This window comes from Akebia trifoliata, chromosome 7 (assembly GCF_017979445.1).
Source record: "Akebia trifoliata isolate Shusen 1 chromosome 7, ASM1797944v1, whole genome shotgun sequence".
Taxonomy (NCBI): Eukaryota; Viridiplantae; Streptophyta; class Magnoliopsida; order Ranunculales; family Lardizabalaceae; genus Akebia; species Akebia trifoliata.
Genome location: NC_141381.1, coordinates 14,144,806 through 14,216,894, shown reverse-complemented (window position 1 = coordinate 14,216,894; position 72,089 = coordinate 14,144,806). Strand labels below are relative to the sequence as shown.

General features: G+C 36.4%; 2 protein-coding genes across 5 annotated transcripts in view; one reads left to right on the top strand and one right to left on the bottom strand.

The window, feature by feature from the left end:
• U2A' (U2 small nuclear ribonucleoprotein A) overlaps positions 1-10,838 on the top strand; it is a 22,809-nt gene extending 11,971 nt beyond the window's left edge. The window contains exons 6-8 of the mRNA XM_086447413.1: positions 3,285-3,335; positions 3,520-3,696; positions 10,553-10,838. Of these exons, the coding sequence (XP_086303539.1) occupies positions 3,285-3,335; positions 3,520-3,696; positions 10,553-10,558 (234 nt within the window). The 3' untranslated portion in view covers positions 10,559-10,838. The remainder of the gene's footprint in view (positions 1-3,284; positions 3,336-3,519; positions 3,697-10,552) is intronic.
• Positions 10,839-15,601: 4,763 nt separating this feature from the next.
• On the bottom strand, positions 15,602-52,746 carry DCL2 (dicer-like 2). 4 transcript variants are annotated; one of them, XM_086447409.1, is made up of 23 exons: positions 52,600-52,746; positions 52,444-52,513; positions 52,154-52,331; positions 51,926-52,039; positions 51,682-51,816; positions 50,353-50,437; positions 49,843-49,907; positions 47,950-48,084; positions 47,713-47,841; positions 47,485-47,626; positions 46,957-47,056; positions 46,418-46,610; positions 46,185-46,345; positions 45,178-45,396; positions 44,849-45,075; positions 43,779-44,053; positions 43,205-43,656; positions 42,230-42,333; positions 31,691-31,887; positions 28,914-29,123; positions 27,585-27,995; positions 17,626-17,904; positions 15,602-16,183 (listed from the first exon to the last, which is right to left on the bottom strand). In XM_086447409.1, exons 1-23 carry the CDS (start codon positions 52,697-52,699, stop codon positions 15,848-15,850), a joined length of 4,317 nt encoding a protein of 1,438 aa, XP_086303535.1. In that variant the 5' UTR covers positions 52,700-52,746; the 3' UTR covers positions 15,602-15,847. The 4 variants fall into 4 exon arrangements, with proteins under 4 accessions (XP_086303535.1, XP_086303537.1, XP_086303536.1 ...); XM_086447411.1 differs by having other exon boundaries at positions 47,500-47,626; positions 52,600-52,745; XM_086447410.1 differs by having other exon boundaries at positions 52,444-52,510; positions 52,600-52,735.
• Positions 52,747-72,089: the final 19,343 nt, after the last annotated feature.

Genomic DNA, 72,089 nt, shown 5'->3' with positions numbered 1-72,089 from the left:
GACCACTCAAATCTCCTAATACTGTTTTCAACCTATTAGCCAACACCTTTGCTGCTAGTTTGTAAGTTGACCCCACTAGACTAATAGGTCTAAAATCTACTAGATCCTCGACCCCTAGTTTCTTAGGAATCAAAGCAATAAATGAATTATTTATTTGAGTGCCTCCAAAGGTCGGAGCAAAGCTTGTTTCAGACTGTAGAAACTGGGATATGGTATCTATCTACTAGAAGATCCTTATGCTTTCCTTGAAGATCCACTTTGTCTTGAGTTGTTTGTGTGTGCTGTCTTAGAGATCTCAACTTTCCTTCTTCTATGATAGTTATTGTAGTAGAGTTCTTGTACCCAATTTCAACTTGTAATAAGTTATCCCTTTCTGTAGACTCCCCACCAGTGGGGTTTGTCTGGGCCTGTGGCCTGTGATGATGAAACCCAATTTCAGCCCTTGCAAACAAGCTGGATGTTATGGGCCCCTTCCACCTGCTAGGCATCTAACCCATTTAATTCTGAACCCTCGAAGACTCTAGCCCTCTCCTCAAGCTTAACCGCATTTTCGTCCAAGCCCAAATTACCTTGGAAATGATTGTCTAGGGACATTAATGAATAGTCCATTAACAAATGATTTTAAGAACCATCAGGCTTGTCGCTTAAACGCGACTTAGTTGAAGAAACTCTATTCGAGGCAACCTTTCGTAACCCATCTGTTGACTCAGCCATTTGGACGCATGTCACTATCTTTATCGAATCCTGGTCCATATATCTTTCCAAAATACCATTTCATCGAAGAAATTTTCTGTACCTCATTTTCTGCCACCTGTCCTGACGCTTAGCTAGTTGTTTATTTGTGGAGTCCATTGACGTGACTTTGTGATGTTCACATTACACTTGTGTATAGACACGTGCTCTACTAATATTTGCGAAGTTATTGACCAATTTGAATTTTGAAAATATGGATGACTTCTGCACGTTATCTCCAAGCGGTAATGTTTCTACTAGGCCTGATTTGCTACTCCCATAACCTTCTTCTCTGGTTGGACTGCAGAATCAATCAACTCTATTGAAGGTGTTGGTCAAATTTTCGTTGGACATGTTATCAAGCTTGTAAACTCTCTCATTTAGAATCGCACTTTCTACTATTTTCTCCCCTTCTTCCTCAGCAACACTATTTTCAATTTCCACCCTAACACTAAACTTGAAGCCTCCATAGAATAAATTGAGGTTCCTAAGAACCTTCCAAGGGGGAAAACCCACCTTAATTCTGGCGAAAGTTAGATCCTCCGTCCATCTTGTTCTAAACTCCACCTCCAACAATCCCCCCAACTGTTTCCCAATCAACTTAAACACGTACTCATCCCACAGGTAAAACAGAATGCCCACTACCCTTATCCAAGTCCCATATTTTTCCCAACTCGGATTCAGCTTGTTTATGTCTGCGTACCAAGCCTTTAGTTTAACACTAGCATTCTTAATCACCACCTCTCTCAGGTTTCTGAGCACTGAAGCTTCAGCCCTATTATGCAGTAGAAGAATTTTTCTCTTCATACCCCAACTAAGCAATTTTTTGTCAAAGGTCCCTTCAATCTTCAGTGCAAAGTTACAGTACCTTAATAACTCGAACCAATCAAAGTCATTTGAGGATGTTTCACATGCTATTGCCCATCCCCATCTCCCAAAACCCTTGTTGGTACTCTGAACATTGGTTTTTATTTGACTTTTCTATTCAATTTCTTATCGGTGGTAATGGAGTCGTCCTAAGAAGTTTCTTTCACCCCTCTAATCTTATTGGAACTCAGAGGTTTGAAAATCTCCCTACCTTTTTTTTACCATATCTATCCACCTTGGATCGAGCTTTGATGAGGAAGGCTTCTCCCTCTCCATTCATGTCATATTTTCTTTCGACTCCAGAAGATTCTTAGTCAATATTCTGACTTCCCTCCAACCATTGCCCTTTACCCTCCGAGAAGACCACTGATCTAGTTTTAACTTTGTCTGAGAACTTCCGAATTTTCAGAAACCTTCTTCCCCTATTTTCATCTCTAGTTGCCAAGAGAGTGCTACTTTCAAAAGAAAACTTGTCTCTGAAGACCTTGCCATGAACACCTGCTTCGTCCAAGACCTTACACAACCAAGAACCCTCTACCTCTAACAAGCTGAGCCATGATACCCATCTTTTACCTGTTTCCTTCACCTCCAACCCTTTGCGATTCTTCGCTTCTATCTGCAATTCTCGCCATCCCATCGCCACCATTCTTCTATTTCACTGGTCTTCTATTTCGAAAGATCCTAAAATTATCTTCTTCTATTTCTTGTTGGATCAAAATATTTTTACCTTGGTAATATGTGGTTCTTTAGAATAATGTTTCCTGGTGGCTGTTCTTTCATGGGGGAGGGGGAGGGGGAGGGGGAGGGGGAGGAAAGGTTGATACCTACTATTTTCTCCTCTAGGAAATTTGCTTCCTAGATCCCTACAAAGTGATTTTCTTATTTTTCAATATAATCACTCTTAATAGCTTCTGAATGACCTTGGGATATATCACCATTGGGGCTTTTAAATGTTATGGCTTGAGGCAAGAGGTATCCCAAAGCTTTATGTAAGGTGCAAGATGTAAGCCTTAAAAGCATGTTTTTTTAAATAGATAAATATAATTGGATATACAAATAATTGATCATTGTCATTATCATCTTAAACCTACCCCAAAATATTTGGGTTGTCTGAACAGATCCTTTTCCTCTACCTCAATGCAAGTTCTTTTGGGTCTTCTTCTTACTCTTGTAGAACCTTCAATTTGCATGTTCCTTCTAAGTGGGACTGTAATGGCCTTTGTTGCACATGACCTTGAATATCTATTAGTTTATCACCTATTGGGCCTACTATATTTTCATAAGCACATTCTTTTCTAGTTTATCTTTTTTATTCTTTCTGCTCGTCCATCTCAACCAGTGGCAGAGCCAGGATTTTGCCCACGTGGGGGCAACTAAGAGTGAAAAAATATTTGTGGTTGTAACCAAGAGAATATATATATATATATTTTTTTTTGTGGGGACAACTAAGAGCAGAAAAAAAAAAAAATGTGGGGGCAATAGCAGCAGATTTTTTTATTCGCCACTATTATCAGTCGCAACAACTCATAAATTCTCTAATTTTGAAAATTCTTGTGGGGGCAAGTGCCCCCCACTGCCTTCAATGCAAATCCACCCCTGATCTTAACTTCCTCATTTATGGTTTGCTCAATATCTTTGAAAACGTTCATATCTGTATTGTAACCAGTTTCTTTGTATATTTGCAGGCTGCCATTGTAAATTCACAGACTCTAGAAGAGGTTGCAAGGCTTGAAAAGGTGTTGCCTCCCGCAGCTCAAATAATTTCTCTGATACCATTCTTATTTTGAATTTTCTGTATTTCTTTATTATTCCTAATCTTTCAGATGCCTTGTCATATTTCCATGTTTATAGGTTTCCTCAATGCTTGTCCACCACATTGACATTTTCATGTTTTTCATTTGGATTCTGTATCATGAACAGGCATTGAAGTCAGGCCAACTTCCCGCAGATCTGAAGATTCCAGATGATGTTATTCCTACAGATAGCGTCCACGCCAAAGATGTTGAAATGGATACAGATGATAAGGATGAAGTTACTGAGGAATCTAAAAACATTGAGGATCAACATAAGGACAATGATCCCACGCCAATCGAACAGGTTTCATTATTTTATCACCTATCTTGTCACTTTTGGAATGATTCTGTTTTATTTTTCGTGTTACATTGGTGGAGCTTCTTGTTTGTTTTCTTTTTCTCTTTTCTCTTTTCCTTTTTATTTTCATTGCATGATTTGATTTTGATTTATATATTAATGCTTTAATGAATTGGATGATGACTTGCAATTTGATATTTTTGTTGGCGACATTTTTGGTTTGAAGTTTCTGTTTGTGTCTTGAATTTCAAACTAACAAAAACTGTGTTAAATGACAAAAGGGAATTAATAAGAGGGAAATTTCAGGTGCTCTATGTGAAATTGTGAATTGGCTTAATTAAATGAATCAACTGAGATTCACAAGTTAACATTAACAACTATCATGTTGGCTTAAAATGGCCCAGCTACTATAATGCTATCTAAATCTTCTGACGTACTGGGTTAAGAGGAAGAAGAACCTGGAGCCAACTTGATGATTCTATCAGATGGTAATCGTGCCGATCCAATTTCCCATATTGAGTTTAGGTGTCTTTGCATGCGGATACAAATCTTCAAGAGGAAAGAGAATGCTTCAGGATTAAGGTGAACTATAATGACTCATGCAGAAAACACCATTCCGTTGGAAAGACAATTCTGAGATCTGTAACAACTTTTACCGACTTTTTACTGAGATTTCTAACATTTTATTCCTTGTGTTGGAAGTTTATGTCTTACGGTTGTGACAGGATACGGGTATTTAGTCACTGTAATAAAAATTGTGTTGTTTAGATGAGAGCAATTCACTTCATCTCACAACTTGTATTCTGTTCATCGAACTTTCGACTTTTGATATTTCTGTCACCTCAAATTGAATGGAGGAACAAGATTCATTCTGCTGACCTTACTTTTTTTGGGATAAGGATCTGACAAGATAATGAGGATCTAAAGGGGAGACTAGAATATTTTCTTTTTGGCAGATATTCATGGCTTCCTTTGATTTGATTCTTTGTAAGGAAACATGATGTCGAGAAAGGACACATTGATCTAGTCTGAAATTTGATATGATTTTCACTGTCATTGGATGCAAAGTTAATGAGAGGGTGTAGAGTAAGAGGGGTAACCCCAATTGCTGTTGAACCAAGTCAATAAACATTCAGTCATGGTCGTAAAGGAGGGTGGACTAGGCTTGGGGGTAATGTGGCTGGATGAAGAGATTGCAGGGGCAGAACAACATAGATGAAAGGATAAAAGGCAATGTGCTGATGGCTTATGCTTTGGGCCTTTTGTATTTATTGAGCTGGTAAGGTGAAAGGGCAATGTACCTTCCATTCTAGTTTAATCATGTCATGTCATTGGTTGGGAAGTGTAGGTATGGCACCACCCTATTGTTGATGTGAGACCATGACATTGAGCTCATTTAAGCATGCCACAACATTGGTTGAAACAATCATGCATTGGCAATAACTGTAGATTGTTGCCACCTATTAGGGGTTAGTGCAGTAGGTGACTCAATGCTATAGCCTTTCATATGACTGGTAACAATGTTATCACCTGCTTTTCAATCACTCGTTGGAGTGTGTGCCAAACTAGGATGGCTTTCAGGGTCCCTCCTTGTGGCCTCTATACTTTAAGTATGTGCCAAACTAGGATGGCTTTCAGGGTCCCTCCTTGTGGCCTCTATACTTTAAGTATTGCTTAAAACCTTCCTTTTCTTCGTTGTTAATTGGAGTAGGCAATCGTTGAGGTGTTAGGGCTTCCTATGGTGGCATTGTTTTAGGGAACCTTGTGTTCCTGACATCAGAAAAGAAGGGGGGGGGGGGGGGGGGGCTTCCAATAGGTCACATGATGACCATTAGTGAAGTATTTAGGTGCCACATGATGATGTCAAGGGTGTGGTCCCTTGTAGAACCACTTACATAGACAGTGGCCAATGCTAGAAAAAAAGTTGAATTACATTTCAAAGGTATTAATTGTGGGTGGTCAGGAGAGAATGTTATTAGTTCTAGGGAAATTGTACAGTAAGCTTTACTCTAAGCACACATATAAGCCTTGAATCCACTATTGATGGTCTTCACTTTGTTGGGATCTGTCTAGATTAGGAGCGAATCCAGAACCCTTTTGAAGAGGTCGGAACTTTAGAGATCGAAGAAATTAGGTAGAGAAACCGCCTGAAGGTTCCAACTTGGTGAGTTGGTAAAGTTGTCGAGTGGTATTACCACTGACCTGATATCTAAACCCACCCTGGCTTAATCTTCACACCTTTCAAAAAACAAAAAAAGTAGAGACGATGTCTCATTCCTTGGTAGTTGTCCAATCCCCTTCTTTAGAAGGTGTTAAGATATCATTGGGAGGAACAAGAGACGATGTTGTATGGGGCGGCTTGGAGTTCCCCTAAAAAATTGGTTTTGAGTAATGGCGGTGAGGGTAGTGAACAAATTTGGTAGGTTTATTAAGTTTTAGATTGGGCATTATGCTTCTTGGAGGCGAACAATATAGGGGATGTCTTAAGACCAAGAAGAAGAATGTCAAGGCTCTTTAAAGAGGTGAAGGATTCGAATATGGCAATGGTTGCATTTCCTTTGAGATTGTCACTTGGGTGAAGGCGCAGATCAGTGGTTAATAATGTCAGTTAGATTTTTCTATTGGAGTGTAAGAGGGTCTTAATGATAGAGCTAATGAGGAAATAATTAAGTATATCTTTGTGTTACTTGGTTGGTCAGTTCACTTGGTTCGAATTCTAGTTCGCGATTCGTGGTTCGCCACTTGATTCCGGTTTCTTAGTTTGCTGGTTTGCTTCACTAATTGAAAAGAAAAACATCAAGGTTTTTCAATTACAAAATCAGGCATTTGATTATTTTTCTTCAGTCAATTGGATAAGACCAAAGTCAAAGAGCATGCCATCAGTTTTAAAGCAACTTATGGGTATTTCAAATATTATCAAAACACAGAGGGTTTGATAAAATCAACATTTATAGTTGACTGGGACGGTTTGCTAGACATGTGAACTGCAAACTTAGGGGTATTCATATATTATAAAAAAGTAGAGGGTTAGTTAAATTACAATTTAATACGTATCAGTACGGTTTGCTTGGTTTATTACATTTCACAAACCCAGTGCAAGTCGAACCCTGACCTAGTACAAAACAAACCTGTTTGCCGGTCAGTACAATATGAACGAATTTGGTACCATAAGTCTATCTTACGCCAAAGCAAGCCTCATATTATGGTGTTGCTCGAATCAAAATTGGCTATGGTGGATGAGAGGGTGATTGGGGAATTTTGAAGAGGTTTTAATATTTGATGGACCTTTCTTTCTCCAATGGGTGCGGCATGTTGAATTATTTTTATGTGGAGCAAGAAGCTAATGGATGGGAATCGGTAGATCACATACTCTTACATCGTAGATTTGCCAAAAGATTTGTGGTTGAACTTCTTGAGCTTGGTTGGTGTGATGTTGTGCTCGCCTAAATTGGTTAGCATGCTTTTTGAGAGTTTGCTAAGCCTTGAGGTCAGGTTCTTGGCTTTCAAAAGGAAGTTGTGGAGCTTAGTTCCATTCACAATTTTGTGGGGAGTTCAGAAGGAGGGGAATGCTAGCCTTTGAAGCTAAGGAGAGTTTGATTCATGATGTGTTTATCTCTGTCCTGGGGTTTGTCTTCCTTTAGAGTCAATCGTTTTAGGAATCAAAAGGGGTGTTTTACAACGATTTTATGGGGAGATGGGATTGGGTTTGTAAAATCAGTTTGCAATTGAGCTTTGAGTTGTTTTTTCAGGGTTCTGTGTTGTCCTTCTTTGGGTATGGTCATCTTAACCATCCTTTATTTCTCTTCAATAAAAATTTCTATCTATCAAAAAAAAAAAAAAACTAATGGAAGTGGAAGATGAGCTTTTTTAGGCACCTTTTTGGTGCTGATTCTCTGTAGGAGTGTTGGGGATGATTTTCAATGGGTCTTCTTCGATATTTATGGGCTGTCTCGGGATAGTGGAGGAGTTGGATGATGTTAGAGCTTGGTGGTGCAAGCCTTGATGTGTAGAGGGGACTTTAATGTGAGTTAATTCTCCTTTGAGAAGTTTGGGGGTTTGAGAGTTACTTCGATGATGAGAAAGTTTGGGAACTTTGTGAACAGGAAAGGTTTAGTGGATATTCCATTTTGTGAGGGAAGATTTTATGTGATCAAATAATTAGGAGAATCTTGTATTGAATAAGTTGGATAGGTTTCTGGTGTCTCCAGAGTGGGGTGAGCACTTTAGAAGGGTGGGACAAACTATCCGCAATCTGACTTCAGATCATGGTCTTATTTAACTGGAAGCTAGAATGGATAGGAGACAGCCAATTTCCTTCCGTTTTTAGAGTATGTGATTGATGCACCTGAATTTTAAGGAGATGATCTTGATGCCCCGAGGGTAAAGGCTTCATAGTGGAAGAATCCTGACTAGCAACATGATTAGCGTAAAGTCTCCTGTTTGATCCCAGAAGTCCTTTTCGATGAACCCTGCTTACCACCACAAATGTGAGTAGGTCTGCCATGTAAATCCCAACACGTCCCCTCCCCCCTCCCCCGAAGTATGGCAATTTGACCCTAATGAAGCTTATGCCTATCATTGGAGGCACCATCATTTGGAGCAGTCTTGGTCCATTTCTGAGTGGCCAAAGGAGATTTCTTAGTTAATGGAACCTAAGTACCGGGCTTTGAACTCATGGCTCTTCTTGTTGAACTTGGAAACTCAGAAATACGAGTTTCGTTCAACCATCTTCCGAAACTCTCCGTAGCGTCAATCTGACATGTCGGAATGTAGGTTTGAACTGTAGTGATCTACCTCCTCTCACTTGCTTCGTAAGGTAGCATGGTAGTAGCTGTTGTATCCCAAATATCCTTGGCTGTTGAAAGAAAAAGAAACCCCTTACTGATAAATGGTTGCAAGGAGTCAAGTAGCCGTTACATAACCATTGAGTTTTTTCCTCCCATTTTCCATGCGTAAGCTCAGTCTCCAATGGTGCAGGGACTCGCCTGATAATATATCCCATCTTTCTACAACCAGTGATATACATCCTGGCACGTAACTAGATCTATCCAACCTCATCGTGGTGATTTTAAGCCGCGTTTATTTTTACTATGGCTCGCTAAATTGGAAGAAATAGTAGTAGTTGCTAATATACCATATGATGAATCCTCAAATGTACTGGTAATACGACTTGGTACCAAAAACTTTCCTAAGGCTTTAGAAATAGGTTGATCTTTGGATTTTTCCTTCCTTGAAACAACTTTCACGTTTTCCACAAACCCTAGAGATTCTATTCCTCTCTGCAAATGAGCCATGGTTACACAACCATGTTCTGATGCTATGTTGACTTCTTAGGTTGTAACCTCAAGAAGTAGATTTAGAGAAGAGAAGAAGTTTTAGAGGAAGATTAGAAGGTGGAAAAAGGGGTGAACTTGTTATGTTTAGTCTTCGATCACAATGTATTTATATTGAATGGGTTAGAATCCCTAATTATAACAATTGAATAAGCAAAAACTTGAAGCCAATTGGGTATAATCTCCAACAATAAGATCAATGCTATAGGAGCTGTGTTGGCGATTGGATAAATTCCCAACCCTGGGAGATTTTCTTCAGAGTGGGCATGCCAAATTCTGAAACTGCCTTCCACCTATCCGAGCCTTCTTTTGGTGGTTCCCTATAGTATGAAATCAAACTAGGATCTGCTAGTGGACTGTGAATAGAAAATTGGCCTCATGGAAAAGAGTATCTATCTAAAGGTGAAAATTTCACTTTCCCTTCCGATCTACTTTTTTATTTTTATAGGCAAGGTGGCTTTTGCACTGGAGAAACCTGCCTGTCATGGAATTGAACTCAAGACCTTCCCACTTAGGTGGATTTACACCAAATGTCTGGGCTATTGGTTGAGAATTTCTATTCACTTCTTTACTTGCTTTTTGTAACCTGATGGTTATGGCCAAGAAATCAGAAAAGATGATTAGAGGCTTTCTTTGTGAAGACAATGAAAGTAGTCTTAAATTCCATATGGTAGTTTGATTCTTTGTGAATGTCGGTCAAGTGTAAAATTTCTATTGAAAATATTTAATCAGATGTTTTTATTTATTTATTTATAAGTAAAATAAATTTTATTAAGAACTCAAACGGTGGTCGAGATGACCATCTTACATGTACTGGAATACAATGAACTCCTCACCTGGGGCACAGACACTCCCATCTAAATACAAACTCCTCAAAGAAAACCCCTTTGAAATCGGGAACTAGCTTGGACCAATAAAACAACAGCCCTAAAGTCTGTAAGCCAGCACATACAGTGAACTTTCTATACTTTGATTTATCTCCAACTCATACAATTGTTTTTTAGCCATGTAATAGTATTTTTTATTCTGGAAGTTTTTGATGTCCCTAGTTTGTTAGCTGGGATCAATACAGACTTTTTCCTCATTCGGAAGGAGAATGCCTCGTCACGTCACGTGTATCAGTGTATGGTCATTGAATCAATTTGGGTTCTTGCTTGAGTTCAATTATCCATGATATCTTTTTTAGTAGTTTCAAAAAATAAATAAATAAAATTCTATATATGGTCTTTAAAGAGTTAGGGAAAAAAACATATGGATAGGGGTTCCTATAGAGTTAATTTGATGGATGGTAGGAAAAAGAAGGTAATATAAGATTCATTATTGCCAACCCCCAATATCGGTGTTTCTGAACCCTAATATTTTTGGGATATAAATTTATAATTTTTGATGATAAATGATGACTTCTTTCATGATATGATACCACTAGTTATAATTTTGTTCATGTACTGTAATAGCTAATGATATTCTCTTTTTTTTTTTTTTCTAAAAGGGATTCATTGGTGACAATGTCTTGTTTTTTGTTTTTTCAGGACTGAAGGAAGTGTCTTAATGCCGATTTGCTAAAAAAAAAAAAAAAACCTCCATTTTGCACTTGATTAGTGAGAGTGATAAATTGTTACTTGAGATTACTTGGTAGGTTGGTAGCTGCCCTTTGTTATTACATTATGGGAAGAGCTCTCAGATGATGTAGATGGCCTTGCATCTCTTTCTTTTTCTGATATTAGTAGAGGTGTTTTTTTTACTTTCATACATTATTATGGATGAGAATAGAAGCAATCTTTATGCAGTTACATGGAGATATTTAACTTTTGAACAGCTATTATTGTCTGGTTTTTTGCACATCCATGCCCTGACTTGTTTCCTTTGGGAAAAAAGCGACACCAACAATTTATGGATATGATTTGTTAGGTTGCAGAGATAAAGGAGATATAAGTTGTGAGTTATAAACATTCTGCCATCTCCATGCATGGATGGTCATACTTACTTGGGGTGGGATCACTCATCCAGGTAGGTGGCATGTTTGATATTGTTCATTTTTTAATGAGTGAGCTCAGGCATGGGTATGCAGCTTGGATTCATTGGGACTGGATTCTTAGAGGAATTATTTTTCTAAAACAAGTGTTGCTAATGTTGCAACATAACCGTATTTTTTTTTTAGTTTTTACAGTAAAAAAATATAGTTTTTCGTCATCCATTCACCTGATAAAAAAAAAAAAAAAAGTTCTATAACATGATCGTAGATGGGATTGTGACTAAAATACTACAAATCTCCTCTGTAATGGCAGTGTTTCTCTATTATTACGTGTTATTGAGATGGTAGCAACTGTGCATCCTGGAGCTTCATTGCAAAAAGGCATGATGTATCTGTTGGATACCTTAGTTTGAACTACTTCTCCACGTTAAGGTGAATATTTGAGATACTTGTGTAAGGAGTGAGATTATGGCTCGGTAAAAGTATTTTCATGTGGTGGATTCTGGAAAATTGACCAGAATGCACTTTTATCTTTAAAAAGGCATCATTCGATGTGTATATATTTTTTTTGGCGGGGGGGCTATGTAAGGCAAATAATATAATCTCGATTACTTTATGTGGGTACCAATAATATTAAGAAAATTAATTTTATTTTACTTCAAAATATATTAAAAATTTTGGATCTCATAAATGCCCCCTAGAGACACTTGAACTTCATATAATAGGGGTTATTTTGATCAAAAATCAATAACATTACCCTATTAACTTTTAGAATTACAAAATATTCTTTTTTTTTATTTTTACTATGTAATTATTTTTAATTAATATTTTAAATTACAAATAAGCCTTTGTAGTACATGTGCAAGCAGCCTTCCTTCTAATTATAAAAACTAGAAGAAAGTACACAAACAGAATAAGTAATACAAATCAGGTACATATGCGCAATAACTACAAATAACAAAGTAATTAAAATTAATTTCCATATAAAAGGTATGATAACTACAAATATCATGTTAGGTACTAAATTATATTATTTCATAAGATAATTTGGAATTATAAAAAATAAAATTTTTGGCCTATCCGTGGGTATCCTTCCCCACCATCACCCATCAAGTGGAGATTAATCCCAGCCCTAGAGGGTGGCATGGCCCCAAGGAATTCATTGCGAGTAGCCTACCAAGGCTCCGCTTGCCACTAGGTCAACCCCTTAGGGTTATCAAAATTTTGAATAAAAAACAGAAACAATGCATATGTTATACATTTATCCTTTTTCTTCTCTTGTAACATCTTCAAAATTTCATTAAACATATAATTATTATTACTTAATGCATTTACATGACTATGTTCAAAATTATCTTGTTAAGTAATGTAATTTAGTACCTAACATGATGACACCAATAATATTTCTCCCATTATTTTCTTTAATAATAGTGACTGTATATTTTCATAATTAGGTGAAGGGAAAGGTAGGAAGTAACCAACAAACAATAGATTATTCCGACAAATCATGAATATACAAATTTAATAAGATAAACGACAGATCATAATACTGAAAGGGCTTCTCTAATCTCTACGACATATCATTATGTTCATAAGTAATTTTTATAGCATGAACTATAATATCTCCTTCACCTTTCATCTCTATGAATTTGACAACCTATTCTTTCAGGTTCGTCGTGTCATACCAACTGGGCTATGGGTCTAAGCCTTCTACGTAGCCCTCACTTTCAAATTGAACAAATTATGCATTTGACAAAATTTCTATTTTTTTTTTTTTTTTTATATAAAATTATGCAACATCATACACGACAATGTCTTTTTGTGTGGGAAATTTGAATGTAAATATTTGCTTCAACATGAGCAATCTAACCTTGGAAATATTAGAATGATTGGTTAATATTTTTTTTAGTCATGGCTTATGAACCTCTTCTAAAAATCTTTGGAGATGGAAACATATAACTCTACAAGTTACTAAGAATCCATATTGTAATGGATATCTACCATAACACTTCCTCATTGCGTAACTAATAATTAAATAGTGTTATATAATTAACTAAAGCTAATGTAATTAAACTATTACTATGCTTTCTTGGACGACGATTTAGGAATATCCCAATAATAAGGAGTAATTCAGGGTATCAAAGAGAATGTGGGAGTTATTTTTCGTTTCCTTGTAACCAAATAGACATTAGCAAATAGCATGTAGAGCCAACATTTTTTCGTCCTTGATACAAATCTTGTTGTTCTAACAAAATCACGACATTTTTATTTGTATAATTAATTGTCCCAATGAAATTTTTTTTTATACAATGAAATTGGTGATACATTAATAAATAGTTATCTTAAAGACGTGTGCTATATACACCCACTTTTTTACTCCATACACCCATTGTACTTATGGGTGTATGCAGTAAAAATTTGTCTATTTCTTTCATCCACCGAATTTATCTGAATATTGTTTAGAACCTACCGACCGAACAAAGCTCGATAAACTCGATATTTTGAAGATGATTTCACTCCCATCTTGCGATCTCTGTATCTTGAGTTCATCAAAGCTCTCTTCACGACCTCCTCAACTTTGCCATTTTTGGTTTGAAACGAAAATTTGGTTCAAGGCCTCTTCAATCTTAAATGTAAGTTATTAAAGAAGTTTCATTTGATTAATTATTCAGTTTTTCATATTGTTCATTATTCATTTAACTTAAAATCTAGAAATTCATTAGTTGGGAGCTATACACTTGAATATTATGTCACGTGTTCGATAAAATGCCTATTAATTTATACATGTAATGATGCATGATAAATTTCTCATTCACTTTTACATTACTTTTAGCAATGTCTTCGCGTCAAAGACAAACAATCTTGTATAGGCGGCGACGTGTTACTTCTCAATCACACAACCCACAATTCCCGAGGGTGAAAATGAAGATGTTGGGCCCTCATGAGGAGAAAATGTTAGGGATGAATTCCTTGGTGGTCCCAGTGATTGATCAATTCTCCAGACCTTTAAGACCCACATTGCTTCATGGATTTGGGTTACAAAGGTATATATACACATGTTATAATTAATTTTTTTTTTAATGATTTGTTATGGATGAATGTTTTGTAATTTTTGTAGTATCTATATGCATGTAGGAAAAAGAAGTGTTAAACTGTATTGAACATACAATGAAGGCAGCTAATTGAAAATTAAATAATGAGGGTTAAGGGTAACGTAGAAAACTCGGGTGGTTTGAAAGATGTAGTTCAGCTTTCTTACATGTACACCAATAAAGTTTTGTTTTCAGCTTTTGTTGAAAGGGGGCAACCAGAAACCAACACTTTACACCTACCATTTGGAGAAATGACCATCACGATTGATTACGTCCATCAAATTTTGGGATTAAAAGTGGTGGGTGCAGCATGGAGTGATTGCGATCCAAAGTAAGTGAAGCTCCAAAAGAAACTTCAGATGAAAATAAAGACTCTTGTGTGAAGGGATACATTTATTTATTTATTGGGTTGCATGCTATTCACTGACAAGTCTGATACTAGGGTACTAGTCATGTTTCTATAATTATTGGTTGATTTAGAAAAAGTAAACGGATATGCTTGGGGAGCTAGGGTTTTAGCATTTCTCTACCGTCAAGTAGAATATGCCACCAGATCTGGAGTGAAATAGATTCATGGGTACCTAACCCTCTTAAAGTTATATTTTTGTAATTCTACACTAGACCCACTCCGCACCTAAAATATAAGGATGGATCCCCTAGGTGACTCCTTGGAATCCACGACTAAATCTCATTGTGATTCATGAGGTGTTGGATATGTTAAATAAGGAATATGTAAGTTTTTATTATAATATTGCTCATCAGTGTATTTATATATTTTTTTCGTCATTAATATAATTTTTTTGTCCTATTTTTATTATAGGTTTATTGGGACCCATATGGTAGGGCGCAACATGTCATACATGAAATTGCATTTTAGTGTGGTTGTTCGAGAGTTTTTGATGTCCAGATTGTGTGCTTCGACAGTTCAGTTTCATTCATTTTATCTCCTCAACCCCACTCGCACCACTCCATGTTAGAAGAGGAACCACAACAAACACCTATAAGGTGTTATACAAAGTCCTGGACCAATATTGAGAGAATTACATGTTATCTCCCAAAAAACGTGAAAAACCTGTAAGCAACCCATGGGATACATGGATATCTATCATGATTTGATAACATTACCCATAAGTAGGTTCATAATCCTCAACGAAGATCTAAGTTTAATCCATCAGGCCAAGAAAGTGGGTGCATTGAGTCATTTTGGTGTGTATGAGTATAGACCAACCCTTGTTATTATTATAGCAAAAATACTTTCTAATAGAAAAATTATAAATCATCAAAGAATAATTTAGAAGTACAATTGACCATCTTGGAAATTAAGAGAGAATGACCTAAAATTAAAAACTCATCTTTTCTTCAACCTGTATACTCTGTCCTTCAACCTTCAAACGTAGTTGAAGTTTCGAAGACCGACAGTTTATGACAAGAAAAAAATATTCACATTATATTTTAATAAGAATGCACTAAAAGTCATTACTTGGGCCCACATGGTTTACCACAACAAAACCTAAAATCAAAAATTAATATTTTTGAGGTAACTGCAAATTAATATATATATATATATCCAATCCAACGTCAATGTCAATGTCATCTGCAAATTAATATATAATGACAACTATACCTGAAGGAGCTTACCGAACAAACTAAAAACAAGCTTACCGATCAAAAAATAAAATATAGCTGAAGGGTGAAAATATCCATCAAAGTATATCCCCCGAAGCATTACAAATGATGCTTCTTTTTCTAATTGTTATCCTTTAGTTGGGGAATGCTTGCTTCAAGGACTTCAATACAACTTTAGCAGCTAGTTTCTTCGCCGTCTTCTTATTTCCCTCAGTGCACGTATGATGGTAGGTAATTCCATTTGCTTCGACTTCTACTGTAATGCCATTGATGTCTGATTCAGAGAATTTAACCTCCCATGAGTTCTGTTGGCATAGTATGGTCAGTTCTCTTACTGGATGAAGCTTTATTGTATCGAGGGTAACCAGAGGTTCCAATAGAGGCCTTATGCACTCCCAAACAATATCCTTATTATACCCAGAATCGACCAGAATTGCCCCTGCCAACGATTCAATAATATCTCCGAGCACCTGTTTGGATACAGAAAAACATATTTCAAACAAATACTCAAGGCATGCAACAATTCTTTTTTTTTAATTTACCAAATCAATTGAACAACAGAGCAACGATACAATGTTAGTTACTTCAAGATAATTCCTTTGATATTGAGAAGAAGGAAAGAAAAAAAAGAAAATTTCCAACATCAATCAGTCATTTACTTATAATTTGGGTTACCCAGATTGGTAAACTAAGATGACAAAAATTCTTACATCAATCAGACAGCAAAAATAATGTCCCAATTAGTTTAGAGAGCTGCTATTGTCACCCCAACTCCAGTTATTACATGCCAATGGCCAATTAAAAGTAAAGAAAATAAATGAATGGTTGAGAAATAAGTATAAGTTGGGATGCCAATAGCTCTCTTTTTCTTTTTTTGGCTAGATTTCTATTTTTTGGGTTTAGGATTTTATATGAGCCTGATCATAATTGGAAACTACTGTTGAAATTGTTTAAACGAGAGTTATAACCTTTTGTAATGTTGACTTATAGTTTGAGTCAAACCTCTGTAACGTTTGAAGAGTGTGTTTCAATCTTTAATTGGGATGTGATAAATAATTTAAGAAGTTGGGGTGCCAATAGCTCTCTTTACATAAAAGGGCTGTCTAAAAATAGTTGGAATTAGTCATTAAATTCAAAAATTCAAGTCTTCGAAAAGCATCACAAGCTACAATTCGAAATCATGGTCGACTAGGTTGATGAAATTAAAATTTGGAATTGTAACATGAAACTTCTAGGGAAGAGGGGTAAGTACAAATTGATAAATGCCACAACTTATTTTGAAGAAGAATATTGGATTTATAGGTTGGGCATATCCCCCAATTGACTAGAAATGCAAAAAATAATTCCAGACTACATTCTCATAAATGGGAAGATTGCAGGACTATACACTCTGATGGCATGTCTTGGGGAAAAAAAACTTATCGAAAAATAAAAGAGAGCTGCTATTGGCACCAAAACTTTTACTTATTACACCCCAATTTCTTAAGTTATTTATCACACCCCAATTGATTAAAACACACCCTTCAAACATTACACAGGTTTGGCTCAAATTACAATCTCAACATTATAACACTCCTTCAAACAATTTTAGTAGTTATTTACAATTATGATTAGGCTCATATAAAATCCTAAACCCAAAAAATAGAAATTTAACAGCAAAAAAAAAAATGAGAGAGCTTTTGTTGTCACCCCAACTTTTACTTATTTTCAATCATTTACTTTATTTATTTTTAATTGGTGTGCAATAAGTAGAAGTTGGGGTGCCCATAGCAGCTCCAAAAAAAAAAAAAACATGTCTCGGAGAACATTAAAGATAGTATTAATGCTTTAGTCACTTAGAAAGCTTCAAATGACTTTTAAGGTGCATTGACAATCAATATAAAAATACAATCCATAAATATCGATGACTTACCTTTGGTAAAGATGTCTCAGATTCCCATCCGAAAGTTGACTCCAAAGATAATTGCTCAAATTCATTAACGGAGGATGCTATCTGTCTATGAAGCTCTGAGGATGCATGGAGAATATCTTTATGCAATCCGGCCTTGACTGCGGCAAGGGCATAGCAGTCATTGTTTACAGAAGAAGACCTAAGGTCAGTTAAAAGTCCTGGAGAAATTCCAGGATAATTATCATACAAGTGCACCGTAAGGAGATAATCCAATACTGAGTCTCCAAGAAATTCCAAGCGCTGGACAAAAGAAAAAATTTGTCAGATACAAAATAGTATTAATGTATTTACAGTTAAGAAATATCCAAGAGAATTATATTGCATAGTTGCTGAATGGGACATTGGTAAGAAGTCATAATAGTGAATTTGACAAGATACCAATACACATTACATTAACACCATTTATTAATTAAGCATAATGATATTTAATTATAAATAAAACTTAAATATACAAAGGAGGTTTAATGGAATGCTTGCTTCCAATTACTTAATTCCCATTGATTCATTCCAATGACTCCTCTACTTCCATTTGATTCTCTATAAACGCAAGGGAAGCCATGTCTATCAAATCACCTAGCTTAGATGACAAAGCAAGTGATCCAATGTAGTAAAGGTGTGTTTGAATCCTTTCCATCGTGAAGAATTCAATGGATCGACTCCTGATGTAAGCTAAGCACACCTAAAACCAGTTACGGGATTCAAAGGAAGAATAGAACGATATGACAAAGCCATAAATCGAAAACTTTTATGTTATTGGTATGTATAGGACGTGTGGGGGTAAACTGGTCTTTTCCAATTCCACATGTTCCACTTAGTATAGTCCTAATTCTCTTATATAAATATAAGAGAGGAGGCTCATAGAATATGTTTTTTCTATTGCGTCTCTCAATGCTTCTCTTCAAATCTCTCTTTCTCTTCTAAACAATAACATGATATTAGAGCAAGGTTTAGATCTTGAAGTTTGAGAACCTACTCTTCTCTTCCTATTTCACTTTCTTCTTCTTCTTCTTCGATCTACCTGATATAAAATCTTAGGCTTTTGATTACAACCTACGGTTTTAATCTTTTAGTTGGTGAATACTCACAGTATGTGAGTATGTTTGAAGTTGGTATTTTGTAGTTTGGTGGTGCAAGTTGTGATTTGGTGGTGTGTTTTTCCCTAGGAGGTTCAGATCTACTTTTCGAAAAGAAAAGAAAAAAAAAGGGGACTTTAGTCATCTATGATTTGATATGTAAGTACATAGACCATATTCGATCAGATCTGGTTTGTGAATCAAATCTACTATATATATAAACAGATCTGATTGGTATTTCAGATATGGTTTATTTGGTGCGATCTGTTTACTATGGAGTGATTTCTGATGAAGATGAAGTCCAACATTCTATCTCCTTCTAAGTTCTTTAATCTTCAGATGACCTCGATCAAATTAAATGGAGATAATTTTATCCCTTGGTCAAAATCTGTTGAGGTGTTCCTTACTGCCAAGGGAAAGTTGAAGTATCTAAACGATGATCCTGCTAAGATTGACGATCCTCACTACTCTGAGTAGGTTCAGGAAAATACTCAGATTATGACATGGTTGTGGAATTGTATGGATTCCACCATTGGTGTCAACTTGATATTCCTATCTTCTGCTAAGGAGATTTGGAATCAAGTTGACAAGATGTATTCTGAAGCGAATAATATTTCTCGGATTTATCAATTGGCTGAAGAATTCTTTTCCGTTCAGCAAGGTGACCAAAGTTTACCAGCACATTACTCTCGCCTTCTCGGTGTGTATCAACCCCTTACTATAGATTTGAGTGTACTACGTCGACAACGGGAAGAGATGGATGTTGTTCGTTTTCTTTCTGATTTGAAATCTTAGTATAATTTTGTTAAATCTCAGATTTTGACTAGTAAAGAGTTGCCTTCACTTACTGAAGTTTTTTCTCGCCTTTAGAGAACTTATGTTGGTGGTTTTGATGCTACATCATTGGTGTCTAAATCTCACCAATCAGCATTGACTGTTTCTGGAAGTACAGATCGTGATCGTGGTCGTGGACATAGTATTGGTCGTTGTGGTGGTCGTGAGTATCGTGATAACCATGGTGGAGGCCATGGAAGGAGTCATGATTCTAGTGGGGGTCGTGATCGTGGTCGTGGTCGTGGGGCACCCAAGAAGTGTACCCATTGTGGACTTGATGGTCACTCTATGGATTTCTATTGGCATTTACATGATCAGCCCACAAACTAAGCCAATCAGGTTATTTCTAGTGACATTAATGGTGGTGGTTCTATTGATCCTCCTCATCAGGTGGCTTCCTATACAGATATGGTTACTATCTCTCGTGATGAGTATTTCAAGTTACTTTATCCTTCTCAGCCTGGTGCCTCATCCTCCCAACATTGCGACTCTAGCTCACTCAGATATATCCTGTCTTACTTTATCTTCATCCCCTTGGGTCATTGATTCAAGGGTGTCAGATCACATGACTAGGTCATCAGGTGTGTTTCATCCATTCAACATTCTTTTTCTTCGTCTCAGTTTGTCACATTTGCTGATGATACTACTTCTAGGGTTTCTGGTATTGGAATTGTCGTTCCTTGTTCTACTTTCTTTATCTTCTGTACTATATGTCCCTAAATTTCCTTTCAGTTTAATGTCCACCGGTAAATTAACTTAATCTTTTCATTGTTCCATGACATTTTACGCCTTATATTGTGTTTTTCAAGATCTAAAGATGAAGAGGATGATTGGTGGGGGATATGAAAATGGAGGTCTCTATCATGTGGATGGTGGTGGAGGTTCGTTTGTTCTTCATGCCACAATCATTCCGCAATAATGGCATTGTTGACTTGGTCATACTTCACTCCGCTCTTAAAAAAAGATGGTTCCCACTTTGAGTCATATTTCTATTTTAGATTGTGAGTCATGTCAGTTAGCTAAACATCATCGTGTTTCTTATCCATCTAGGTCTGCTATTAGAATATCGAGTTAGTTTAATCCAGTTCATTATGATATTTGGGGTCCTTAGAGGATTGTTTCCCGTTGTGGGTTTCGGTATTTTGTTACTTTTGTAGATGATTTTTCAAGAATGACATGGCTTTATTTAATGAAAGATCGTTCTAAGTTATTTTCTATTGTTAAATTGTTTCATACTGAAATTCAAACTCAGTTTGGTGTGCGAATCAAATTGTTTCGTAGTGATAATGTTAAAGAATATGATTCTGGACCTTTGAAGGACTATCGTTTATCCTTTGACATTATTCATCAAACTTCTTGTACACGCAACAAAATGGTGTTGTTGAACGTAAAAATCAACACCTTGAAGTTGCACATTCTCTGATGTTTCAGATGCAAGTTCCCAAACCTTACTGGGGGAATGCGATTCTTACAGCATGTTATTTGATTAATCGTATGCATATGTCTATTCTTGATGGTCAGTCTCCTCATTTTGTTTTGTTTCCTTCGAGTCATTTATTTTCCTTACCTCCACAGACTTTTGATTGTGTCTCGTTTGTTCATTAGTCGTCTCCTGATTTTGATAAGTTTGATCCACGTTCGGTGAAGTATGTATTTTTGGGTTACTCTCGTACCCAAAAAGGTTATCGTTGCTATGATCCTTTAGCCTGTCGTGTTTATGTCAGTGCAGATGTTACATTTTTTTATTCTATATCATATTTTACAGATCCAGTATAGTATGATGATCTTTTGTTTGCTCTTCCTCTTCCTGCGATTGATTTATCTCCCACTACTCTATTTCCACTCACTTATGTTCATAGAAAGCAACTAACAACTTCAGATCCCCATCCTCCAGATGTAGACACCTTACCCTCGTTTTCACAATCTACAGATCAGGTATCTAGTATTTCTTCTAATTTTGATCTTCCTATTGTACAAAGGAAAGGCACTCGTCATTGTACTAAGCACCACATTTCTAAGTTTGTTTCTTTATCTCATATGTCTGCTTCGTATCGTGGTTTCGTTTATGCTCTTTCTTTTGTATCTATTCCTAGTAGTGTACAAGATATTGTCTCATTCAGGTTAGAAACAGGCTATGAAGGTTGAGATGGATGCTCTTCATCACAATAATACTTGGGAGTTAGTGTCCTTACTTGTTGGTATGCGAACTGTTGGTTGTCGTTGGATGCATGTGGTGAAGTATTTGCCTGATGGATCTGTTGAGAAGTTGAAGGTAGATATCATGGCCAAAGGCTATACTCAGACTTAAGGTGTGGACTACTCAGAAACTTTTTCTCCTAGGGCAAAAATGACTTTTGTTCGTATTGTCATCTCCCTTACTGCTCATTTTCAGTGGCCCTTATGTCAGTTGGATGTTAAGAATGCATTTTTGAATGGTGATTTGGAGGAGGACGTGTACATGGAGCAATCTCTTGATTTTGTTGCTCAGGGGGAGTCTGACATGATGTGTAAGTTGAAAAAGGCCATTTATGACCTAAAAAAGTCTCCACGAGCATGGTTTGGGAGATTCGGTGATGTAGTAATTCAATTTGGGTTGAAACAATGTCAGACAAATCATTTTGTGTTTGTTCGCTTTAGTTCTTTAAGGACTATTATTCTGATAGTTTATGTTGATAATATAGTCATCATATGTGATGACACTAATGGAATAGAGGAGCTGAAAGCCTTCCTTCAGACAGTTTCAAACAAAAGATCTTGGCAAGTTTCATTATTTCTTAGAGATAGAAGTTGCGAGATCCAAGAAAGGTATTAACTTGATTTAAAGAAAGTGGGTTCTTGATTTGCTTGATGAGACAGGTATGTTGGGAAGTAAACCCATGGACACCCCAATGGACCCTAATTCAAAGTTGATAGTATAGCTGTTTGATGATCCAAGAAAATATAGAAGACTAGTTGGTAAACTCAATCATTTGACTATCACTCGTCCAAATATTTCTTTTGCAGGAAGTGTAGTAAGTCAGTTTATAGAAACGCCAAGGGTTCTAAATTGGGAAGCTGTTGTTCCGATCATTTGATTTCTTAAACGATCTCTAGGACGTGGTTTGTGATATAAGTTTAAAGATCATTTGGACTTAGAGGGGTATTGTGATGCTGACTGGACAAGTTCTCCATCTAATAGGAGGTCTACATCTGGGTATTACATTTTCTTGGGAGGAAACTTGGTTTCTTGGAGAAGTAAGAAAGTAAAATGTGGTTGCAAGGTCTAGTGCAAAGGTAGAATATAAAGCAATGGCTCTAATGACATGTGAACTAACATGGGTAAAGAATTTTCACGGAGAATTGGGTGTTAAGATAGCTACTCCTATGCGATTATATAATGATAATCAAGCTGCAATTCATATTACTTCTAATCTAGTGTTCCATGAGCGAACAAAGCATATTGAAACAGGTTGTCACTTTATCAGAGACAAGGTTTTATGTGAGGAAATTAGTACACCGTTCATGAAATCCGAAGATCAGTTGGCAGATATGTTCACTAAGGCACTTAACTATAGTCGCCTCAGTCTTATTTGCTCCAAGATGGATTTACTTAATATTTATGCTCCAGCTTGAGGGGGAGTGTTAATTTTTTTTTCTTTAGTTTCTTTTATTTTCTTTTCTTTAGTAGTTTATTTTATGTAGTTTCTTTAGTTTATTTCCTTTAGTTTTTTGTTCCAAGTTGGACTTTCCAACTTGAGGGGGAGTGTTATTGGCATGTATAGGACGTGTGGCAGCAAACTAATCTTTTCCAGTTCCACACGTACTATTTAGTGTGGCCCTAATTCTCTTATATAAATATAAGAGAGGAGGCTCGTAGAATATGTTTTTTCAATTGAGTCTCTCTCAATGCTTCTCAAAATCTCTCTTTCTCTTCTAAACAATAACACTTCATATAATAGAAATCGGCCAAATCCTTGTAATCAAAGTCTCTCCCTTTTTACTAGTATCTGAATCGACCATAGCTTAATCCCATAACCCTTTAGGAACCCAATAGCATGTGTTGGCGAGTCAACCGATTCTCAGTCTTCTAAATGAACACCAAATCATATGCATTCTCTTGAAACTACAGTTAGCCCTTTAGTATCTCTTCTTGGCCAATCTTCAACTACTTACAAGCTTGGTTATGCACATAGCGGATTTACCAAGGAGGTATATATATACACATGTATATCTGTGCATGTGTGTGTGTGTGTGTGTGTGTATACATAGATGTAAATGTCTATGGAAATATTATACTGAAGTGAGACAAAGAAGTCACTTCTATCTCTGCCAAGGAGCACTTTCTTAGGCTTTTTTGCTAGATCTTCCAAAAACACCCTCACAATTAATTAGGCAGCAAATTTAACCTCTTTTATCCATTCTCCTTTATCGTAGTTTGTTTAGGTGAATTTTGACTATGAGTCTTGATACTGGAAAACATCTCTTTGGTGTTCTATTGGAACTGGTGTGAATGAAAACACATGAACCACATAATCTTACATTCATGAATGTATCAAATGTGGCTTGATAAAGTTATACAACCGTCAAAAACATCTCTTCGGTGTTCTATTGGAAGTGACTTCAGAAGGATGTCAACAAAACAAAAAATGTTTGCTCCAATGGGCCACTTGGTTATCATGTTACATTATATGGTGGTGCTTCGCTATCATGGGCACAATTATAGTACATACATCTTACCTCTTAGTTTCCAAAGTGTTAGAAAGAGTCTATGTTTGGAATGGGGGCATCATTAAATACCAGATGTTGATCTAATTTATGACCAAGGAAGTGGGAACAACAGCGGCATCTTGTGTAAGGATTCATACGCAACTTTGCTATTAGGGTCATACCATCATTGCATCATACATTCTAGGAAACACAATTGGCAAAGCAAGGGGCAAAGAGCTTTAAGCCCACAATATGAAGTCCTAGCTCTCAGACAAGCCTCCACTACAGCTGAAGGTGTATTAAAAAATCATGGCAGTAGATTGTGGAGTTAGAAGGTGTATGCTCTACAAAAAATTCAGCTTCTTCAATTAAGCAAGGTAAATTGAAAGGATTGGGTCTTCCTAGTGGATCATTCATCCCTAGAAGAATTCTTAAAGTTTATTGGGATAAACCTCCAAGCAGTTGGCTGAAATTAAACATAGATGGTGCCTAAAAAGGGAACCCTGGTCCAGCAGGTGGAGGAGCTATCCTACGTGATGAGGAAGGAAATCTTATAGAGGCAGTTTTTTGGCCCTTTGGTTTGGCTACGAACAATGAAGCTGAGTTTGAGGCTCTTCTCAGTGCTATAGTTGAGTTTAGGATCGACAAAAGACTGATTATGGAATCAGATTCTTTGTTATTGGTTAATTCTCTTCTGGGTAGCCAATATCCATGGAAACTCAAGCCGTTGCTACTAAGAATTCAGAATCTTTTATCCTCTCTAATTTGGCGTGTCCAACTTGTTTGGAGGGAAAAGAATTCAGTTGCGGGTTTTTGGCCAATGTCAGAGTTATGTGCTTGACTTCTCAATCTTCTGATTCTTCTTCCATTCATCCCCTAATTACAAGAAAATGTTTGATAAGGGATAACCTTTGTAGGAAAAGTGTTGATGCAACTAACAAGACATAAAATCAATTGCAATAAGAATGATTGAAGCGTGATAAATCACTGCCCTTAAGAGTATATCGAACCCTACAAAGATTGTATCTCGGTGCAACTAGTATAGAGGAATACCCTCCAGGGTACAACAATCGGAATCCCAAACCAAGCGTGCACTCGTAATGACTGAGAAATACGAATAGCTCAGATTGCTCCTTTCGAAGAAGATGAGAAGAAACGTAAATTTAGGGCAATTCAAGAAAAGAAGAAGAGAAAACAGAAAGTTTCTTTGTGGTTATTGGGTTGGAGAAATTCGTTTTTATAGACCAAGGGTTTGACCACCCCATGACTGTCCAATTAATTTAATTAAAACGGCAAATTAACGGCTAGATTAAAACGTTCTAATTGCTAATTAGTACAACGGCTAAATTAAAACGGTTTAATTAATTAAAACAAATGGATCAGAATTGAAACGGTTTGAATCAAATAAAATCCAGTTTAAAAATAATTCTTTGATTAGCAAAAACAAGCCAATCCCGTGCACACACATGAGGCTAGAAAGCGAGGATTTGCAACCCCCATGTGCGCACACTCATTAAGATCAAAGGACCCAAATTCCAATTGGAACCTTGGGTTTTCCTCTTAGGCCCCCGTGTGCGTGTGGGCCTCCTATCCTTTCTAACCTTACCACACAAGTAAAGCAAGATAGTATATAAAGACATAGTTAGTCTTTCTCATAGTCGATGTGGGACTAAATATTTTAGAGAACAAGTTAAACACTTGTCACTTGTGTGTTGGATATACCCAATATAGTTAAACAAGTAAAAAGTTACTTTTGTGTTTGATAATACCAAAATAGATAAAAGCTAAGAGTACACCACTTTATAACCAAAATAGCTAAAACCACTTTGTATTTGAAAATCTTAAAATAGTTAAAATTACAACAACCTGGGGTTGCCTCAATTTTGCATTGTGCTTCCCTTTATATCCCCCCCCCCCCCCATATTAATTCAACTCTTCGCAATTTAGCTACAAAAAAAAAAAAAAAAAAACTAAGAATGCCTTGGATCCACAAGAACAAGAATCAAGTGGTAAATAAACCCTTATTTGAACGAAGCGGAAGGATGTGTTGGAGGAATCGGGTACGAGAGAAGAGTGGAAGGAGAGGAGACGACAGCGACAAACCAATTTTAATTTAATTATTTAAAAACTGAAGCCACAATGAAACCTAAGGTTGAAGGTTCCTACAACAAGGATATTATTGCTCATCAAGCAAACCAATCTCCTGGCCAAAATAGCAACACGGGAAAATTGGCAAAAACATCAAGAGAAATTTTCTGATATACAACCTTGAGGACAAGGTTAATGATAAGAACGAGGAATATAATAATCATATCATGCATTACAATATCACTTTACAATCAAGAGATAGGTTGCATGAAATAAGGTCCATTGGACCTCCAATTAGCTTGCAATACTATTTGGGAGAGTAAGTCAATAAGCATTATCAATACAGAGATTTATAACGGTAGGACATTTGAGAATAGATCACAATAGGATCTGTAGTGATTATTAAAAGGGGAGGATGTAGTAGGAGTCGTTGAAAAAATTAATAGAATCAGAGCATAGGAGGCATGATTTCCCCAAGACCACCGCTCTCATCTCCTTTTTTTTTTTTGATCGGTAAAGATAATTTTATTAAGAGAAAGGAGAACAAGGGGGGTCGAGAGAACCAACCCAAAACAACGCTCTCATCTCTTCCCCATATTCTCTCCTTTAAATGTGTCCATCTAATAGAAGACCGAATCCGTTGAACCATAACCCACTTTTATTCCTCTACTTCTTACAATAGCCCCCATTAATCCCCTACTCAAATAACATTCTACAGTCCTATACAGCCTCAAGCAAACCCTAAAGAAATCCCTTAAAACCCTAATCCAAACTTTTAAAGACCTCTCCCTTCGAACCTTAATTTGTTCTAACACACATTGCTGCCCCAAAATATAAAAGGCAACCATTCAAGCATGGTATTACATAATCCTATATAAACAATCCAAAACCTAATTTTGAACCTAGCCTCAAGTTATTTTAAGCCCATCCACTCTCAACCAAACCCTACCCCAATATTCCTTTGTTTAAGGAGATCATGGTGCAAAAAACCTTTTAAATTAAAAATAAAAAATAAAAAATAAAAAAACATTGTAACATTTCAGCAGTATCATATGAAAATGTAGATTCAGTGAATTAAGGGATAGGCAACTCATGCTTAAGAAATAAGTAATGCCTTGAACTAGAGGTTATACCATCAGTTAGCACTATCTACTAACGAATAATAATTGTAATTCTTAAGAAATAAGAGACGATATTTCAATGACAAATTAAAGGGAGGATTAATGTTCGTTTAAAAACCTGATAGCACCCTGGAATCTCTGGAAGCTGGTATGAACCATGTGTTAATGCTTCAACCAACAAAGAAGGGTCACGGAATGAGTACTTCAGCAGTGATTCAAGTTTGCGTATGTTAACATACCTCTCTGGTTGGACTAATCGTCTCTCATTTGGTACATTATTGTCAAATTCAACTTTGATACCAACCCAATCCATAAAAAGTAAAGCTGCCAACTCACTACCTGTGCTGAGATATGCACCTATTAGGGCTTCAACAACATCAGCAACTACCTTACTCTTCATGTATCTTGTTCCCATAGCATAGATATTTTTTGAAGGCAAAAGTGGCATTTCATCCAACATATAGGAGACAGAATAGTCACCAGGAATAACCCATTGATTAGGATCGAAACACTCATAACGAATAAAACCCTGCCATTAGAAAAGAATGAATATTAAATTGAAAAAGTAAATGACTTGTTTGATAAAATATCATAGAATTAAAATTATCTAGAAGGCATGAAATCATTTCAAGCAGAATTATCAAAGTGCTGCTCCAACAAAGGATTTGAGATCTAATAAAAAAAATTAGTGCTCTATTCATGTATTTTCTAGATAGTGTTCTCTTACCTCAATATGTACAACTGGTATGGATTGTCACTATAAAAACAAATGAGCAAACAGATTTAAAAAAATATTCTTTACTTTTCACATAATTTATAAATTTACTACTAGTTAACATCAGTCTATATATTTATAATACAGGAGTTGGAGAGAGTACCCCATGTACTATTAATATCTAAATATACACAATTTTGAGCAAACTTGCTTTTATCGTAAGTATGTCAAATTGACAATCTAAATGTAACCATGATTAGCATATTAGGACAGTTTAAATTGGTGCATATTGACTCCTTTGTCAACCATCTATTACTAACTTTGAAATGATAGATCTTGCCACACAATAATTTTTCAGTAACCCATCCACATAATTTTGCTGAACTGAGTGGTACTCAAGATCCACTATTTTTTTATATTATCCAATCCATTTATTTTACTCAAATAAATTACTTATTGTTGGGAGGCAATAAACTCACATAGATATCAAGTTCATGTTAAATTGGGACTTTCAAGTTTATGTCTAAAGCATCAAGAAAATAATACAATAAAAATAACAAAAAGCAGTTTCACATAAAGGAATAATCCCCACAAATCTTCCCACTTGCCAATTCAAGATATGGTACCCAAAATTCAGTAGCTATTCAAATCACAATTGATTCTATTGCTAGCATCCGTAAGGATAACACAATCAACAAATGTAGCAAATTGTAACAATACGTAACATTGTACCTGAAGTTTGCGATCACATCCAAGCTTGCGAAGGGCTTTGTTAGAAACCATTTTTTCTTTCTTAGAACTAAGAAGACCCTCGTGATGATTCTTGTTAGTTCTAAATAGTTGTTGACTAGCTGCATACTTGAGGAAAGAATCTCCAAGTGTCTCTAGTGATTCCAAACAAAAGTCCTCTTGGCATTTCTTTGTCGTGATTGCTTCCAAAATCTGTCACACACAAAAGGGAGGGTACAAGAAAAGATAAATAATAAACCATAGGTCAATCATAAACATTAGCATATAATTCGATGGGGGAATTAGGTTATGGAAAAGATAGCATTCATGAACCAAATTGTAATATCTAAAGTGAACAGTTTAACATTGGCATTAAAAACGAAAATAAAATTACACTAACGTGAACAATAAAAGGCCATGAACTTTTACCTCTATATGAGATTGTGTCCTCAAAAGACATGGATGTTTTCAAAAGACTGTTGTAGGCCATCCATGGAATGGATAGAGACCCAAATTCGCACCATTTGTAAGATTATTAAAATAAGATCAGGAATGTTCACCTTTGGATGGTCACAGAGTAATAATACGCTATGAGTGTGCTCTTGTAGACATCAATTTAAATTGTCTAAATAGTAGACAGTACCTTGGATTGGCCAAAAATTCAATATGTTTCAATCTATCCTAACAAACCAAACAAGAGCACTCTTTTTCAAAAACTATTTGGAGTGACCCAAGACCATGTTAGTGATTTATGGATCACAAGTTCAATTCCTGTGAATTGCGAATTTAAGCATATTTTTCCTCTTTGAAGTTTTTGTTCAGCAGTGATCAGTTGAGCCTGTTTGGTGCCACTTTCATGTGGGTTTAGGTCCTACTTCTTCTATCCTAACGTATGATTCAAATCTATGCAACATAGTTATGAGATCCATATATTCAGTTGTTGGATAAACCAATTTAGTGAGAGAAAAAACTAAGCTTGAAAAAGCTTCATTGCATCTGGTTTATCGTGTTATTTTCTCATGTGTTTTAGTACACCGCATAATACAAGTAAGAAAGGTCTTCTGGTCTATAAGTTTCTCTTGGCTATATCCATAGGTAAGATACAGTAGAAGAAGGTCATCAAAACCACACATGTATACGCCGACATGCAAGAAGTATTGATTTGTACCTTTTAGGCAAGAAGTATTGATCGACTTGCTTAATTCCTTTAACCCAACTTATTTGTTAGAATTCCAAAGGGTTTTCTAGCTTGGAGAAATTCGATGCTCAAGATGACCTTTGGACTCCTTATTCCCTTTGGTGTCTGAAGTGTCTTTATTGGATAGATGTGTCCTCTCGCAACCCATTTAAATCATGCCATGTGGCACACTAAGAGAGGAACACCTTGGGTTCTCAAATATATAAAAGGGACCCTTTCCTTCATGTTTCTCAATAGAAACATTAGAGAAAATTCCATTCTTATTCCTTCTTACTACTTTACTCTTTTAAACCTATTTTTCTTCAATCAAAAGGTACATTACGCTGCCCGTTCGACTAAAACATAACGACTACTGTTTTGTCTTCTCTGGGTGTTAAGATGTTTGAATCCTGGGAGTGTACGTCCAAGAATGTCCTAGCAACACAGCAGAATGGAGATAAATCTGCTTTAAGACTGCATTGGATGTGTGCCTCAATCAAGGATTCTGCCAAAACCAATAAGTTCTTCATTGATTAATTTTACAAATTGGATCTGAGAATCATATAAGGTACTTGATAATTTTTTCCATTAAATTATTAGTTGTAGTGATCTATTTTATTTTTTATTTTACATTTTTTAATAAGTACACTCAAACCAACAAATCAATGTGTCAGATTGCCTAAGAAACAGCAATAGAGGTTTGCCCAATCCAAGTGGTGGTCAAATACTTGAAAAGATGGATAAATGTGCATGCTGTGGTCTCTAACTACTGCCCATAATACCATCTGAACAAATCAATGGATAAAAGAAAATTCAAACCCAAAAATAATTCATAAATCCTAAATACTTATCCATCATGAAACTATTTACTACCTATCTAACAAAGACACTCCATTTCTAAAAATCTGATATGCCAGAAGGTGTATACCGTGAGGAACATTAGTTTAGGGTCAGCTGAGCAAATCTTGTTCTGCCATTCATTCTGTCTAAACCCAAGTAATTTGTTAACTCAAGTGTGTTATGTTGAATTGGGGTTGTCATAGGTACTTGTTGCGTATGACTAAACTATCTCAATTGACTTTCCCTTCGGGTATCACCTTTTGAGGTATGGAGCATGGCCATGATCCCTAGGACATTCATGCACCTTAGGTTTATGCAGTAATTATAGTTATGGTCCCTTGAGGAATTTTTTTCTGGAAATATGGATGAAATGCTTCGGGGAAAAATTAAGTGATCACAAGGGTAATTTTCTATAAGAATAGATGTTTTACTTTATAAAACTAAGGAATGGAATCCCGATTAGTGAAGCCATGTTTTGCTTAATAAAAGCAACAGATTCTTGGGATTCAACTATTATTTATTTATTTTTCTACACTCTACACTTAACGTGAACTAAAGTTTTTTAAAATGCATATCAACATAAGTAATACACTGTACCCATGTCTCAGTATATCGGGTATCTGAAGATCATCTGTCAGACACTTTGTACCAGTCTTCGACACTAACACATGACTAGGGATTTTTTACATAGATTATTATCTTTTAGCCCAATAAGTTTACTGATATTGTTTAGAATAATATTCAAGAAACAATTCTGAGATACCTTCTTGGTTGGAACAATAACATTTTGCATGCAGTGATTCGATTGCAGTTTCTTCAGGCTAAGAGCAAGAAGTATGGACTCAACCCGATGCATGATGGAGGGAACTAACGAGAAAGAATACAAGGTACTAATTGAAAGAGGAGACATAATGATTGCACAGAGTTCAGGTGGCAATTCAACGTAAGCATTACTCCAATCTGCAAAAGAGAAAATATATATCATTAAGAATCGTGGAAAGAAGTAACAATTTTCCAAATTTCAAGAATATGCATATAATTAATACTAAAAGAAACAATAATCAATTTTCCAATTACCTAAAAAACACAAAAATTGTTAATTGATTTGGTTATTTGTTTCAAAAAGACAAGAAATTTAAAATAAAAAAAAATTGGGACTAAAAGTTTGATATGTGTTTTGTGGCCTTCTTGAAACATTAAGCTCAAAAATTCAAATAAAATAAAATAAAATAAAAAACACAAAAAGGAGATGAAAGAACCATAACCCTTCATCCCCCCCCCCCCCCCCCCCCCCAAAAAAAAAATAATAATAATAATAATAAATAAATAAATACCTGCCATGATTGACTCCATATAGTTTTTAGAAAAATCTTGAACCTCTCTCATTACCAAAATCTATGTGGACCCTTGGGACCCCTCTCCATATGACCAAATGAATGCTATGGCTCTTCCCACACATGTCATATTGTTGGTGGCAATGTTGACTTGGTCATCCCCAACCACAGTCACCAAGTTACCAAAGTTGTTCGATTGGTTTACAATAGCAAATATTGTACTTCTTTCATGTAGGAACCAAAGATATTTGATCCTCGGGATTAGAAAAGGTAACAATCCGACACAATCCAAACCCAATTATTTAACGGGTTCTGCCACGGAAGGGGTCTGACCCTTCATTGATCCACACCTCAAGTGGTTCAGCTTCGAAGAGGCCCTTTATTGATTTAGGCTAGGAGGTTCGGCCTCCATAAGAGCCGACCCTTCAATGATTCTCGCATAAGGAGGTTTGGCCTCCTATGGGAGCCGACCCTTCATTAATTTCGCCCAAGGTGGTTTGGCCCCTCTAAGGAGCCGACCCCTTAATATATCGTCCAAAGAATGTCCTATTGGAAATATTAGAATAAATAGTTAGTTCTAGTTTGATTTATATGAATTTATTTCTATTATTCTTTCTGTGTAAGGGCATTTATGTTCATTCCCTTATTATGGGTTATAAATATATACCAAGCTCTCATTATGAGACTTGTGATTTCTCTTCTAAAATTCTTCTTGGTATCAGAGCCAAAAAGACCTCTCCGTTCCTCCTCCTCCCTACTTCCTTCACTCACTAATTCCAATCACCTAACAATAGCCTCATCCAGAGTTTCTCCCCTTCGGGGGCCCTTTTTTTCTCTTTTGATTCTTGTCTTCTTAATCGCATGTTGCGATAGAGACTTTATTAGCCCTTCACATGCTGCAATAGAGATTTGCACTGTGATTAATATTTGTTTTTACCCTACGTTAGGGTTTCTCTTGGCAATCAGCCCTTTAGCTATTGGGTGCATGTCTATTAGCCCCAAAAATCTCTTGCGATCAGCCTTCAGGCTCATGTAATACCTTGCGACAGAAGCAGTAGGTTTGAATTTCATCTGCGATCAGACCTACAAGCCCTTAAGTGCTCTGCGATAGCAATAACAGGCTTCCACAGGCCTGTATCCCACTTGCGATCAGATCTAGATGCTCTACAGTGACCTGCGACAACAACAGTAGGTCCATACCTGTGTTGCGATTCAACCTACATGTTCTAGAGTGCCTGCGACCAAATCTGGATAACCTAAAATGACCTGAGACAGCAGCAGTAGGTCCTTACATGAGTTGTGATTCCATCTAAATGCTCTAGAGTGCTTTCCATCAACAGTTGTTGGGTGATTGACAATCAACCCTACAACACTTCTAAGGCTGTGCAACAACCTGCGACAACAACTAATTTGGTTGATTCAACCTCTCCACTAATCCCAAATTTGAATAATGGGAAATCGATAATTGCACTATTCTTGGTTGGTTATTCAATTCCATGGAGCAACGCATCTACACTATGTTTATGTATCATGAAACTGTTTCTTCTTTGTGATCAACTCTTACTCAGACATATGCACATACTCGCAATGACTCAAGGATTTATGAACTTTACCGGGATATTCTCAAGCTACCCAAGGAAATCAGAGTGTTGCAGATTATTTTGGATTCCTTCAATCCCGTTAGGAGGAGCTCTCGCACTGTCTATGGTTGAGTTATCTGCAGAGGCAGCCGGGTATGTGGTCAAGAGGATTGCTTGACATCAGACATACCAGTTCCTTATATGTTTATGCCATGAGTTTGAGGCACTGCGGACCCAAATCTTTAATACCACTCCTCTGCCTTCATTATTTGAGACATTTGCGACTATTGATAGCGATGAACGTCGTCGCCGTGTCATTCCCTCTCAGACTTAGTCTTCTGTCACTATCTCCGCTCCAGATACAGATCAAATGGCTCTTGCAACCAATTCGGATTTTTTTAATTCCCGTACTCAAGGATCCAGAAATCGAGGTCGTGGGAGCCATGGGTGTGGTAAAGGAAGTGGTCTTACATGTAGTCATTGTGGGAAGATTGGCCATGAGAAGGCCTACTGCTTTCAGCTATATCCTCACCTGTTGAGATCTTCTGGGGGACAGCCACGTGCTGCTGTTGTGGAATCTACTTCTGTTGATCATGCTTCCTTTGGTACTATTGATTTGTAACATCTTTAGATACAGATTACAAATGTTGTACGGGATCAACTCCGAGCTCAGACTCCCTCATCCTCACCAGTCGCATCTGTTACCACTCCTCCAGGTATCTCTTCTGCATTTCATGCCACTCAGTCTGGCTCTGCTCCTTTGACCTGGGTCATTGATTCTGGTGCCTCTGATCACATGACCGGTAAGTCCAATCATTTTGTTTCTTCTATTTTTCCTATTACTCATAAGGAGGTTCGCCTTGCTAATGGGTCTCTTACTCCTGTTCATAGTAAAAGTATTATATCTCTAACTCTTGATTTTCCTCTTGATTATGTTCTCCATGTTCCACACTTATCTCTTAACCTTATGTCTGTGAATAGTATTACAAAATCGCTTAATTGTTCTGTAACATTTTTTCCTACTCACTGTGTCTTTCAGGACCTGACTTCGAAGAGGATTTTTGGCAAAGGATATGAGAGGGATGGGTTGTACTTGTTTGAAGCTCCACCTACTACTGCCCCAGCTTTCGTGCTCCTACTCTCTGGAAATCATACTTTTTCTTTTCAGACTTTAGACTTATGGCATGCTCGCTTAGGACATGCTAATTTTCAGTACTTATGTTCATTATTTCCTACTTTAAAACAGGACACAAATTTCAGTGCTCTATGTGTGAGCTTTCTAAACACACACGTACCTCTTATGTTCCTTGCATGCATAGAGTTAATGTTATTTTTTATTTGGTTCATTCTGATGTGTGGGGGCCTTCCCCTGGTTCTGCTTTTAATGGTTATAGATATTATATTACATTTATTGATGACTATTCTCGTTGTACTTGGGTTTACTTAATGCGTTCTCCCTCTGAGGTACTACCTATTTTTGTTAATTTCCTTAAAATGATTCAAACTCAATACAACATTATCGTCAAATCCCTTAGAACAGATAATGGCGAGGAATATATTTCTAATGGGATTCGCTCCCATCTCCATGAGCGTGGTATGCTTCATCAGTTAACCTGCCCATACACTCCTGAGCAAAACGGGGTTGCGGAACGTAAGAATCACCACCTCATGAACATCGTCTATTGCCTTCTGCGAGGGATGCATGTTCCCAAGTCATATTGGAATATTGCAGTTCTTACTACTGTTTTCCTCCTGAATTGTGTTCTGAATTGACCTGATAATACTCTCTTCCCTATTACACCTAGAGTTTTTGGGTGTACCTGCTTTGTTCAGGATAGAACTCCTTATATCACCAAACTAAATGACAAAGCTACCCGTTGTGTCTTCTTAGGTTACTCTTCTATGTCAAAAGGGTATCGGTGCTATAATCCCCTCTCTCATCTATTATTCATTCTCGGGATGTCACATTTTTTTAAAATGTTCCATATTTTTGTACTTCATCTTCTTTGCAGGACTCTTCTCCTTTGCAGGATTCTTCTCCAATAGTGCTACCATATCCAGTTTTCTCTTCATCTCCATCTTCACCGCCACCACTGCAAGTTCACTCTCGTCGCCCTCCCCCCTCTCAAACTTTGACAACCTCCTCCTTGGACTCAGGTATATCCCCTTCTACATTTACACCTATTCCTTCTATTTCTGACTCTCACTTACCTATTGCACTTCGCAAAGTTAAGCGAGGGTGTGTTACTGATCACCTTAACGCCCAATTTGTTTCTTATCAGGGTCTTTTTCCTTTCTATCAAGCTTATCTTGCCACCACAGACTCTATTCGGGTTCCTAGGTCTGTATCTGAGGCTTTACGTGATCTTATGTGGACTAGAGCCATGACTATTGAGATCGATGCATTGTAGAAGAATCAAACCTGGGATCTTGTTTCTCTTCCTTCTGGGGAGCGGACTATTGGTTGTAAATAGGTTTTCACAGTCAAGTATCTTGCAGATGATAATGTTGATCGCTACAAGGCTCGACTCGTCGCTAAGGGATTTACGCAAACTCCGGGAAGGGACTTTGGAGCCACATTTACCCCTGTAGCCAAACTGTCTACTGTCTGTTTACTTATCTCTTTAGCGGCCTATCATTCATGGCCTTTTCGCTAGCTTAATGTGAAGAATGCCTTTCTAAATGGTGATCTGACAGAGGTCATTTATATGGATCCCCCTCCTGGATTTCGTGTTCAGGGTGAGTATTCTGGGAAAATTTGTTGCCTTCTTAAATCCCTGTATGGCCTAAGGTAATCTCCACAAGCCTGGTTCCAATGTTTCTCTAAGTTCATTTTATCTATGGGATTTTCTAGATGCCACTCCGACCATAATTGCTTTATTCGACGAGGAGTAGATGGCCGCAATATCATTGTCTTGGTTTATGTGGATGATATTATAGTAACTGGAGATGATGCATAGTGGATTGACCGGGTTAAGAGGCAGTTGGGTAGTGCTTTTGAAGTTAAGGACTTAAGTCCCCTCAAGTACTTTTTGGGGTTAGAGATAGTCCGCTCATGCCGTGATATTTCGTTATCTCAACGTAAATACACATTGGACCTTCTTCAGGACACTGATATGCTTGGTTGTCGTCCTACCTCTTCCCCAATGGATCAGAATCATCGCCTACATGCTGAATCTGGGGAACTTTTATCTGGTCCTTCATCTTACCAGAGACTTATAGACTATTTGATTTATCTGACTAACACTAGACAGGATTTGACCTTCGCAATTAGTGTAGTCAGTCAGTTTATGCATGCTCCACATACCTCTCATTTTGATATCATGTATTGTATCCTTCGCTACTTGAAGTCTCGTCCTGGTCTAGGCTTATTTTATTCATCTACTGCTCAGCCACATCTGTCATGTTTCACTGATGCTGATTATGCAAGTTCTCTTACCAATAGGAGATCTATATCTAGTTTCTGTACTTTCTATGGTAGTAATCTTATCTCATGAAAAAGTAAAAACCAGAGCGTGGTTTCTCGTTCCTCTGCTAAAGCTGAGTATCGTGCTATGACCCTTGGCACATGTGAGCTTCTTTGACTTAAATCTTTGCTAACAGAGTTAGGATTTCCTATTGTTGGTTCCTCCTCGCTATTCTGTGACAACAAGCCTGCGATCATGCTTGTATCTGACTCAGTCCTTCACGAAAGGACTAAGCACATCGAGGTTGATGTTCACTTTCTCAGGGAAAAAGTTCGATCTGGTGCACTTAAGACAATCTTTGTTTCTTCTTCAGATCAACTAGCCGATATGCTTACAAAGTCTGTTGAACCTTCTGTCACAAACTCTCATCTCGCCAAGCTAGGCCTAGTTGATATATTTGCCCCCGCTTGAGGGGGAATATTGGAACTATTAGGATAGATAGTTAGTTCTACTTTGATTTATATGAATTTATTTATATTATTCTTTCTGTGTAAGGGCATTTATGTCCATTCCCTTATTATGGGTTATAAATATATACCAAGCTCTCATTATGAGACTTGTGATTTCTCTTCTAAAATTCTTCTCGTTCGACCCCTTTAAAGAGATGATCCCTTAATGTACCATCCAAAGGTGATTTGTCCCCTGTAAGGAGTCAACCCCACATCATTATATATAAAAAGATAATGTAATTCGGCTTCCACAAGGAACCAATTCCTCTTCACCAACTAGAAAGTTGATACAAACTCCGTAAGAGGTTCAACCCCTTCAATATTAATTCACATTGATCCAGATTCCCTAAATTTACAAATTCTACTCTTAAGGCTACACAAGTAGTGACAAAGGGAGGAATTACCATCAAATAATACCCAAGAACATTATTGTCAGGATAAATCGCAATTGCATAACATGATTGAGTCAACTCGAAGAATTGAGTTGAAGCAGTTACAAAATAAAAACAACTCCTCATGTCAGTTACAAAAAACATGAGCGGAGCTTTAAGGCCATAATGACATCATGGGTAATCAATGAATTTAATACTAGGTAACTTGGAAAGTGGTTACCATTGCAATATATTATGTTTAGTTTTACGTCTTGTTATGTTTCTAATTTTTTACTTGTAAGGGCATTTATGTCCATTCACTCTTATTATTATAAATACTCTACCAAGCCCTCATTGGGACTTGACAATTCTATTCTACAAATTATTGTTGGTATCAGAGCCTCTAGAGAACCCATCGGCAGCCCCTCTTGGGTTTTTCATCGTTGGTTTTGGGTTATTGAAGTTCCATCGTTGTCGCCACCCTCCCCTCCTCTCTTCTTTCTTCTCCTCCCACCTATTCTTTAGATCGTGAGACAACACAAACCTATCAGCAGGTTTGTGTGGGTGTTTCCCCTTCGGGGTTTTTTGTTTTTGTTTTTTTTTACTTTCGGCCCGAGATAACCTAATCACATTCTGCGATAAGGCTGCTATTGCACTTGGCTACTGTTGTGTTAGTTGCAACTTGACTAGGGCTGCTATTGCGACTTGGCTGCTGATGTGTTAGGGCTGGGCTGCTATTGCGACTTGGTTGCTGCTGCGTTAGGGCTGTTATTTTGACAGCACTGCTGTGTTAGTTGCGACTTGACTACTGCTGCGATAAGGCTGATGGGTCATGCACTAGAGTCGTGGGTTGCGACTTGGCTGCTGCTGCAATAAGGCTACTGGTTAGAGTCGACTTGGCTGCTGCAATAAGGCTACTAGTTAAAGTAAGAACATTGTGGGCTGCTCTATGGGTCTGTTTTTTGTGATTGGTTGCTATGGAATAGTGTTGTTTTTTGCCCCTCTCGATGATTGCAAACTGGATTTAGGTTTGTGAAAGACCTCCCTTCAAGCCAAATTTTCTGCTTTATTCTTTGTTCTTCGAGTTTGAGGAGAACTTCCTTTTCTTTTATGTGAGGCTGTTGTGAGTGCCTCACTTTCCTCTTTTTCCCTCTTTTCTCCTGGATTCTCGTGAGCTCTTGGAGCCTATCTACCTTTGCTTCTTGTTCTACTATTTTTTTTTTATCTCTTTGCCTTTATGAGTTATGGCATCGAATCAAAAGAACAAGAAATCTCATACTTCTTTTGAGCACAACTCTTCAGCCCAACATTACTAGTGCTCTACTAGATGGTCGAAATTTTCAGTCTTGGTCTCAGTCTGCGAGACTCTACTTGGGAAGTAGCAACAAATTTGGATGGCTTTTGGGTACTATTAATAAGACTCCCACGACCGATCCCAAATTTAAACAATGGGAAATCAACAATTGCACTATTCTTGGATGGCCGTTTGATTCCCTGGAACAGTGCATCTATAGTATGTTTATGTACCATGAGACTGTTACATCTTTGTGGTCAGCTCTCACTCAGACCTATTTCTATATGGATTGAAGCAGCCTCTGCGAGCTTGGTTTCAACATTTTTCTAATGTCATTTTATCTTTGGAGTTCTCCTGGTGCCATTCAGATCATACATGTTTTGTTCGTTGAGGTTTTGATGGTCATTGTGTTATTGTTCTGGTTTATGTGAATGATATTATCCTGACTAGAGACGATGCCCAGTGGATTGAGAGGACAAAGATGATATTGGGACGTGCCTTTGAGGTTAAGGACTTGAGTCCTCTTAAGTATTTCTTGAGGATAGAAGTGGTCCGCTCTTGTCATGGTATTTTGCTATCCCATCGCAAATACATATTGGATCTTCTTCAAGACACTGGTATGCTTTATTGTCAACCTGCTTCCTCTCTTATGGATCAGAATCATCATCTTCATGCCGAATCTAACAAGCTATTATCTGATCCCTCTTCTTATTAGAGACTCGTAGATCACTTGATTTATCTAACTAACATTAGACCAGATTTGACTTTTTCCGCTAGTGTGGTCGGTCAGTTCATGCATGCTCCGAGAACTTTTCACCTTGATCTTTATTGTGTTATTCGCTATTTGAAATCACATCCAGGTCTTGGCCTTTTTTATTCATCTACTGCTCAACCTCATTTGTCTTGCTTCTTTGACGCTGATTATGCTAGTTCTATTACGAATAGGAGATATACCTCTGACTTCTATACTTGCATGGTGGTAACCTGATCTCGTGAAAAAGTAAGAAACAGAATGTGATTTCTCATTCTTCTGTTGAAGTTGAGTATCGAGCTATGGCCCTTGGCACATGTAAGCTTATTTGGCTTCGATCTTTGCTGACGAAGCTAAGATTTCCCATTTATAGTTCATTCACACTGTTTTGTGACAACAAGTCTGCTATTATGCTTGTTTCTTACTCTTTCCTTCATGAAAGAATCAAGCATATAAAGGTTGATGTTTACTTTCTCAAGGAAAAAGTTCGATCTGGTGCTCTTCAGATAATATTTGCCGACATGCTTACGAATTCTGTTGGACCTTCTGTTACCCTCTCATCTTGTCAAGCTAGACTTAGTTGATATATTTCTACCAGCTTGAGGGGGAGTATTGTAATAAATTCTGTTTAGTTTTATGTCCTTTTGTTATGTTTATAGTTTTTGTTATGTCCTTTTGTTATGTTTATATCCATTCACTCTTATTATTATAAATACTTTGCCAAGCCTCATTAGGACTTGACTATTCTATTCTATAAATTCTTGTGTTACATTTGAGTTCAATGCTCTGTATTAATAAGCCAACTCTATAATAAGAAGACTCCTCCCACTCAAACCCAAGGCATAACACTCTTCAAATGTCTGCTTCTAAACTTCTTCTCTTTGCTCTACATTTTCTATCAAGTACTAACTTGATCTTCAGAAGCCCTTTGGTCAATACCACACCGTTGTCTTCTTTTCAGGTGTAATTGATGGAGAATACGGTTGGAAAAAAAGGTTCTATCAAAAAGGACAAGCATTTAAGGCAACACAAAATTCAACGATCAAAGCATCATCAGTGGTAAGAATCTCTAGGAGTGGAGGATCCGAAAAATCACCTATACTTCACAAATCCAAGTCCTTTATGTCTACGCTTCAAGAGGGGCTGCTAGCTTAGTATCCTACAGGGTGAAGATTGCCCTACTTTTGGGGGCTTTGGACCCATATAACTTCGTTGGCATATTTGCATTGCAACTTTGAGGCCGTGGTTTGAAGTCCAACTTACACATCAAAGAAAATAGGGAAGAAGGAAAGGATGCCTTAAGTTTTGAATAAGACATAAAAGTAATCATCAATTGCATTTTCGTTTTGCCTAAATAGTTTGTGGCCAACCGCAACGAGTAAAATGCAAAGTGAATATTGTACCTCAAACTTCTGCAATGCCATTTGTATAGCACCTTCCCGAGTCAATTTTTAAAAGCATATCAGAATCCTTAGGAGATACACCCATGCCAAATCAAACAAACTCAACAGTGATTTAAAAAACCTGTATACTAAAAACAGATACAAAGTATGGAGAATCCCCATTTCCTCCCACATCCTTTCTCGTATCATTTTTTGCGCCTAATCCATTTGAGTCTCATAATTATCATCTTATTGGCAATTCTTAGGATTAATTCTTCCATCTCCTTCCCAAAATTATTTCTTTATGACATATCCTAATCCAACATGGGGTGCACAAGCACTGATCATATCTACTCACCCAGTACTAGTTTTATTGCTAGTCATGTATCACCTAATCTCTTAAACAGCTACAAAATAAATTACACTAAATTATTTCAACGTTTAACAATGCTAAAACTATGATGCATAAAGAAATGATATTATTTTGAATAATGAAATATATTTTGGACCATAGTAGACACTCATTGCAAAAGACCATTTGGCTATGAAAGGAAAAGAATGATGGGATTGAAATTGTTTCAACGAAGAGCCACTAAATGCAAATATAAATATGTTATTGCATCGTAGATGCAGTACAGACAAAAAAAACAAAGAAGAAGAAGAAATAGCCACACCTTTCTCTTTATGATATTCACATCTTTGTAACCAATTTCGCACAGTAAAAATATGTCTCGCACTCAACAATGATGCGTCTTCATAATGCAAGTTGATATCATGCCTGTCATTGGAACCAGGAATTGGATCATCATGAAGTGATATGGTTTTTGACCATGTATAAATTTTGACATATTTCAACTAAATTTATCAAAATATTTCCTTTCTCAAAAGGCCATTCAAGAAGCTCATCTGATATTTTTTTGTTTATGCATTTCAATGGAAATCACTGTTCATTAGAAAAATAGTTCAGTGAACAGTACATTCAGACCAAAATAATAAGATTCAAGTATATTATACAAAGGTTTCGATAGAAATATTTCTACAGCCAAGTAAATTTCAGTTGAAATTTCCATTCTTGAAAAATTACTCTTAATGTAACATTTATATTAAAATATCAAAAATTAATAAATTCACATTGAAAGGATTTTTACAATTAAAGATCAAAGTCAGTCATTATTTGACATATATCATTGTTTAGATGTATTCTAAGTATATTATCACATAGGTATAAAGATGTATATAACAGTCCATGTTCTGATTGGCTGGATATATGAGGAATTTAGTCAAGTATATCTAAAGATAAATTTTGTATAAAATACATGAATGAAGTACAAATAATCTATTTATTTAAGCAAGTGTTTCAAGTATGGATGAATAGTCTAATTTTCATGTATAATATAATCTTTAGTGGGCAGACCATTCCATATCTGCTCCAAGTTGTATTGGAACACTATTTATCTTCATTTCCACCTTCCATATATTTTTTATGACTAATGAGTGTCATACCCATTTTACCATTTTATATAGTTTCAATGAAAATTTCCTCAACATTTCCACATTATTTCCATCAATCCATTCCAAGCTGAGTGAAATATGTATCAAACCTGAAATTCAATACCTTGCATTTGACAAAGGAACCAACAGGTACTCACCGAGATTGATAATATTTCTTATACGTGAGAGCATCTTTGCCTTTCGATCTCATAAATGAGGTCCCATCCAAGTCATCTATGATACCAGTGACGCAATATATATAACCATTATGAGGAGTGGTCACTAAAGAGTTCGCAAGCATGCATCTACAAACTACACCATCTTTTGTCTGCATATAATGACCATTCTCGGAAGAACAATAATCCCTGTGACAGCTCCAGAAATGTTCAGGAGAGTGACTTGTGGTGCACGAGAAAATTGAAGGCTTAACACAGTCCCAGTCAATAATTGAAGGTTTTCGATCGCAACCGACAGATGGGAGTAATAAATAATTAATCCTTGGAAGAGTATCCTTTTGATGAAGTCCATCTAAAGCATCCATCAATTTATTCAAATTATGGCCGATAAGTACCCTTAAAATAGTGATCTGGAACTTTCTAGCCATAAGAACCTGCCAGCAAATAATACTAAAACCAATAAGAATAAAAATAAAAATAAAAATAAAAGTTTTGAACTTCTATACTTCCTAGTAAGTAATACCTAAATTAGAGCAATCAAAGTGACATTTGTTACCTGTTCAGAACTAAGATAAATAGTAGTACCGGCGTAAACCACATTCACACTTACAGAACCCCTATCAATTTCCAACTCAAATTCCATATTTTCAAAATCAGATTCCATGGAACACCGTACTAAAAGACTAATATCTCTGAAGGGAACATCATAGTCAAAATTCCGTTTTAGGCCAATTGAGTAGCAATGGTAGAGCTCCCCAGAAGAGGATGGCCAATGACTCACTAGTTCTCCAGGGTAATATTTGACTTGTTCATAATCATATGATATATCCCCTGTACAGAAAACAATTCAAACATAAGCTAAATGAGAAAATGTTTTTTCACAGAAATATTTTAAAGAAACACCATTATTAAAGGCACTGACTAGTTGAACAACACCCGTTACCATCTGCATTCCTCTAAAAAATCCACTCTTGCACTCCATTTGTATGATTGCACATCAAAAAATTAAAAAAGGGTGCACTCATTTTTTCATTCTTCTTCAACCATGTCCACGAAAATTATTGCTTGTTCAAAAAAATTTGCAAAAAAGACAATCAATTTTTTATCAAGTTTTGCAAGGAATCAAGACATGTTTTCCTTAAAAAAATAACAAAATGAATAAATAATGAAATATCTTAAAACAAAGAGAACTTGAGCAAAAACAGGAATAAGAACTAGTAGTAGGTTATCCTAATGAAGTGCAACTTGTAGGTTTAGAGAAAGAATAAAAACAAAAACAAAAAATGGTTTTTATTTTTAAGAATGGAGTGCAACCAGCCACTGTTGATGTGCAACTAGTCAGACCCTAATTAAAACACAGGCATAAAAAAAAAGGCAACCTAACACAAGCAAGAATAATACAACTGCATTCATAGAAGTATAAGGTATTGGACTAAGAAAAACTTAATTACAGAATTAGAAAGGAATCTAGGGGAATAAATACCTATTTAGTACTATTGATAAATCAAGACTTAAGAAGCAAAGATGAGACTTAACAAAAAAAACCTTGCAGGCTAATAGCAGTAACAACCTCAAAATCACAATAGGACAGCATATCAACAGACTAACATGGAACAGTATAGTTACCAGAATCTTGTGCATCAACATCCTCCTCAACTAACAATGGTAAAAGATTATCAGTAAGAGCACCAGCCTTATGAAGCTCCTTGCAGGCTTCAAGACATGCAATCTTCTTGAGCATATCTTTTTCACCTTCGACACGAACAGTCTGTATTGGGCAGTTCTTCGGAAGATGTAAGGTGCAAAACTTGGATTCCTTATCAATAAGGAACATAGGAGCTGGTCTAAAATACCTATAAACAAGAAATTTAAAATAAAAAAAATCTAAACACAAGATCTTAAATGGAAGTATGATAGCAATCATAATAGTAGTGACAAAGATCTTGAGAATATACCCATCAGAAGGGAGCCGTGAACAATAGAAGTATATCAAAGCAACACTAGAACTCAAAGTCACAACTGCTCTTGTAGTTTCAACACGATAATATTCCTTGTCATACCATTCAATTTCAAGTGGTTCACATGGTTGGGATGAATAGCGTAAAGATTCCTCTCGCATAATATCTCCACTCGCAAGATAATTATTTACCTTCGAAAGTGCAGAAGCATCCCCACTATAAAAAAGAAAAAAAAAACAAAGAAGCTGAGATACGTAAGATGACATATGTCCCAACTTTACCATGTCCATCTCTATCCTTTAATATTATCTAAAAAGACAACTACGGAACAAACAAAAATAGAAATCATCTATTGAATAGGTTTCTTTGTCATAAATATTTTTTATAATTTGTACAAGCAGAGCACAGAACTGAAGAGGACAGTACTCCAGAAACATCGAAAGTGACTAAGTACAAAATCTTTCTAGTATGCAAGAACAGAATGATAAAGACATGCATGTATATAACAGAACAAATCTTGAGTACAACATAAGTTCAACGAACAAATTGTACAGACAGATTGGGAAGATGAAGAGATTTTTTTAGTATAAGATTTTATTAAAGAAGGAGAGCTGCTATTGGCACCACAACTTTTACTTATTACACCCAATTTCATAAATTATTTATCCCACCCCAATTAAAGACTAAAACACACTCTTCAAACATTACAAAGGTCTGGCTTAAATTATAATCTCAAATTACAAAACATTATAACACTCCTTCAAACAATTTCAGTAGCTGTTTACAGTTATGATTAGGCTCATATAAGATTCTAAACCCAAAAAATAGAAATCTAGAAACGAAAAAACAAAAACAAAAAAGATGAGAGAGCTTTTATTGGCACCCCAACTTTTACTTATTCTAAACTATTCGCTTATTTTCTTTATTTTTAATTGAGGTGTAATAAGTAAAAATTGGGGTGCCAATAGTAGCTCTCTACAGAAAAGAGGGAAAGAGAATGTCACCTCCGGACAATTAATAAATAATCTGACCCCTGCATTCTGGCACGACCCCGTGATTGTATAAAACTGCAAACCGTGGCTGATGGATCAAATCTGATGACCAAGTTGCAGCTTTGAACATCTAAACCTTCCTCCAGAATTGATGTAGCTACAATGATGTTCACCTGCATACATGTGGTTCAGCTTACAACAACAGAAACAACAATAATATATACAAAAAAATTTGAAAAACTTACCATGCCTTTACGAAATGCATCAATAATTTCTATTTGTTTTTTCCTGGTCTGGAGTTGCAGCCCTGAACGATTGCCTGCCATGTAAGTTGTGTTCCAACAACTTAACTCTAACACTTGGCCTAGCAAGGATTGAAGAACAACGGCCGTAATGACCCTTTCTACAAATATTATACACCTTAAATCCTTTATTGTCCTGAGAGCAAAACCAAAAAAAAAAAAAAAAAGGAAATTCAACCCACATGAAGTAATCCACATTTGAAATGACAACTAATTACACTCAATCTCATAGTGAGAAACTTTTTCTGAGAAAATTGTCACCTTGTAATTACTTTCTCTCACAATTCTATCAAGAAAATCGATAAAAGAAAACATAGCATAGAAAACGTTGTGTAGTATTTGTTGTCATCTTGTGAAATATCATACCAGGAGTTCAAAACATATTAAAAATCATTTCATACAACTTCAATCCATATTATGTGTGGCAATGAACATAGAAACAGCATTTTACAAAAGAAAATAAGTTGGAAATATCTGCAAACCTGTACTCCATAAGAGATTCAATGAGACAGTTAACTTTAGCACTGACAAAACCAGCTTCAAAATCTACACTGATATTTTTACCGATGCGCCATTCTGAACCTAAGTGAAGGACAAAGTAAGAATGAAATATGTTCAGAAACAAGAAAATACAACCAAAAAAAAAAAAATTGGAAAACCATACCAATATAATCTTGAAAATAAAGAATGCAAATTACAGAAGTCCCAACCAAGATGGCAAGACACTAATTATTGTAGAAATTCAAACATTTTTCTTGGAAAGTCAATGGGATTCAAACACCATACACCCTGATTTTTTTAGATCATTATCGTACATCATACAACCTGATTTGTTTTCAAGAGATTCTATTGCCACAACAACTTTTGCTAACGCCACCCCAATTATCATCAAACACATCTTGGGGTGGCGTTAGCAAAAGTTGGAGTGGCAATAGAAGCTCTCTTTTTTTAATAGATCATCATCATAAAAAAATGATAAAAGCAAATAGAAAACAAAACTAGGTAAGAACCTCGTTGTAAAGTACCAGATGGGATGTAGGCAGAGAACACCTTAGCTACATCTTCACAGATATTTCTCAAAATTCTCTCAACAATTCCACCATTTTGCGGACAAAAAATATCAGTTTCTGTGCACATTAATGACCCAGCAGCCTATCATGAAAAACAACAAAAGATTGAAATTCCTGAGCAAACTTCTAACATCAACTGATTGAGCTAATCACGTTCATTATATATACCTTGAAAGCCAACCAGACACCAAGATCTGTCAGACAAAACATGAAAGTTGCAAATAGTCTTGCTATCTTCTTCACTGCAGAGTCCTCTCCCGTGTCTTCAAGTTTTTCCTCTTTCAGGTGCTGTGTATGCTAACAAAACCCACAACCACAAGCATCATTATACAGGAAAATAGCATATATAATTTTAAATAACACACTTGATGATTATGAGAGAGAGAGAGAGAGAGGGAGAGATACCTTCATCTTTAACCTATTCAAATGATTAACTAATGACCCAAAGGCTGGTGGGTCCACATGTTTATAAGACTTCAGCTTTAGAGTTGAAAATGGTATAAACTCGGCCAACACAGATTCATTAGCAACAGTATATACCTTCACGCCAAAAAGAAAATTACATGTTGGTTTCAATGAACTGATGCTGCAGTACTAAGTTAAAAAAAATGAAGATTGTGAAGCAGGTACTGAAGCATAATATAATACATTATAAAAGAGGAATATCTGAATACTATCATGTATCAATAAAAAAGGATCCATTTGTGTGTTGACCTAGCTTTCTTTATAGAAATTATGCTTTATTACTTTGTATTTTGATTTGTAGGCTCCCTCTACTTGGACACTTGTTTTGGTCTCCCTCTTCCTTAAGTGAGCTCTAATAGATACCCATCCTCGCAATGCAAATAACACTATCTAACAAGTCAACTTCAACAGATCATCCAACTTGGTATATAGCTAAATGGTTCAGCATAATGGTAAAATTCCAGGATTATTGTAGTGTCCATCATATCCCAGTGTTACATTATAGAGGTGGGATCCACAATCTGCGCTAAAATAGTTTTAAAAAAGAGTTAAGAAAAATTGAATTTTTAAATTTTAAATTTATGGTTATCATAATGTCCATTATTTTCAAAAACATTTAAAAAATATCCAATTTTAAAAGTTGAACATGCCGAAACAATCTTAGCCGACTTTCTATTAATTTATCGGCTATTGGAGCTATTCTTACATTTTCCAAATGCTTTCATTTCTAATTTTATATTTCCTAGTCTTTCCACTCATCCATCACAACATCCTCATCTCGGCTATGTTCAATTTAATAACATGATGCTTCTTGACTACTCAACATTCAGCTCCATAAAGCGTGGCTAGTCTTACTACATGCATCTATTGCATAGTATTATAGAAGCACACTTTCACTTTAATCATCCAGCTTTACTTCTAAGAAATACATCTTCAATCTATCTTGTATAACAGACTCAAGGAATATTTTCTATGAGCTTTATGGTTAGCTCACAACAAAGCAATATTTGAAGGAGTGGATGTCTCAATATCTAACTCCAAAATGATTATATAGAGATGGATTCATGAGATTAACGCCGTTATTGGATTTAGCAGCTCATGCCCCCCACCCCCACCACCCAACACACACACATAACGGTTCAGGTAATGGGCTCTTAAATATAAGTAGTACTAACTAAAAAACCAGAAAGTTACTTCACTTATAAGTAGAGCAAACAAATATGAAATCAAAATCAATCCTTGATGCAGGCCAATTGTGACTAGAAAAAATTCGCTATCTCTCCATTTTCCCTCACTAGTCACAATCTCCAAATAAATAACCTTAATAATGTCAATGTATCCACTTGGAAATCCATTCCTTCCTAATACTCGCCAAAGTAGCCTCTAGGTTCTTTGTCAAATGCTTTCTCTAATTCAATAAAAGTCATATGAAGGTTTTAATTCTCTCTTTTCAAACTTATCTTCAAAAGGGAAGACATATCTCTAGAGATTTAAAAAAAAAAGGTGGATAAATAAGATTAATAAAAAAAATTGTTGTGAGAAAAGAATGTTTAAAATGCAGATATGATATGATCCTCCTAAGGGAGGAGTCTAACACGCAACATTGGATGGTGGACATAAATTTAGCACAAAAGATAGAAGAAAAAGACTGAAAATCAAAGGTTTCCAAGCTTACAATTAACTGTCTGAATTCAAAACAAATGAAAATAATGTGTTTTAGAGGCAAATCGATAAAGGAAGGAAAATTAAACCTTGACAAGTCAATGAAACTACCATGATGCAAGATGAAATGACCATCTGTGTTAAAAGAATAATGAATTATAGTCAAGCAACCTTTGAATTCATAAGACGCTCAAGTTCAAGAATCTGTTTAGCATAGATATTTGATGAGCTTGAGCCTGTAGCAAAAGAAAGCATTAGTAAGTGTGTGTGTAAAATATAAATTATAAAGGATGTTTTACATAGTCAGAAAATTTTTGGTCAAATTACAAACCAAATCCAATTTTGAAATATTTACTTACCCAGATAAATTTTACCATCTGTGTAAGAACTTTTGTGCTGAATTTACCTCTGGTCAAATAACTTGACCAAAAAAATTATCTGCTTTTGTATCTTCACCAATTATCTTTTTTTTTTATAAGTTAAAAATTTATCTTCACCAATTATAAATATGTATACATGTATGGGCATTTAATAACCACAAGATGGAAAAGAGTCCATTACGAACAAGATCTTCCAAGAATTTTTAGGTGCATTATAAAACCCCACCACCTAAGCCAAGAGAGATTATGAATGGAGAACTTAAAAGAAAAAAAAATAGAGTAACCTTCAAAAAAGGCATACCTTTAGCCTTTATAGGGGAAGCAGTCATTCCAAATATCCTAGGAAGCTGAGTAGAATTAGAACGTAACTGTGGATGATAGAACTCCTGTCGTGGCAAAAAGTCCATCAAGAAACTACTATTTAGTGTAAATGCACATAGAAGAGTCACATTACGAAGTATGAACATAGGAATACATCAAGTAATGGCAACCACTTTTCAATCCTTTTGTATGGTTGGATGGTACCATTACTGATTTCATGATCTTCATTTTTCAGATTGATAAGCTGGACTTGAACCCAAGACCTCAAAGTTACATTGTAATTTGTCCAAAGAAAAACAGAACTCCACATGTACAAGATAGAAAAGAGGCAACTTAACGAGACTGTGTGAAAAGTCTCAGGGCATATTTGAAGTGAAAGAACAGAAAAACTCAGGGCTTTATTTTTTATATTAAAAATCATTCTCTTAAAATATTGTAGGACAACAACCAGTGAGTTATTCTTGAAAAGAAAGATTGTGTATTGATGGCAAAAGAAATGTCACTACTCAAATATAGTGTTACTTACAATCTACCAACATAGTGTTTCTTAGATGACTAACAGAGAATTATGCAATATCTGTTTTCATTGATGCATTAGCAATAACAAATTATCATTTTTTTTTTTTTTTTTTTTTTTTTTTTTTTTGGGGGGGGGGGGGGGGGGGGGGGGGGGGGGAGAGAGAGAGGGGGCTTGGGGGGTATCACATAGTAATAGAAGAATCCAAAATCTCATTCTAAGGATTCTTGCAGATTGGGATTAGAACTGTCAAACAATTCTAACAACCCATTTTTTTTTACTAATTTATTGTTAGTTCTTAATGTTTTTTATCAATTCAAGTACAAATTCTACATTGAAAGTGTAAGGTCCCTTCACACATCTGATAAGATTATACCCCAAGTAAAATATACATAAAAAAAAATTGGGAACATAAAAGTTAAAGAGGGTTCTCTTGATAACTTCATATGATAAATGCATCAGCATTTGCAGTTTTATGTGTTAACTTCACAAGGAAAAAAAAATGTATTAGCAGTCATTAGCTAATCCAATGAGAAATTCCTCTTACCCTTCCCATGACAACCACATTTGAAAATTTTAGCGAAATATAAATATCAATTAGTCGAAATTTCAACATTAATTGCAATATTAAATGTGTTGGCTTAAAACACAAAACTAACTAGTAAAACAGAATCAAACATTATGTCTTTTTTAATTGACATGCAATTTTTTTTTTTTTTTAATTTTGATAGTGGTAGCCCATCATAAAACAATAACATAAATGAATAGATTAAGTACAAATAAGTAACTCACCCTCAAAATGCAAGCATAAGGGGTTCTGCCTCTTGCATTGTGGCATTCATCAAATATTAACAACTTTATATCATCTATCTTAAAAAAGCTATGCCTCAAGGCATCAAGCAAAATTTGGGGTGTCATCACAAACACCTACAAACAAAAGGGGGGGGGGGGGGGGGGGGGGGGCTTAACCCAAAAATAATCAATTAAACAAACAAGTCTGAAATGTGAATTGGAAAAAAAGAACTGTGTGTCTTACCTCGTACTTGTCAAGCTCATTCTTCCAAGTCAAAGCGTCCCAATAATCTACTCCCATGTCTCCCCAGTATTTTCCTACTTTCAAATCGGTGTAAAATTCCACAGCTTGAGCTTGCTATTTACAAACAAATAAAAAATAAATTTTTTTTTTTAAAAAAAAAAGGACATTTGATAAGAATGATAAAATACAACAGAGAGAGACAGAGAGAGAGAGAGAGAGAGGGGTTACTTGAGTGACCAAAACAACAGTAGGAACCAAGAAGACGGCAATGAACTGAGAGGGTTTTCTGATTAAATAAGCATAAGTGCGAATCAACATGATCGCAATAAGAGTTTTTCCAGAACCAGTCTCAAGGAAAGCTATTGTATTATCTTTCATCGCTTTCTGTAGTGCTTCCAACTGGTAACTGTTTTCAATCATTCAATATCAATCCAACAAATCAATGAAGAATAAAAAATATACTATCACCATTCACTAGTCAGTCACTACTAAAGTTTAAAATAAAAATAAAAACAAACCTTCGAGCAAAGGTGATGGGATCATCAGGAGGGATTGGGATTTGGTTCGTTATCTCGCCTTCCATCGCTGCTGTTATTCGAGTGTTAAGTTCAGTTCGGGTTTGTTCGTAAATCGATAGATAGCAAGCAGGCTACTGGAATGGAAAAAAGCCTTACCTCTCATTAAATACAACTCGTCCAAGTCCAAGTCACTGGAAATTAAAGTAAATTGTGGTTCCTTTCCAACCAAGTTTCCAAAGTTCCAAAAGATGAACATTCGTTCATGTCATGTCACGTATGTATGTTCCTTCGCCAGGAAGTCCACATTAAAGTTAACTCTTTTTCCACGTGGAAATGTACAACGTACGGCGGACTCCATCAAAATTCCTAGGAAGTGGCGTCAATGGGTGCCTATTTAACCGAGTCCAACCACCGGATTTTCAATTTCAATTTCGATTCCGATTCTATTAAAGTCGGGTCTAAAATAGAACCAAACACCGAAAGCAATATAAATAAGAACAAGAATATTGAAATCGAAATCATTAGATTCTACCGGACAAAAATCTACATGCACTCAAAACCATACTTATTCTGTCATTTCTTTTTATATTATAAATAGATGATTTAAGATATTATTATATATTATATTAAAATTTTCACATATACTATGGATTGAAGTTTTTAAAAAAATTTCACATTTCTTCTAAAAATTTATTACTTATAAAAATATTTTTTTGAAAAAATTATTAATTTATATTTTTAGTATAATAAATTATAATTAAGTTAATAATTTTATAGATAATATGTTTATCTTTTAAAAGGAATTTTTTTTTTATAATGATTTGAAATACTTTTTTCTTGAGAATCAGAATCAATGGGTATCCATATTTTTTGGCAGTTCTGATTTCATTTATTTTGGAATTGGATCCTCAATTGATAACAATTGAAACCAAAAAAATTTAATGGTTATGGTTCTCAGTGCCTTGGGAACAGACCGCCATTAATACCCCTTAGTCCTAGGGATCATTTTAAAAAAAATCACCGAAGGACCCATATCAATATCGTTTGTGAACGCATCAAGTCACCCCACATTTCTCATTATCTTTTTTTTATTTTATTTAATGATATTAAAAAAAAAAGTGATTGTATGATGGGAATTGGAGATCGAAAGCCAAGGTCAACTAATCTCACATTAGATTAACCATTTAACTAGTTTGAAATTATTTATTAATATGAATTTATATTTTAGTAATTATAATTTTTCCACATTATAAAGTGGATTAGCATGGCTAAGGGCACAAACATGGCTGCAAAAGCCACGTGGGATGACTCAAATGAGTCAAAGGGTGAGAAAGAACAAGTTACGTCTTTAGACTCTAAAGACTACAACACCCTTAGGATCCTTATGGCGTCCACTACCTATTCCATCCCAGAAGTGGATGAAGATGAGGCAAATGAATAGTTATATCAACCTACCTCCCCTCATGACACCTCCTCATATGAAGAAGAAGAGGATGGTGATGATGATGAAGACATGGATATTCAGTCAACTTATAACAAGTTAGTCGTATGCCATGTCAAACTGACCAAAAAACATGGTCAAGAAAAGCTAAAACTAGAAATCAAAATACAACTTGAAACAACTAACGAAAGACAATCCAGCTTTCTCACACAAAGCTATCAAGGACAAACGCTTTTTAGGGCTTTAATTGAAAGAAATCAAAATAAAACTTGAAACAGCCAACGAAAGACAATCCAGCCTTCTCACACAATTCGAGAAGATTTTTGATGAGAAAGATGACTTATTCACAAGAATGAACAATCTTCTTAAGACTTATCTTAACACGGCAAATGCCACAATAGCTCAACTAAACATTGAACTTTCTAGGACTCATGAAGAAATCGAGAAACTAAAATCGAAAGTCAATGAGCTACAATCTTAGAATGCTAGATTGGAACGTAACTATACTCAGAGTAGTATAGAGCTTGAGAACTTTTACGAGTTCAAAAGCCTTATGGGGATAGAGGAAGCTTGGGTTATAATAGGTATACTGCAACTGTACCTCCTTCACCACTATCTTTATGCATGGAGAATCATCTAACTCCAATGAAAAGCATGTTAAACTTGTCACATGACATTCTTGTGGAGTGTTGGGTCACCTGAAGTTTGGATGTACCAATCCTAAGAACAACAACTCCCCAAGGCCACCCAAGACCAGATAGGTAAACCTTCTGCTGTCAAATAGGTTAGACCTAGCAAGAAGGAGGTTCCACCCAAAAGGTAGGAACCACCTAAGTCCAAAGGGAAGAAGAAATTTGTTATTCCCAAATTAAATAGCAAGGTAAGGGATCTGTTCAAACAACTTGCTCTAATCAATCAAAAGACATTGAATATCTTCGATGCAAGTAAAAAGAATGTTGAGGTGCAAAAAGACAATAAGAAGAAAATCAAGTCGAAAGCACCCAACAGACGCAGATCACCCTACAAGAACTCATCCAAGAAGGAGAAAGCCAAGCGAAGAAGAAAAACTTCTACTCCTCCTAAACACAATCTTAAATCCCCAAAAAATACCTTGATGTATAGAATCAAGTCTAGGGATGAGAAGTCCTTCATGATACAAATTGCTTTAAAAGTAGGAAATATCACTCAATGGTATCTGGATAGTGGTTGCTTCAGACATATGACTGGTGATAGGAGTCAGTTCAGTCACATTGTCGAGTTTGATGGAGGCTCTATCACTTTTGGTGATGGAAACGCCGCTCGGATTGTTGGGAGAGGCACGGTCAGTGGACTAAGTATGCCCAAGGTTGAAAATGTGTTTTATGTAGAGGGTTTGAAACATAACCTCTTAAGCATATCCCAGATATGTTATAGAAACCACGTGGTGAGTTTCAATTGTAATGTGTGTGAGATTTTCAATCCTAAAAGAAATTTCTTGATGAAAGGTATTCGCACATCCGATAACCATTATATTATCGAAAACACCAAAAAAACCACATTTTCGTGTGTGAGTAATGTGACTCAGGTTGACAAGGTCCAGTTGGGACATCACACACCTTAACCACGTTCACTGTAAGAACATGTCTCAACCAACCTCGAAAGGTTTGGTTAGAGGTGTAGACATCCCAATTTGAATGTTGAAATCGCCTCGATCCGTTTTCCACCAAATTGTGGATAGGGGTCCGATTGGTAAATTGAGAACTTTTATGAAATAAGGAGTCGCCACCTAGTTTAGGTCTAGGAATCATAAATAACTCCAAAATGGATCGGATCGATCCACGGATCAGAGAAATGGGTAAGGGGTTAGATTACGGATTTCGGAAGGTGTTAGGCACCGAACCCGCCCGATCAAGATGATCGGTCTCTACTACGATCCAAACTATCCTACAGTCAATATATAGAGACTAAAGTCAAGATTATGGTCCAATCGTCATCACTATCATCATCAAATTATATCGCGTGTGCTAAACGAATCTTAAGACCAATATTCTACTAAGTATTACATGATTCCCGACTTCCGCACAAAAATAGAAAATTTTGAAAAAGTCTCAATTCCACCCTATGTTTCAAAAATTCACTTGGCAATATTCAAATTGCAAATTCAAATACAAAGATTGTCTACATCAATTAAAATAAGAATTTGTAAAAAAATTTTAAAATGGACAATTAGGAATATGAAGCTTCTAATTTGGGAATTCATGGAGTTTCTAAACTAGAAGTTTGAAATTTCCTAAATTGGAAGTTTATAAAAATATGAGAAGCTCCCAAACTGGAAATCAACTTTCAAAAGTAGGAATTTTCCAAATAAAATAAATCCCCAATTAGAAATTTATAGAAGCAATTCTCCAAAATAGAAAATTATGAGTATGAGTTTCCCGAATTAACAATTTGCAAATATTAATTGTCCAAAAATGGAAAATCATGATTTTAGGAAGGTTACTAAATCGATGAAAAGTCCATAAATTCCCAAAATGAACAAATTATGATTTTTCAAGAAAACTCATTTTTGCCACGTGCCACGTGAATTCTTCGAATTTCGCATAGTCCTATGTCCACAAGATCAATGAATCAACTCAAATCCTTTTCTATAAACAAAATCTGATTTTAAATCCCCAATGCACACCCCAAATCAGTGAGTTAGCTCGACTCATTTTATTAAAAATATCCGACTTTAAACTCCTAATGCACAAACAGATCAGCGAGTTAACTCACGGGGCAATTTTATTAAAAAGAAAATTGATTTTAAACTCATGTGTGCACACAAATTAGTGAGTTAACTCACAAGGCAACTTTACTGAAAATCAATTTTGAAATTCCAACGCACCCGCAAATCAATGGGTTGACTCACGCACATATTAAGAAGAAAATTGATTTTAAACCCATATGTGCACACAAATCAGTGAGTTTACTCGCATGACAAATTAATAAAAAAAAATCAATCTTAAACTTCTAATGCACGCAAATCAGCGAGTTAACTCGATACCCATTTTATCAAAACAAGTCAATTTTAGACTTCTAATGCACACAAATCAATGAGTCCATTCATGCAAATACTCGTGTTAACACTCATCAAGAACATCCACGCATGAGATAACGATCAAAGGAGAATAAGAAAAGAAGAAAAAAAATAAAAATAAAAATAAAGAAATAAAATAAACAATTAAATATACTTACCACGTGTAAGAATTTGGTTACTCGGAATCCCTTCAGAATTATTTGATTGCTCGCTGCCAAAGTACGTGAGAAAGACGAGATTGCTATAGAATGAAATAGTATCAAATCGATTCCTTCAAGTCCAACCCAAATACTTGCGAGTATTCACCGCTGTGAGGATGTGAGAGACGTTTCACAATGGGTTCTGGTATGCACTGTAATGGTGTGAGGGAGATGAAGTAGGAGAGGAGTTACAATGATAGCTGTCAGGACATTACTGATGGGAGATGAGGGCAACGTTGCTGCCACAATGGAGAGAGGGAATTGGTGCAGCCAAAGAAGAAAACATGAAGAACAGCCTTGCTGTTGTAAAGATTTGGAGAGGACGATGTCCAGCCCGTAGAGACGTTGTAGGGAGTCAGACGATTGTGTAGTGGATGTGAAATGTGGGAGAGAGGAAGGCAGAAAGCGTGTAGAGAAGAATAAGAGAGGTTGCAGTAGCTATGGGGTTGTGTTACTGATTTTAATGGAGAAGAAGAAAGGGGCAGCAATGTAAGTCTCTCTTCTCTCTTATTCTCTCTTCCTCTTTGTTTGCTTGGAAAACAGAGATTGAAATAAAAACTGTAGATGGACAAGAGGAGAAGAAGAAGATAGAGAGGGGTAGAGAACGTCCAAGAGGAGAAGAGAGTTGGGTTGTTGGGGCGTGAAGAGGATGAATGCAGTAAAGGCGTTGGAGATGGGGCTGAGGGCAGGGATCAGAGTCCAAGTCCTTTGAAGCAGACCTTGTAGAAGAAGACGTGGAGGGCTGTTGTAGAATTTTCCTTTTGGTTTGTCTCTCCCCCTTCTTGATAGTACGCATCGTCCTTTATGTAGAAAATGTTTCCATTTTTTTAATCCTCTATTTTTTCTCTTTCTTTTATTTGTTTCTTTTTTTTTATTTGATTTGATTTGATTTTTTATTCTTGCTAACTTTGTTGACCGAACCTAGGAAGGTAGAGATTTTACTTCTAATTTTTTTTTTTTGGGCTTCTTAGAGGAGGTGATCCCACGCATCGCATAGGTTTTTAGTTTAAGTTTATCGGTTGGATTGATTCGTTGGCTAGATTGTTTTGATTTCAATTTGAACATTGATTGGTTGATTTGGATTTTAATTTCAAGTTGATTGGTTGATTTAATTTGAATGTTGGTTAGTCAATTTTATTTTTGGTTGGTTGATCACTTTTAATTTACATGTTGATTGGTCAATTAGAGTTTGAAATTCAATTTGAGTGATCGATTGGATTTTAATTTCAATATTAATTGGTTGATCGAATTTTAATTTCAATCGAATTGTAATTTAAATGTTGAATGTTGATTTAAATTTTAATTGTTAATTGTTTAATTTTAATTATTTGATATTTTAATTTTTAATTTGAGTTTTACTTTTTAATTATTTGAATTTGAATTGTTTGATTTTTTTTTTTTTTTGATTTAAAAGGCTTCAAATTGGTTGTTTTATTTTGATTTTCTTAATAGTCAAGGTCTTTACGTGCAAGTTGGACATCAAGGGGCGTTTTGGTCATTTTTTGATTTTTTCATAAATTTCTCTGATTTCATCGATGGGTTCCGTTAGACTCGAAATCCTATTCTGAGTGCAATGGAAATACTTTCGAGACTTTTCGGAGGTCCATAATTTATGAGGGGTATTTTCGTCATTTTTTTTTATTTTTGTCCATTTGGGTGAATTTTGGTGTGAAGTTTCTTTTAATCGCAACGTGATTATTTCTAAGTCTCAAGGTCATGTTTTCCTAGCGTGGCGAGGTCTCTGAGTTATCCAAATGTGTAACGAACTTAAGCGTACGTGCTTGTTAAATCGAGTGTATGGGGCAGTGATCCTAAGCGTGTGTAATTATATGTCGCGTGTCGAGGAGAATGAGTAGAATAAAATTAGAAGACAGAGGAAATTGAAAGGAGACTTCTCACAAGCTTTCGAGTTCTTTTGCTCTCATCATTAGGAATCCACAGCAACCGGGTGACGGATAGCCAAGTCAGGCGGATGCAAAAATGGGGTGTCTACAGATGCCCCTCTTAGGCAGAGGATGAAAGCAAACTAGATGGCAAATCTATTTTGGTAGATAGTGCGACATCCGAATGCCAAAGTCAATGACATTTCATTTTTGCAGCCTGATTTGGTGGTTCGTCGGGGCATCCAGATCCTTGAAGGTAAGTTCTCCTTGGATTAAAAATGTCAAATCCTCGAATTTTAGAAAATTCTCTCCTTGACTTATACAAAAGTGCACGTGTGTGCAATGGTGTGATGATCACGAAATAGTCTATCGGATCCTTGAGATTAAACCCTCCTTGATAACAACAACCGTCAGGTCCTAAAGATCTTCTCTCGTTGACGATGATGATTTAGATTAAAATGCACACATGCAATGAAAGTAGTCAAACAACATTAAATTTGAGCACGAGATAATCAGAATCAGGTGACGTAGGAACTTCATTAAATCTTATTTGTAAATTCTTTTTTAGAATTCTAAAAAATTTGAGTCCCACTTATCAGACATGGGTTAAGATTGATAGGAACTTAAAAAATCCTGTTAAAAATTGGAGTCTCGTTTCTCGGACTCGAACTGAGGTTTATAGGAACTTAAACAATCATATTAATTCATTTTATAATTCAAACAAACCTGGAGTCTCGTTTCTCGGACTATGGCTAAGGTTTACAGGAACTTAAACAATTCCGTTAATCATTCTATGATTCAAACAAAGCTGGAGTCTTGTTTCTCGGACTCTGGCTAAGGTTTACAGGAACTTAAACAATCCCGTTAAGGTTGGAGTCTCGTTTCTCGGACTCGAACTAAGATTTGTAGGAACTTAAAAAATCTTACTTATTCTATGATTCAAAAATACTGGAGTCACGTTTCTTGGACTCGATCTGAGGTTTACAGGAACTTAAATAATCCCGTTAATTCATTTTATGAAAAAAAAAGAGGTTGGAGTCTCGTTTCTCGGACTCAAACTTGCTGGAGCTACGCTTCTTAGGCTTGGATTCGCAGGAACTTAAACAATCCTGTTAACTCATTCTACGATTCAAAGGATTTCGAGTCTCGTTTCTTAGACTCGAACTTAATGGAGCCATGTTTCTCAGGCTTGGATTAGTTAAAGATTCAATATTATCAAGCTCAACGATTGAGAGATTGGACCTTTATTGGCTTATCATGCATCTGGATTCATAATTATGATTGGACTTCGTCGGACTTTTAAGCTTTTGAACAAAACTTTACTTTTTGATCATGAGATTAAGAATGTAAACTTTAGAATCGAAGTTATTCTCAAAAATGCCCCTAGTTTCAAGGTTGGTTTACATCTGAAACTTGACTGTGAAATTGATGGACTGGATTACATTTGAAAAGTATGGAAAATGAACTATGGACTCCAATAAATGACAGACAGAAGAATCGATATTCCTTTAAATTCAAAACTCTTGAGATTATCATATGTGCAATAAGGGAATGATCATTCTCTTTCGAATTTCTTTTTGAAAAATGCTTGAGCTGGACTTTGATAAATATTGGAATATAAGATCTTCCTCTTCAAAGTGGTCAATGATCCTACATTTCCCATTAGTAGACATTACTAAAGATCTTGTAATGTTCAAAAACAAGGCTTTTGAGTTTCTTCAATTTCAACATTGTCTTTGTCAAATGTGAGCTCTAAATTGAAAAATGAATGTTCTGACTTAAATGATTTTCTACATTTTCAAGCTTCTGTGTAAGCTTTTCTTATGAATTTTCATTCTCGGTAGGATCTTTCCTTCCATTTGATGATGCCCTAATTTTTGCTTAGATCGTCTCTTTAGATTTTCAATCTAGCGGGCTTTGTTTTTTCTTTTCTGAAGATGCCTTGATTTTTGCCTAGGTCGTCTTTTTAGGTTTTCAACCTAGCAGGCTTGCTCATTTTTTTGTTATGCCCTAACTTTTGCCTAAGTCGCCCTTCCGGGTTTTCAACTTAACGGGCTTCTTTCTTTTTGATGATCTCAGATACTCAATTTGACAACCTTTGGTTCTCTGGACCTTAACCAAATCAATTAACATTTAGGAGGACTTAGTAGGTGGGCTTAGGACATGGTTTAGAAAGAAAAGGTATAAGTCTCAACTTCCCAAAAATGCCCCTAGTATGACATTCTTCTTCTTTCATCAGTTATTTTGAATTTCACTTTTCTCTAATGCCCCTAGTTAGGCATTCTTTATCAATTTTTATTCTTCTTTTTTCCAATGCCTCTAGTTTGACATTATCCCATTTTATTCATCTTTCAATAAGAGATTCTTTTGAGTACTTTCTCTGAGAGAATGTATATTTTATTTTTTGTTGTGATCGGGCCTGAAGTAACTTCTCAGGTTGCCTACGTACCCCAAATCTTTCTTTTCTCTCTTGAGATTAGGTCAAAACGTAGTTCATACTAGATTTCCCTCCCAAGGTTAGTTGGTGTAGTTTAAAAAGAAGAGGCTACTGAATTTTATTTTATTTATTATATATATTTTTTTAAGGCTACGAGGGGCTAAAGAAGGTTACATTTTTCTTGGTAAGATAAAAGAATGGTTCGACCAAAGAAGGCCTCCTTTAGTGAAAGTTACTTGATCTGGTCAAGGTTCTGGGAACTCGATGTCTTGATTACTTTGTCGAGCGAGATCTTCTTTTGAAAATAAACCGTTTTCAATCTTCTTTTGTAAAATTGAATATGATTAAGTTTTCTGCATTCGATTGTTTACTTCTTCTAGAACTCCGAGAAAATCTTTTATCCTTTATAAGGGACCCCTTCTTGCAAATCTTGGCATCTTTGTTGATGGTTTCAACTACATCATTCTTGATGATCTTTGACTTTGAAGTTCACTCTTGACTGTAAATCTCGATCCATGTTGGTGCAGTCCATTTTGATGAAAGGTAAATTGGTGTTCATATTCAACATATCCTCATGAGACCATGCGAGAATACTGCTGAATTTGTTACGTGAATTCATCGTTTTCTCATGTTCTTATGAGGATAATGTAGTACCAACTTGCACTTCTTAAGTGTACTCTCCTATTCCAATATTTATCAAGTTCAATTAATGAGCTTTGAGTCATTCTTCATGTTCACATTATTATTGCACGCATGATAATCAAAAGTTTCTTTACTTTATTGGAATAAAAAGACATAGACCTACCAACTTGACTAAAAGTTATAAATTAATAAATCCTAACATAATGGTACTGACCAACTGAATTTAAAGACTGACGCAACTGACACTTAAGCAAAGACTCAAAATAGGGACATGATTCTGAGTGGAAGAACACAACGCTATGGTCTATGCCACTTTGGATATCTTCACGAGGGATGATTCAGGCTCGTCCGCTTTTACCATACCTTCATGTTCTGATTCAAGCTTGTTTGATGCTGGACAACTATTGCTTCAATACTGTCATTATTTTTATGTTTTGTCATTGTCTCAGGGCAGATGGGCCTATTCTGGCATGATAATGATGCACTATGAAGACCAATCAAATGGATAAAGGAAATCGGGTCAATTGATTCGGGTTTGGATATGGATATTAGGTTTAGGACAGGAGAGGGTTGATTTTGAAAGGTAGGCAAAGGGTTAGTTTTGACATTAGGTGCGGTAGGAGCAAGTATGGTAACTTTTCCTTGTTCGATAAGGTCTTAGATAGCATGGCGGAGGGTAATGCACCTATCAAGAACATGGTCGGACATTTGATGGAATTCACAAAATTGCCCATTGTCCAAGTTTGGAGGGAGAGGGTTAGGTAACATCTTGGGTTGTAACGGTGTCAACAGTCTCCTTTTCATTAGTTTTTGATAGGCAACACTAAGGGACATCCCGAGATTGGAGAATTGTCTCCTAGGCTTGACTTGTGAGGATTGAGTGGCTTGAGGAGGTAGGGCAAAAGAGGTGCTGGCCACTTGTAAGGAATTTATACTGGGTTTGAAATGTTTGGGTTTTGATTCAGACGAGTTGCCAAATAGTCCTGAAGAGTAGGTATCCTCGACTTGGTTTCCGGCTTTAAGAAGGGATTGAAAAGTAGGCAAGTATTGAGGCATCAAATACTTGGCGTAATTGGGAGTAAGATTCCTGAGGATGATCTTAACTTGCTCTTTTTCTTGAGGTCGATCCCATAACTAAGCGGCCTTGGCTCTCCACCGAGCAATGAATTCTGTAAAGATGTCCCCGGGCTTCTGCTTAGTTGTTTCTAGATCTCTTCTTGTGAGTTCAATGTCCGTGTTAAAGGAATATCGATCAATGAACTCTTTTATCAATTCGTGCCATGTTCTTACCCGAGACGAGTCTAGTGACATTAACCAGCGTAAGGCAGGACCTATAAGGGTTCTTTGAAAAAGTTGGGCCATCTGTTTTTCACTCAGACCCTGAGACTGCATGATACCGACATATATTTTTAAGTGAGTCCTTGGGCATCCAGTCCCATCAAATTTATCCATATCTGGCATTGTGAACTTTTGTGGCAGATGGACTGTAGGAAATAATGTCATTGCCCCTAATCTAAGGGCGAGATCGTCAGGGTCCTTGATATTTTTCAATGCAGTTTCTACTTGAGTTATTCGATAAGCTAATACAGGGTCAACGGGTACTTGATCATCTTCAAAATCTTCAATCACGTCAAACACGACCTGAGGTTCTATAACTTTATCTTTTTTCTTTTCAGTCTTCTAGGCCTCAATTTGTGTCTAGACAGAAGCAATAATCTACGCTTGAAAGGAGTCCAAAATTTGACGGAGTGTTGCTTCATCCATGATACTTGCTTCTTCTTGTGGCAAGGATTGACTAATTGGACTTGACAAAGGTACTCTTGCGAGACGACTCTTTTCATGAACCCAAAGTGGCACAGTTGGTTTAGAACGACTAGGAGCAATTATTACCTAATTAGAAGTAAATCAAGATCAACTATTGACTCGGGAGGTTGGATTCTTAACCACATGATAAAAAGGAATTTGACATAAATTAGCCGAAGTCCGATTGTAAACATTGAGTCCAGATGCATTATAAGTTTATAGAGACCATAAGGGGTGAAGGAAGTTAATTACGGGTCTACCCCTGGTTGGGGTTGAACCTTAGGTCAGACTAATTAGTTTGACCACCTAATTGCATCACTTTGGCACAGATTAAGTTGAGCCTTTGAACCTAAAAACCAATTGGTCCAACCGGTTTGATGTTGTTCGGTTAGATCCATTAGCCAACTGGGCCAACTGGTTTAATTGGTTCAAATTGATTGGTGCATTTTACCAATTGGGTCGGACCGATATTGCGGGTTTAATTTGAATGGTGTGGATCGGTCCGCCCACTTACCTTTTGGTTAGATTAAATGGAGCAACCCGGGAGCACTTATGGTCGATTCTAGTCGTAGCCTAATGGGACCGCACTTAGGTTCGAGGTTCTAAGCTCACTATATGATTGAGGCTAGGTTAGGACAAAGCTTATGTTACTTTAGCCCAAAACATCGATATACTATCCCAGTTTTACTTGGTCAAGCTGTACGTGGTGCTCCAGTTTGATATACCCGAAAGTACTGTACTGAAGTTGTAGCGTTCACTGTCATCTCTTGTGTCCCGAAGGACCAGGTTAGCTTAGATCCGGTTATGAGGGTTTATAAGGACATGTTATGATGCAAACATGAATATGCATGCTCGTGAGTGTGTGTAAAGGGACAAAGTGCGCCCCGGGCATTTTCGCGAATATCCAATCATACAAACCACATTCATCCCATCATCAAACCAATCACAATGAATACAATAATTGATTACATCCCAATGAAAGAAATGACAAAATCTAACCTAATCTAATAGTCTCATTGAGTCAACTGGGTTAACTCGAGTGAAAGTCAACCTAAGGATAGTCTAGGATCGGGTTAAGTTTGACCCTAAGATCCCCAGTGGAGTCGCCACTGAAATCGTCTCGATACGTTTTTCACCAAATTGTGAATAGGGGTCCGATTGGTAAATTGAGAACTTTTAGGGAATAAGGAGTCGCTACCTAGTTTAGGTCTAAGAACCATAAATAACTCCAAAATGGATCAGGTCGGTCCACGGATCAGAGAAATGGGTAAGGGGTCAGATTACAGGTTTCGGAAGGTGCTAGGCACCGAACCCGCCCGATCGAGATGATCGGTCTCTACTACGATCCAAACTATCCTACAGTCAACGGATAGAGACTAAAGTCAAGATTATGGTCCAATCGTCATCACTATCATCATCAAATTATATCGCGTGTGCAAAACGAATCTTAAGACCAATATTCTACTAAGTATTACATGATTCTCGACTTCCGCACAAAAATAGAAAATTTTGAAAAGGTCTCAATTCCACCTTATGTTTCAAAAATTCACTTGGCAATATCAAATTGCAAATTCAAATACAAATATTGTCTACATCGATTAAAATAAGAATTTGCAAGAATTTTCTAAAATGGAAAATTAGGAATATGAAGCTTCTAATTTGGGAATTCATGGAGTTTCTAAACTAGAAGTTTGAAATTTCCTAAATTGGAAGTTTATAAAAATATGAGAAGCTCCCAAACTGGAAATCAACTTTCAAAAGTAGGAATTTTCCAAATAAAATAAATCCCCAATTAGAAATTTATAGAAGCAATTCTCCAAAATAGAAAATTATGAGTATGGGTTTCCCGAATTAACAATTTGCAAATATTAATTATCCAAAAATGGAAAATAATGATTTTAGGAAGGTTACTAAATCGATGAAAAGTCTATAAATTCCCAAAATGAACAAATTATGATTTTTCAAGAAAACTCATTTTTGCCACGTCCCGCATGAATTCTTCGAATTTCGCATAGTCCTATGTCCACAAGATCAATGAATCAACTCAAATCCTTTTCTATAAACAAAATCCGATTTTAAATCCCCAATGCACACCCCAAATCAGTGAGTTAGCTCGACTCATTTTATTAAAAATATCTGACTTTAAACTCCTAATGCACAAAAAAATCAGCGAGTTAACTCACGGGGCAATTTTATTAAAAAGAAAATTGATTTTAAACTCATGTGTGCACAGAAATCAGTGAGTTAACTCACGTGGCAACTTTACTGAAAATCAATTTTGAAATTCCAACGCACCCACAAATCAATGGGTTGACACACGCACATATTAAAAAGAAAATTGATTTTAAACCCATATGTGCACACAAATCAGTGAGTTTACTCGCATGGCAAATTAATAAAAAAATCAATCTTAAACTTCTAATGCACGCAAATCAGCGAGTTAACTCGATACCCATTTTATCAAAACAAGTCAATTTTAGACTTCTAATGCACACAAATCAATGAGTATATTCACGCAGATACTCGTGTTAATACTTGAAAGTGCCCTCGATCCGTGGGGTACGCGGATCCGCTTTTGACCCTTGAGGTTTGAGAGTCGCCACCTAGTTATTACGGTCTAGGAACCGATCAATGACTCTAAACGGATAAAGAACTAATCTAGAATATAAAAAACTGAATCCGGGGATCACATTACGGGGTTGGAAGGTGTTAGGCACCAACCCCGCCCGGCCAAAGCCGATCTCTACTAATTTCCCAAATAAGTTACATTGCTAAAAAAACCTAGATAATAAAAAAAATAAGAAATTATACCTTTCCGATGGCAAAGACCTTGTTCCCTCAGATCCGACAAAAATTGCTCCTTGTGCCGTACTCTTTGCTTCGTTCTGTCTTCGGATTTGATTTCTGATCTCCGGGGCAAGATATCTCCTTTTTTTTTATCTGGACTCTTCGAGTTTGTTATGGATTTTGAGATGTTTTGGAGGGCTTTTAGGTGTTTTTTAGGCTAAAACCGAAGAAGGAATGTTAGGTAAGGAGTTGCGACTCGAAAACTAGGGTTTATGGGAGGCTAGGGGGGTTTTTAGACCTATTTCTCTTAGGATTTATGATTTGATACCAAAATAGGGTGTGAGAACCCCTATTTATAGATTTTTTAAGGGTTGATTTAGATAGCATTAGTGTTTGATTAGAATTCTTTTAGTTAGAGTTGTATTTTAGTTAGAATTGTTTTAGGTAGAGTTGTGTTTTAATTAGAATTGTTTTAGGTAGAGTTGTATTTTAGTTAGAACTCTATTAAATAGAGTTATTATTTAATTAGAACTCTATAAGGATTTTGACTTTTGGTCTTATTTGATTGACTTTTAATATTTTGACTTTAGTGGTAATTGATTGACTTTTAATATCTTGACTTTAGTCTTGCTTAATTGACTTTAATTTTGACTTTAGTCTTACTTGATTGACTTTAATACCTTGACTTTAGTCTTGCTTGATTGACTTTAAATTTTTGGAGAACCCCCCTCTATTATATCTTTAATTCTTTGGACCTCCAAATGGAGGGGTCCTTAAAGAAATATCTCACGAACCCTCAACAATTTTTCATGAGAACCCAATTGATCGATTTTTTTAGTTCAAAATTTTAAATTAATTTCATTAATATTTCACTTTAATTATTTAATGTTTTATTTATTAATTTTAAAAATTTTAATTATGAAAATTATGAAATTACCGTTTTGCCCCCAGAGAGGATTTTTCACGTTTTAAGTCGATTTTTAATGTTTTAGGATGTTTTAGAATCGATTTTTCATAAGGAATTCAATGGAAATATTAGTTTGTGTCATTTATGAAATTTTTTGTGTGAAATGGTCATGAACTTTATGAGGGGCATTTTCGTAATTTTATCGAATTCTGTTAAAATTGGTGAAATGATTTATTTGGTTTCGATTTATTGTTTTATGTGTTCGAAAGGGTTTTCTAATCGTAATGTAGGCTCTAGGGTTGTTTTGATGTTAGGGGTATTTTGATAATTTGGTCAATTTTTAGTGATTTTTATCGTGAAGCTTCTTTTTGGGTCTGCAATATGATGATTTCTATGTTTCTGGAGTCGTATTTTCCTAGCGTAGCGTGATTTCTAAGGTTTTGTCAGTTCGAAATACCTCATCTGGATTTCTTAAACATTTATGGTAACAAAATAAAGTAATGGAATAAACATCTATCATTGGGAATCATTGCGATCGGGTTGACAAGTTGATTAATCAGGTGAGTGCAAAAATGAGGTGTCTACAGATGCCCCTCTTTGGCAAAGGGTTGAAGCAAACTAGATAGCAAATCTATTTTGGTAGATAGTGCGATATCTGAATGCCAAAGCTAGTGACAGTTCATTTTGCAACCTGATTTAGCAATTCGTCGGGGTGTTCGGATCCTTGAGGGTAAAGCTCTCCCCGAATTAAAAGGTTGTCAGGTCCTTGAGCGCAAACTCTCACTGACGGTGTCAGATCCTTGAATTTTAGAAAATTCTCCTTGACTGATGTAACAACTGTGCAAGTGTGTAATTTAAAATCTAAGAGATTAAGTTGGAACTGAGTAAAATCTGAGCATAATTTGAGCATAATCTGAGCATAAACTGAATATAATTTGAATATAAACTGAGCATAATTCTAAGAAAACCCTCGGCGGCATCTGAGCATAGTTCCGAGAAAACCATCGGCGGCATCTGAGCATAGTTCCGAGAAAACCCTTGGCGGTAACTGAGCATAATTCCGAGAAAACCCTCGGCGGCATCTGAGCAAAATTCTGAGAAAACCCTCGGCGGTAACTGAGCATAATTCCGAGAAAACCCTCGGCGGCATCTGAACATAATTTCGAGAAAACCCTCGACGGTAACTGAACATAATTCGGAGAAAACCCTCGGTGGCATCTGAGCATAATTCCGAGAAAATCCTCGACGGTAACTGAGCATAGTTCCGAGAAAACCCTCGGCGGCATCTGAGCATAATTCCGAGAAAACCCTCGGCGGCATCTGAGCATAATTCTGAGAAAACCCTCAGCGGTAACTGAGCATAGTTCCGAGAAAATCCTCGACGGCATCTGAGCATAATTCCCAGAAAACCCTCGGCGGTAACTGAGCATAATTTCGAGAAAACCCTTGGCGGTAACTGAGCATAGTTCCGAGAAAACCCTCGACGGCATCTGAGCATAATTCCGAGAAAACCCTCGGCGGTAACTGAGCATAGTTCCGAGAAAACCTTCGGCGGTAACTGAGCATAATTTTGAGAAAACCCTCGGCGACATCTGAGCATAATTCTGAGAAAACCCTCGGCAGTAACTGAGCATAATTCCGAGAAAACCCTCGGCGGTAACTGAGCATAATTTCGAGAAAACCCTCGGCGGCATCTGAGCATAATTCTGAGAAAATCCTCGGCGGTAACTGAGCATAGATCAGAGAAAACCCTCGACGGTAACTGAGCATAGTTCCGAGAAAACCCTCGGTGGCATCTGAGCATAGTTCCGAGAAAACCCTCGGCAGTAACTAAGCATAATTCTGAGAAAACCCTCGGCGGCATCTGAGCATAATTCCGAGAAAACCCCCGGCGGCATCTGAGCATAATTCCTAGAAAGCCCTCGGCGGCATCTGAGCACAGTTCCGAGAAAACCCTCGACGGTATCTGAGCATAATTTTGAGAAAGCCCTCGGCGGCATCTGACTGAGTAAAACTAAGACTAAAAGAATAAATCTGGGAAAGAACAATTGAAAATGAATCTGGAAAAGAGGGGTTGGATCTGGAAATGAAGAGATCTGAAATAGAATGAATGTCCTATCTCTTATGTGAGATCCAAAATGCTTTTGTTTGAACCTCGAGGTTTTATCCAAAAGTTTTATGAATTTAAAACCCGAGTTTTTATTTCTTTTGAACCGCAAAAGTTTTTCAAAAAACTGTTATCAAGAGGGTAACCTTAAGTTTGGGGTTCTCATTATTATTGCTCAAAAACAAAATGCCCCTAGTTTGACAATGAACATGGCATTGAAGATAATTGAACACATCATGAAAAAATTAAAATAAATGCCCCTAGTTGTAGACACGTGATTTCGTCATTACGACGACCACATCTATAATGGTTTGGAGTCGCCACCATTCATATTATAAGTGGGTGTGAATGGTCACCCGATGTGCATTTTTTAAAAAAGTGACATTTTTGACGTTTTAGCGACTCTCGATGGATAGGAACTAATCGAACATTTAGATTCGGGGTAAGCGGCTCGGTTGGAGAAAAGGGAAGGTGTTAGGCACCCTTTTCTCCTCACTAAAGAGTGGTAACCTCAACTAATTCGGTCATTTTTTATTTAAAAAAAAGTGTGAAAGATAATGTGCCACGTGGGTGCATTTGTACCCTAGATAGGGGTTCATTTTCGGCTTGATCATAGGGTCATTCCATTGATGGAAATGACCCTTATAGACCTTTAGCCTTGGGGTCCATTCATCCTAAAAAATAAAATGAAGGGGAGAGGGGTGATAGAAGAGGGAGGAGGAGAGGGTGTAGAAGAGAAAGGGGGGGGGGTTGCTTTGAACCCACCTTGTATTTTCTTTGTTCTTCTTCTTTGAGTCTTCTTGAGTCCTTAGTATTTTAAGCAAATACAACTTTTGTATGGTTGAAGGAATAGAGAAGAGATGATGAGAGAGATGAGTGTAGTAGGTGATTTTTTTTTGTGTGAGACTTGAGGATGATTAGTGAGAGAGAAGTGGTAATCTTGGTGAGAATTGGTGATGGTTGTTAGTAGAGAGAGTGTTGGGGAGAAGTTTTGTAATGAGAAGTTGGGGGCCATTTTTGGGAAGAAGAGGAAGGTATTTATAGATGTTGAGGAGTTTTTTTAGGGATATAATGGGGTGAAGTGAAGAAAAAGGGTAGAATGGTTATAAGTTTGAGAGAGAAGTGGGTGTAATTTAGAGGAGATTGGAGGGTATTTAGGGAAGGGGGGTTAAATGGGTGAGTTTTGACCCAAATGGTTTGGATCCTACCCAACCCATTTGGGTGGAGTGTTTGGTGAGGTGAGTTTAAGATGGTGGTTGTGATTAAATGGTATTTGATTTAAGAGAATGGATGATTTAAAGAGGTGGTTGATGATATTTTGGGAGGGTGAAGGAGATGATGCCATGTGTTAAAGTGGGTGGAAATGAAGGGTTGGGATAGGTTGATGGGAGAGGTTGAGTGTTTGACTTGAGAGGATGGTGTAGGTTTAGGTTGTAGATGTAGGTTTTGTAGGGAATGATGAGGGTAGATTAGGGGAGGTATAGGTTAGGGGTGTGGGTAGATGTGTTTGATTTGAGAGAAAAGGTGATGGGTTGATGTGTGGGTAGATGGGATTTAAAGCAAATTAATGGGGTAGGTAGTTGGGTGAGGGAGGTGAGATGGGGTGATGACATGTGTCATCTTTTGATGATAAAAGAGTGATTGGTTGATGTGGGTTGTGGTTTATGGGTTAGGGTTGTGGGTTAGATAATGAATTGGATATGGTTAGTGATTTGTGGGCTTTGTAGTGTTGGGCTTGGGTTTTAGAAATGGTTTTGGGTTTTAGGGTTTGGTTGAGGGTTATTTTGGAATGGGTTTTGAGGGTATAGGTTGGTTTTAGATTTTAGGTGATGTGGGATTGATTTTAGGCTAAGGGTAAGATGAGAAATCGATTTAGGAAAGTGTTGAGGGCTCATGGGCCTTAGGTGGGCCTATGATTTTTTGCGGATTCGGAGGCGGAGCGGTGGTAGTAGAGGAGGGGTAGGCATCCCAAGTCTCACATTTTTAATTTTTTAATTTTTTTAGATTTTTGCAATCATTAGTTTGATCAAAAATGCCATGTGTTGGCGAATCGGGCTTTTTAGGCCCGTTGGTGAAATTTATCGAAAATTTGGCGTTTTTTATTTTGGAAGCGGAGCGGTGAATATTGAGAAGATGTAAGGTAGGCCGAGTCCTTTTGGTAGGTCTCCTAAACCATTGAGAGGTCTTAGGGGCCTCGGGTTGGTAAATGTAACACCCCGGATTTTCAACTCGTATCTCGAAGAAGTCAAATGGTGATATTTTGAGAAAAATACCGAAGAAGGAAATTAGAGTAAAATACTCAGATATTATTCCGATCATTTTTAATGAAAACCAACTCCATCATTAGGTTCAAAATGATTGAAATGTATACTTTAGCCTGTAAG

Bases quoted from the DNA above. Each gene is read 5' to 3' on its own strand.
- DCL2 (XM_086447409.1), bottom strand. From the start codon at position 52,699: ATGTTCATCTTTTGGAACTTTGGAAACTTGGTTGGAAAGGAACCACAA. The intron at 48,085-49,842 runs GTTGCTTGACTA...TTTGGCGTGAAG, and splicing joins AGCGTCTTATGAATTCAAAG to GTATATACTGTTGCTAATGA. The intron at 47,057-47,484 runs GTTCTTACCTAG...TCCTTCACTTAG, and splicing joins ATCTGGTACTTTACAACGAG to GTTCAGAATGGCGCATCGGT.